Source organism: Carassius auratus, unplaced genomic scaffold, assembly GCF_003368295.1.
Source record: "Carassius auratus strain Wakin unplaced genomic scaffold, ASM336829v1 scaf_tig00011483, whole genome shotgun sequence".
Lineage (NCBI taxonomy): Eukaryota > Metazoa > Chordata > Actinopteri > Cypriniformes > Cyprinidae > Carassius > Carassius auratus.
The window spans coordinates 24102-96190 of NW_020524209.1; the positions used below are offsets into that span (position 1 = coordinate 24102).

General features: G+C 41.3%; 1 protein-coding gene across 1 annotated transcript; it reads right to left on the reverse strand.

The window, feature by feature from the left end:
* Window positions 1–41040: 41040 nt before the first annotated feature.
* On the reverse strand, window positions 41041–52899 carry LOC113073155 (glutathione hydrolase 1 proenzyme-like). The gene is made up of 12 exons (XM_026246024.1): window positions 52786–52899; window positions 52544–52674; window positions 44968–45048; window positions 44597–44786; window positions 44283–44443; window positions 44048–44197; window positions 43519–43655; window positions 42431–42618; window positions 42024–42112; window positions 41800–41924; window positions 41473–41586; window positions 41041–41371 (listed from the first exon to the last, which is right to left on the reverse strand). The coding sequence occupies exons 1-12, from the start codon at window positions 52863–52865 to the stop codon at window positions 41162–41164; spliced, it is 1656 nt and encodes a 551-aa protein (XP_026101809.1). The 5' UTR covers window positions 52866–52899; the 3' UTR covers window positions 41041–41161.
* Between the last annotated feature and the right edge of the window lie 19190 nt (window positions 52900–72089).

Genomic DNA, 72089 nt, shown 5'->3' on the forward strand with positions numbered 1-72089 from the left:
AGAGGCTCTTGCATTTCACACCTATGTACAATTCTGGTGTCCCCATTGGAGTTTCATCTCAACATTGATTTGTGGCTTTTCAAAATTGCTTCCAAAACCCTGACAACTATTGGGACACAACTTTTTCAGTTTCCCTTGAAATTATTTGATTGGACTTTTTACTTGGCCCAACCCAAGCCCTTGTATCTTAGTGACTTGATTGGTTATTGCCAGCTAGGTAGATAGCCTGTGTGCCCCCTCCATACTGTACATCCTCCACACCACCAAAAAATGAGAATAGAATTGATTCAGATTTTTTTTTAATGAATATTAATCTAATCACTTCTCAAAGTGGACTGGACTCCAGCAACTGCAAAACAAAATACATCAAAATAAGTGACATTATAAGTTTATTGCCCTGGTATGTTTACACATACGAGAAATTTGTTTTCGTGACAGAAGCTCCGCAGTGCAACGGAATGACAGCGAAAGAATAAAAAACACATTATAAAAGAATAAAAAATACAAATAAGTAGGTAAGGAATAACAATATACAAACTGACAATTGTATGTGCAGGTATATTACAATAGGAAGTTTTGTATGTACAGGTATATTATGTGCAAAAAAGTGTACACTAAGTATGTGTGTTAGATAAATAAGTGAATGTGTATATAAATATCAATAATGTAGTGTGTTCCACAGTTATTATCAAGTGTTCATTAGATGAATTGCCTGAGGGAAGAAACTGTTCCTGTGTCTGGTCGTTCTGGTGCTCAGTGCTCTGTAGCGTCGACCAGATGGCAACAGTACAAAGAGGGAGTGTGCTGGATGTGAGGTGTCCAGAGTGATTTTACTGGCCCTTTTTTATTTTTGTATTTTATTAAGAATTTTTTTTTTTCTTCACCATTATTTCTAATACATAACTGGCACAAAACATCACTATCATAGATCACATTAGGTCATCTGTAATGCATCTGTTTGTTTTACACTCTTTGGCCACCAGGTGGTATAGTGAGCAAATTAAGCCTTGAGAAATTAACCCTTTTGTGAACCACTTGGATGGAAAGCTTTAATGCTTCGTAAGGCTTCATCTCGCCATCACTTGCATACTGTACTATATTTAAATGTATCACTCGGTGGAAACGAGCCATAAGTGTACATAGTACCTAATGATGTTTTATTAACAAGGTTTGGGAGGAAGTTTATCAGCATACCCCCTCCACCCCATCTCCTCACTTCAAGTTCATGTTCCATTTATATGAGAAGGTGGGTACTCTAGGTTCGGGCCATTTCCGAGCTCAGAGCCCTTCCCCAGACAGTGCGCTCATGCTTGCGCAGTATCATCGGCTCATCACTGAATCACTCATCCGCAGTATCATCGGCCCCTCCTTGAGTCACGCATGCGCAGTATCATCGGCTCATCACTGAATCATGCATGTGCAGTGCCATCGGCTCCTCCGTGAGTCACGCATGTGCTGTGTCAATTGGCTCCTCCGTGAGTCACGCATGCTCGGTGTCATCTGCTCCTCCATGAGTCACGAATGCGCATTATCTTCGGCTCATCACTAACTCACACATGCACAGTATAATCAGCTCCTCCGTGAGTCAGCCGAGACGTGAAGAGGCTCTGATAGTTCAGCAGAGACGTAGAGAGGCTCTGGTAGTTCAGCAGAGACGTGAAGAGGCTCTGATAGTTCAGCAGAGACGTAGAGAGGCTCTGGTAGTTCAGCAGAGACGTGAAGAGGCTCTGATAGTTCAGCAGAGACGTAGAGAGGCTCTGGTAGTTCAGCAGAGACGTGGAGAGACTCTGGTAGTTCAGCAGAGACGTAGAGAGGCTCTGGTAGTTCAGCAGAGACGTGGAGAGACTCTGGTAGTTCCGTGGTGTTTAGACTGGATTCAGGAAGATCATTGGTGACCTTACTCTGCTCATGAAGATCAATGGTGACTTGCCTTTGCCCATGAAGATAGTCGGTGACTTGACTTTGTCCATGAAGAACACAATTGACTTAATGACTATCAAGTGAAGACACCTGAGTGCAATTAACAGGAGTGCAATTACTGTTATGAAGGGACAAGGCTTTGTGGGAATTGTAGTGCCTGCGGTGAGGTGCCTATGGGGAAGTGAGACCACTAGTGGAGACCCAGGGAAACAGAGACCAGACACCGTGACAAGTGTATCATGGGTTCTCCATGTGAAAGGTCCTATCAGGTCATCACGAGGGTACACTATCATTGGCTCTCCAAATGGTGTTATTGTATTGTTTGTAGCACATTTTTTGCCAGGTATGTATAAAGGTAGAGACAGTACCCTAGGTAAAGATTCTTTAAAGGACCACATGCTAACATCACTGCTACACTTCTGCCTTCAATAAATTATTTTCCCCACAAGAACTTTGGTCAAACTTACTTATTTTATGCATTAGAGAAATCTAGTACATTGGTGAGCCACCTTAACTACTGCTCAGCCAAATACAGCAAAATCTAACAATTCCATGCATTCTGAAAAACCACGTAATATTCACAAACCTGAAAGCATGCAATGATAGCATGCAATTGTGAACACAGCATAACATTTTAATTCAAGTGAATCAATACAAGGAATGGAATGACTACTCTACATAGTCTAAAAGAAGATGACATACAGTGTGGCCACAAGAGTACATATGCACACACGCACACAATCCTTATTGTGAAGTATGAAGAGATGAAGGATGCAAATAAAAGTCATGAAAATGACAATCAAATGCAGCACATTTTTTTCACTCTTTACAGTTTTTTTATACTCTTTAACAAAGAACAAAATCAGGGTCTCACATTTGCATGACTTCATGACTAGTGTGATGGTAAAATAAATAAAAATAAATATTACACTAATCATAACTGAATTGTGAATTTGAATGAATAGATCTTAAAGATTTAGTGATTCATTAACACTTGCTAAATGATGACAGAATTATAATTGTTTGAATAAGATCTTCTGCATGAGCAAGTACAGCATTCCAGTGCTTTTATACTATATCCCACCACACTTAAAAACAAAACTGTTGTCTTTTTGTCCTTGTAGTTTCTCCCGAGTTCCTCTCAAGCTTCAGTCCAGTCTTGAAGCTGATATGGAGTGAGATGTCAGAGTGAATCCATTATTAAAAACAATTGTCATTTATAGTATATATTGCCTTCTAGATTTTTTTATTTTTCTTAATTGGTTCTTATGTTTCAGATTTTATTGTTTAAGGTGCTTTCATAAAATTATATGAATTATATTATATAAAGGGACATTTCTTTGGAAAATTTTGTTCTTATCATTTGAATCAATTGGTTTACTAGAACCATGGAGCTTGCACATAGCAGCCATAAATTCACCATTTTCATGACAATCATGACAGTAAAAAAAAAAAAATTCTATAATTAAAATCTGTTAAAGGATTGTTAGGTTGCATTAATTAGGTAAACCGAAACCAGGAACACTTCCCATAACACCAGATGTACTCACTACATCATTAGAAGAATGGCATCCACGCTAATATTTGTTTGTTTCTCTCTTATTCCGAGGTCACTGTAGCCACCAGATCCAGTCTGTATCCAGATCAGAGGGTCACTGCAGTCCCCCGGATCCAGTACGTATCCAGACCAGATGGTGGATCAGCACCTAGAAAGGACCTCTACATCCCTGAAAGACAGCGGAGTCTAGGGCAACCAGACAAGTTCTCTGCACAATCTGACCTGTGCTGCAGCCTGGAATTAAGCCACGCCATGCTGGTTTCATCTGGACAGAGGAGAACTGTCCCCCGACTGACCCTTGTTTCTCCCAAGATTTTTCCTCCATTTCTTTTACAATGGAGTTTTTGGTTCCTTCCCATTGTCACCTTTTGTATGCTTAGTTGTGGACACTTAATTTCTGGCAATATTGTCAGCTTGATTGCACAGATACTATTTAAAGCTGCAGTAGGTAACTTTTGTAAAAAATATATTTTTTACATATTTATTAAACCTGTCATTATGTCCTGACAGTAGAATATGAGACAGATAATCTGTGAAAAAAATCAAGCTCCTCTGGCTCCTCCCAGTGGTCCTATTGCCATTTGCAGTTACAGACCGCTCCCGGTAAGAAATCAACCGATCAGAGCTGCGGTCCGTAACTTTGTTTGTGTTCAAAATGTAGAAAAATGTATATAATAAGCAGGTACACCATGAATCCATTTTCCAAACCGTGTTTTTGGCTTGTCCTGAATCACTAGGGTGCACCTATAATAAGTGTTTATATTCGAACTATTTAAGATTGCTTCGGGGGTACTGCGGCGGAGTAACCCAAGTTCAAGTTCAAGTTCAATTTATTTGTATAGCGCATTTACAACAGCCTCCTGGCTGACCAAAGTGCTTTAACATAAGAGCAAGAATATTACACATACATAAAAATAGACCAGACAAAAAATTTAAAAACAACCATTTCAAAATGTAGCATAACACAGTAGTCAGTACACTAAGGAAAATAAAAAAGTTTTTAGCAAGGATTTAAAAATAGACAAGGAAGGGGCCAGTCTGATCTCTAAAGGCAGGGTATTCCAGAGTCGTGGCCCAGCCACTGCAAATGCACGCTCCCCTCTACGCTTTAGCCTAACGTGAGGGACCACCAACAGAGCCTTGTCATAGGAACGTAGGTTTCTTGATGGAGTATAAGGTTGAAGAAGTTCAGATAAATAAAACCCAGTACCTTTGTGATATTTCATAGACATAAACAGAGAGAAGTAGTTCCGGCTACGATGTTCTTCCGCAAGAGGCAGGCAGTTCTGTTTATTAACTGCTAGAGCGTCAAAAGTTACCTACCGCAGCTTTAAAGCGAACTGAACTTGGATGATGACATCACTGAATCAACAATGAACTGACTTTGTGTTAACAGTGTTTAGAGTCAATAATGCAACAGTAAATTTTTCAGTCAATTAACACTGTAAAGCTGCTTTGACAGTCTGTATTGCATGAAGCACTATATAAATAAAGTTGACTTGACTTGATAATCTGAATAATAGCCTAAATAGCTGCAGAGTGCTCCGCTAACAATCAATGAAAAATTGTTACTTGTCTTAGTTGCGAGCTCATTCAGTTATAATCAGTGAAGGTGTAAGAACTGAGCAGCAGTCAAAGTGAATGTGTGACAATTTCTTTCAGCCAAGAAGCTTGTGTTCCTTTTTTCTCTACTGCCAGACCTACATGTACTGTCATATCCTTGTCAACACCCACTTTGGTGTATTTGTGCTTTAAAAGGCAGCTCTGCACACCATTAAAGTCACTTTTCCTAGCAGAGCCACAGGAAGCTGAATAAAAAGCACCTGCCTTCTCCAGCGTCTGATCTCCAGTTATTGTTCAAAATGAGCAAGATTGTTGTTTTTACCAAAGAGGTCTTCAGTGGCAGATCAGCTGAATTCAAGAACAATGTCAACAACTTAGAACACAGGGGCTTCAACGACATCATCTCATCTCTCAAAGTGATTGGTGCTACCCTAGAAGACAAGGGAAAGTATTCCTCCCTCAAGATGGTCGCAGATGACCTGGATGACCCTGAAATCCAGCTGTTTGAGAACGTGAACTATGAGGGAAGAAGTGTGACCCTGCGCAGAGAAACCAATCTTCATGACATTGCTTTCAGTAACACCGCTTCCTCCCACAAAGTGAATTGTGGTGTCTGGGTTATCTATGAGCACGTCAACCGTCAGGGTGAACAGCTTGTGTCTTTCCCTGGAGATGAAGTTCCCAGCTATTTTCCGCTCTCCTTCAATGATGTGGCCAGCCATGTGCGTCCCTTGCTGCCGAAGCCATATACAGTATTGTTCAAAATAATAGCAGTACAATGTGACTAACCAGAATAATCAAGGTTTTTAGTATATTTTTTATTGCTACGTGGCAAACAAGTTACCAGTAGGTTCAGTAGATTGTCAGAAAACAAACAAGACCCAGCATTCATGATATGCACGCTCTTAAGGCTGTGTGTTCAAAAAAATAGCAGTGTCTACCTTTGACTGTACAATCTCAAAACTATTTTATACAAATATTTTTTTTTTTCTGGGATTTAGCAATCCTGTGAATCACTAAACTAATATTTAGTTGTATGACCACAGTTTTTTAAAACTGCTTGACATCTGTGTGGCATGGAGTCAACCAACGTGTGGCACCTCTCAGCTGTTATTCCACTCCATGATTCTTTAACAACATTCCACAATTCATTCACATTTCTTGGTTTTGCTTCAGAAACAGCATTTTTGATATCACCCCACAAGTTCTCAATTGGATTAAGGTCTGGAGATTGGGCTGGCCACTCCATAACATTAATTTTGTTGGTTTGGAACCAAGACTTTGCCCGTTTACTAGTGTGTTTTGGGTCATTGTCTTGTTGAAACAACCATTTCAAGGGCATGTCCTCTTCAGCATAGGGCAACATGACCTCTTCAAGTATTTTAACATATGCAAACTGATCCATGATCCCTGGTATGCGATAAATAGGCCCAACACCATAGTAGGAGAAACATGCCCATATCATGATGCTTGCACCTCCATGCTTCACTGTCTTCACTGTGTACTGTGGCTTGAATTCAGAGTTTGGGGGTCGTCTCACAAACTGCCTGTGGCCCTTGGACCCAAAAAGAACAATTTTACTCTCATCAGTCCACAAAATGTTCCTCCATTTCTCTTTAGGCCAGTTGATGTGTTCTTTGGCAAATTGTAACCTCTTCTGCACATGCCTTTTTTTTAACAGAGGGACTTTGCGGGGGATTCTTGAAAATAGATTAGCTTCACACAGACGTCTTCTAACTGTCACAGTACTTACAGGTAACTCCAGACTGTCTTTGATCATCCTGGAGGTGATCATTGGCTGAGCCTTTGCCATTCTGGTTATTCTTCTATCCATTTTGATGGTTGTCTTCCGTTTTCTTCCACGTCTCTCTGGTTTTGCTCTCCATTTTAAGGCATTGGAGATCATTTTAGCTGAACAGCCTATCATTTTTTGCACCTCTTTATAGGTTTTCCCCTCTCTAATCAACTTTTTAATCAAAGTACGCTGTTCTTCTGAACAATGTCTTGAACGACCCATTTTCCTCAGCTTTCAAATGCATGTTCAACAAGTGTTGGCTTCATCCTTAAATAGGGGCCACCTGATTCACACCTGTTTCTTCACAAAATTGATGACCTCAGTGATTGAATGCCACACTGCTATTTTTTTGAACACACCCCTTTCAACTAATTCAACTAATTGCCCAATTGCACAGCCTTAAGAGCGTGCATATCATGAATGCTGGGTCTCATTTGTTTTCTGAGAATCTACTGAACCTACTGGTAACTTGTTTGCCACGTAGCAATAAAAAAATATACGAAAAACCTTGATTATTCTGGTTAGTCACATTGTACTGCTATTATTTTGAACAATACTGTACATCATCATTCAAAGTACAATCTCTGCAGCTGTATATAAACTGGAATCCTTCTGGAAAGAATGAGGCCGGTGGAGGGGAATGACTGATCTTGACAAGAAACAATGACAGTGACTCCAACAAGTTTGAAGAAAATTTCTGACCCAACCTTATAATATCTGTTTAAAGACAATTTGGCAGATGTTATATGATAGGGATGAGTTTTATTAATAAAAGTTTTAAGTTGCGGGTTGCTTGGCTTTTCATCTATAGCCATCAGTATCAGTAAACATATGCAATAAAATACAGCTTTGGGATTGTTACAGATCTGCTATAGGTCCTATTGTCATTTGAATGTATTTCCCCTGTTTGATGAGAGTGAAATATTGAAAGGGATTTCGGATTTATATAATGCTGTGCAAGGTTTTGGTCAATTCAGAAAATAAAGGCTCTTAGATATTAAATGCTCCTTGTTTCATTTCCATTGTAAAGTTACAGATACAGAAAATATGGCCATTCTTTTTAGTATGTACAAAATAACAATAAATAATAATGAACAACAAAACCCTGAAAACCCTATTTTTAAGTGCTACACAGAAATGCATTGAGGTTTGGTTAAGTTACTCTGTGTTTTGGATCTGGACCTACAGTGAATTTGCAACAAAACAGAGTTTATATTATTATTTGATTAGTTTATTTATTTAAAAAAAAAGAAAACAAAAAGAAAAGAAAAAACTCTTCAGGAAGTCGGTGTGCCTTAAGCAGTTGTTCTGAACCAGAGATCACTTTTTTGACAACTCTGCCGCTGATATATATATATATATATATTTATATGTGTGTGTGTGTGTATATATATATATATATATATATATATATATATATATATATATATATATATATATTAGATTAATGTAATGATGCATTAATAACGTTAATCATAGTCTATTAATTATTAGGTGTAATAATGTCTAAAAAATATAATAAATTTACGTATGTATGGAATATTATATTAAAAGATTATCCAAATTGAAAAAAAAAAACTATAGACCTATACCTTTATAAGCACAGATGTGACTGTCATCGCATGCTGTTTTAAGTCAGACAATAAGTCCATCATGAATAATTTAAACTGTTCAGTTTGCCTTATGTTCATCATTATACTGATCAATTTGGTGATTGTTTGGATGAATGCTTCAATATTGGATATCTTAAAATAGACTGTGAGTCTTAGATGCCCTCTAATGGGCAAGTATGGTACTTTGTATTTGGCAGCATCAACAAACTGGAGCAGGGATCCTCAAATCTGGTCAACGAGATCCACTTTCTTGCACTTTCCTTTAGCTCTAACCCTAATCAAACACACCTGTGCATGCTAATCAATGTCTTTAAGATCATTAGAAAATCACAGGTAGGGGAGTTTGATCAGGGTTGGAGCCAAACTCTGCAGCAAAATGGAAAGATTTGAGGAACCCTGAACTAGTGAACTTTGGGTGACTTTCAAGAATATGTCAAGGATGGCACAAACAAGTATGATGTATGGCCATGAGGACACATACATCCAGAGGGAGAGTAAACCAGGAGGAGTAAGAATTAACTCTAGGAAAACTAGTGGAGTAAGTCCAAATCAGTAGCGGAATTGTCATTTTTTGGTTGAAAAGACTGATAAGAACATTGTATAAGCAAGGCAGGAATTAGGATGGTAGGGGCCCCTGGGCTTGAATCATTTTCGGGCCCCTACTCACATTTACATTAGTCTACACCCCTTCTCCAGCAGTGCAACATGTTTACATTTCTCTACACCCCTCCTCCAGCAGTGCAACACATTTACATTAGTCTACACCCCTCCTCCAGCAGTGCAACATGTTTACATTAGTCTATAACCCACCTCTAGTATGTTTAAAAAATAAAAATAAAAAACGGTATAAACAGCACGTTGTACATTTGTCTGACTGACTGTGATGCTGTACAAATGCTTCCAGTTTGAATACTCTGTAGCTGCAGTGACACTGTAGTTATGCTCACGCATGCAGTGTGAAGCTACACACACACACACACACACACCGGTGTCTAAATCACACCTAAATATTGGGACCATGTTGAAGACTGAGTCCTGAGTTACACACACACACACACACACACACTGATATCTCAATCACACCTACATATTGGGACCATGTTGAAGACTGAGTCCTGAGCTACACACACACACTGATATCTAAATCACACCTAAATATTGGGACCATGTTGAAGAATGAGTCTTAAGCTACACCCACAAACACACCTGTGTCTAAATCATACCTACATATTGGGACAATGTAAGTCCTAAACTAATCTCCTAATAAAACATTGTTACCTTGTTTGAGATGGGCATTGTCATGTACTACTTTGAAATAGAGGTCTTCACGAGTCCAAAAATTCGTGCCCAAACCCGAAAGAGACTCGTAATGTACTACACCGAACCAACCCGGACCAGTCTAATGTTTCAAAAGCTGGACCTGGACCAGTGTAAATCTGAGAAATGCCTACCAGGACCGGACCCGTCTATTATTTGAAAGTTGGACCCAAAACCCGCTGGGAAGACAATAAACCTGTTGTGAAAAATACAACTTTTTGTCTTACCTAATTTAAGGAGCTGTAGTCTCTCTTCCATGTGACTGCCTGTGATGCATTACAATCCTCTGACAAGAAAGTTACCCATGTTATTCCTCTCGTTATTCCAAGTCCAAGCTTAATCCACTCATTATTTCAGCTTCAAAAGTCCATTTGATTTAACGGTGATGGATGACAAAACTGTGCACATGTACATTCTGACTCAAGTTAACTCGCATAATAACTTTGACTGTTTGCCCTTTTGAACTATAATAATGATTGATTGTGCAATCGATCATTGGCTGCTGACGTTATTTATTTGCTATCATCTCTGTGCTCTCTGCTCTGCATCAAGTCTGAATCTGACCAATTTAACTTTAAGATTAAACGGTTCATTTATGTTATTATAAAAATGGGAGAAAATGTAAAGCACGGTTTGGCGGTCGAAGTGTCCCTCACTGGTTCAGGGTTTTTCCTGGGTCAAAATTGGTCTTCAGTGGTGGATGACCGACATGGTCATCCACACACAGCAAAGAGTACCCTAGTACCCACTTGATCCCAATATTGACAATAAATGTTACATTTAAAATAAATACAAAGAAACAGTTTTTGATTTTTTTTTTCTTTTCCTATTTATTAATGAAAAAATGATCACTGTCATCCTTTCTTGCGTGATTTTTCCAGGACTGGCTTTCATAGTTTAGAAAGATAAAATCCTTTTTTGATAGACCTGATAATTATTTTAGTATAATCATATCAATTAAAAAGTAGCATTAAAAACATTGCATTAAAAGGTGTAATAGTGTAATTTTTTTACCATATAAAATTTAAGAAAATTAGCAGCTAGCTAGCAACAGCTTGCTTTGTGATTTGATCTAGTTTCATCTCACTCCAGTCTAACTTTAAATTATTTTATAGGTTATTTACTACATGGGGTAAGCACACTTACTTTCTCATTACAGATGTGTATGTTCTTCTAAGAAGTAATGATTTGTTATACGCTGATTCAGACACTGACGGGCAGACCAATTTCTTTAACTCAGTGCTCACCAACCTTTCCAAATGTCCAAATGTAAACCAAGATCTACCACTTGCAAAAAATTATATAAAAAAGGCCACAATGTAAGTTCTACTCTGACATTCTTGTTGCCTGTTAGTCACTTGCAAATTATTTAACTTTACATATAGTATATAACTATACAAACTGCCAACTATAATTAAACATTTTTTAACAGTAATATAACATTAAGTATTTAAACAGGCTTATTACTCGTATATAAACATATTTGCATATTTACATATTTGACTGTATAAATTAAACATTGTTCTTTATTAATGTCGGAAAGTCTTTTATTTCCTGTCATTTTATTTTGAAACTATAATGATGTCATATCCTTTCCGAGCGCATCACATCCTCATTCCCGACTCCGCATTCTGTGGGATGGTGGCTCGCGTGTGCGTAACCTAATCGAAAGTAAGTTTCATCTTGCACTAAGATGCAAGTATTGCCATCTGACTTGTTTAGATGTTGTATACTTTCACCTGTTTTCATGTTAAGTATATTATATGTATGGTTTGATACTTTCGTGTGTATTTCTTTAGTTAATAGGTATCACGTGAACATGTCATAAGCCTTGTTAGACTGGAGATTATTTCCTTTACATTATCTCAGCCTTAAGCTGTATTCTCGAGTGCTATATTTCAGTTCTTATGCCCTGTAGTCCCACTGCTAAATCGTGTTTAGCCTCTGTGTCGCTGTCAGACGCACCTAGAGTGAAATTCAGCGCTCCCTGGCCATGCGCCCCTCAGGTGCTGAGCGCATGGGGTGCAGTTGCGCCCCCTTCCACTAGAGGGAAGCGAAGACCACCAAATCCATTTAGTATTCCTACGTTGCCTCATTAACCTTTCGTATGCCTGTATATTAGTTGTTTATGACTCTTTTCAGGTTATTTGACCAAATTATTATATTTCAGAATTCTGATTCCATGTTTATTATTGCATTGGATATTACTTTATACCTTTGTACATGTTTTTTATACTTTTGTACATTGTGATTATTATTTTATTCTTTGTTTCCTTTATAGACCACACACACAGACACCCACACATATGCCTATTTGTACACCAATGATTGTACCCAAACTACAATATTAAAGTTTGCTGGAACAATTTCTCCGTGCCCTTCTCTCTGACCGGAGCCCTGTCAAAGGAAACTGCCAGACCAGTATTATCCCATTCAGAGTGTCCCACTCTATCACATGGTCCTTCGAGCCGGATCTGACAGGTTTCTGGAGACAATATGGAGCCAGGACAACCATCTGCAGATCCAGCAGTGCGTTCTCGACCCCAGCGGGAGATACAGTTACCAGCATCCCTTGCAAACTTTGAAGTTGGGTACACACCGAGAGTCACAGTACTCCCTTCCACCGAAGCTGAGGAACTCGGAGCAGCAGCCCCAGCTCAAGACATCCCAATCCCTGATCCACTTTCATTGCCATCTGTGAGAGCAGAGTCATGTCGATCCTGGGTATCTTCTCGTCGTAGCAGACCAAGATCTCGAGCCAGTGCTGCCTCATCAACTAAGAGGTCCATTGCAGACGGGCTATCCGAGCTACAAAGTGCCATGTTGGAGGAACAGGTCAAGCGGATGGAATTAGCAGAAGTGCAGCGGCAGATCATGGAGCAGACGCTAGTGGATGAGCAGTGTACTCTTCTAGACAAAGAAGCCAGAGACGCCCTCTATGAGAAGGAGGAACTTCTCAGAGAACAAGAACGGCAGAGACGTCGACTGGAGGAGAAAGCAGAGATGGCATACAAGAGTAAAGAGGCTATCACCAGGCATCAGATGTTGCGACGGCGACAGAAAGAGAAAGAGATGGAATTGGCGCAAGCAGCTCTTATCACGTCTTTCCTGAAGGAAGAAGGAATTGAGAGTCCCCGTTCCTCCAGGCCCCTCAGTGAATGTGAGTACAATCTAAGGTCCTCATCAGAAGTACAGCCTCTCCTACTCCACTCACAAGATGGACATGGACTGCTCCATTCTACTCCATCTATGCATGTAATGCCACCAGTCTCCAGTATAGTCAGAAGTCCACCTGTCTCGACCAGTCTTACATCAGTCCTGCCCGCTCCACAAGTGAGTGCTTATACTACTACTAGTGTACTCTCTCAGCCACAGCCTACGTATCTTACTATGATTCCTCCTCCAGCAATCATCAACCCAGCTTCGCAGTCGGCTCCCAGATCAGCCGTGAGTGCCGTTACCTCATGTTCTCCGCCACTGTCAGTAGGACAGTATATGGCCCCACTTCGCCAGCCACACATGGTCTATAGTCAAGCCCAGGTCCAATATGTGCCTCCACCTGGTACACCTCTACAGCCAGTGCTATCAGCTGCTAACACGCTGTCCTATCCTTACAGCGCCATGCCACCTTCTCCACGACAGGGCACAGCGCCTTTAGATTACAGGACAACGCCGGGTACAGACCTCATGGAGCTCCTAGTTGCCACATCTTATGGCCTTCCTAGACCTACTCTACCTCACTTCACCTCAGGTAAAGAGTCAGACTTTGCCCTGCTTAAGATGGCTTTGGATAATCTGCTCAACACACATGCTCACCTCACAGAGCAGTTTAAATATCAAGTCCTCCTCGATCACTTGAAACTGCCAAGCGCCTACAAGCTAGCCCAAGCTTACATGTACCATCCAAAGCCATACACCTCGGCCCTCCAGGCTCTCCAAGATAAATATGGGCAACCGCGTCAGCTCGTGCAGAGTGAACTGGGTGCCATCTTAAACTCACCTCACGTAAGATCTGGAGATCCAGAGGCATTTGACAACTTTGCCCTCTCAGTACAAGGTCTAGTTGGCATGCTCCGCTCCCTCGAGGGTGAGAATGGCTATGAACTGCGATGTGGCTCCCACGTCGACAGGCTGCTAAGCAAACTGCCTACTAGCTATCGAGATGCGTTTGTGGAGTACAGCATAAACCGAGGCATCCTGAGGACCGGCACAGATCAGACCTACACGCTTGAAGACTTCTCAGTTTGGCTTCAGTTAAAGTCACAAGCAAAGCGCATTTCATCTCGAGCAGCTCTGATGTTCCAAGACCAGCCTAAGCCAGTTAAGGGCAAAAAGAAATCCCAGGGTCCTTCATCCAACGTGTTTTACAGCACTGAGAGTCAAGCTAAGGTAGCCCCTCCAGATCCTGCTCGCAGCACAAAGTCACCCAAAGGTAAACCCAGTGTGAAGCCTTACTGCCCGTACTGCGACGCCCGTGAACATTACCTCAGCTTATGCCCCAAATTCAAAATGCTCACTCCATCAGTGATTTCCGCCTGGATCAAAGACAGAGGCTGTTGGAGGTGTGGCAGGAACCATAAACCTGAGGCATGTACTCTCAAGAAGCCTTGTCAAGTGTGCAAACAGCAACACCTGACCGTGCTCCACGAAGTGTGTTCCCAAGAGGCTAAGAAAGTGTTGATGGTCAGTGCTGCTCCCGACACCATATACGTTGACCGTCCTAGTCGTCCGCAGAGAGTCATGTTGAAGCTAGTTAAGGTGCGCCTGTACAATGCCGAGCACACTCTGGAAGGTTTCGCTATTCTGGACGATGGATCGGAGAGAACCCTCATCCTTCCCTCAGCAGCCCAGCATCTCCATTTAGCTAAAGAGCCTGAAAGCTTGCCTTTACGTACTGTCCGCCATGAGGTGATCCGTCTACAAGGAGCCGCTGTCTCGTTCGACATCTCCCCAGCTCATTCTCCCAAACAAAGATACCACATCTTTCATGCCTTCACCGCTAGTGAGCTGAGTCTGTCTGAGCATAGCTATCCTGTCAAGTCACTCATGCGCAGATACTCCCACCTGCAAGGTCTTCCCCTGCCGAAGGTTGACAAGGTCCAGCCGCTTCTGTTGATAGGCTCTGACTTTCCACATCTGCTGCTTCCCAAACAACCGGTCCGAGCAGGTCCTCCTGGGAGTCCTGTAGCTGTGCGTACTGCTCTTGGTTGGACATTGCAAGGCCCCGCCAACCTTAACCTCATTGGTGAGCGCACTCACTGCTACTTCACCATGTCTACTAACTCAGAGCTGCAACGGCACGTTGAACGACTGTGGGAAGTTGACATAACCCCGTATGCCAAAGCCAAGACTGTGATCCGCTCCAAAGAAGATCAGCAGGCCCTAGAACTGCTGGAACAGCGCACAGTCAAGGCAGAGGTGGATGGAGTAACAAGGTATGCTACTCCACTACTGAGGCGCAAAGCAAGCCTCACGCTCTGGGCTCCAAAGCACACATTGCTCCCACAGCTACGGAGCACAGAACGCCGTCTAGCCAAAGACACTGCTCTAGCTAACACCTACTGTAAAGAAATACAGAAACTTGAACAGTTGGGCTACGCCAAACCTCTACCTCCTGACACAGTAGACAGCTCCACAGAGTCCTGGTATCTGCCGCACCACGTTGTCCACCACAACGGTAAGGCGAGGATTGTTTACAACTGTTCTTACCAGCACAACGGTCAAAGTCTCAACAGCCAACTGTTGCCCGGTCCGACCTTAGGTCCTACTCTCCTCGGTGTACTTCTTCGTTTTCGAGAACACAGTGTGGCTATCAGTGGTGACATCAAAGCGATGTTTCATCAAGTTCGCCTGCTACCAGAAGACAAGCCCCTTCTCCGTTTTCTCTGGAGAGGTATGAAGAGGGAGGATGAACCAACGGTGTATGAGTGGCAGGTTTTGCCATTCGGGACGACATGTAGTCCCTGCTGTGCCACATACGCCCTGCAGCGGCATGTGAAGGATAACAGCAGCGGTTATGAGGACATCCTACACCTTGTGGAGACTGCCTTCTACGTCGACAACTGTTTGACCAGTGTCACGAACGCTGATGAAGCCAAGACCATTATCAACCGGATGCGTAAACTGCTCTCAGCTGGAGGCTTTGACATCAGGCAGTGGGCCAGTAACATCCCCACCGTTGTTGAGCATCTTCCATTGGAAGCGAAAGCAGCAAGCACCGAGTTGTGGCTCTCTCAGTCTCGACAAGATCCCGAAGAGCCAGCCTTAGGCCTTCGCTGGAACTGCCTTACCGATCGCCTTGGGTACCGCCACAGACCAGTAGAATATTCACAGCCAACTCTGAGGAACGTCTACAAGGTGATGGCAACACAATATGATCCCCTCGGATACCTAATTCCATTCACCACACGAGCGAAGATCCTGATTCAAGACCTGTGGAGAGTGGGAGTTGGCTGGGATGAACTGATCAGACCAGAGGCTCTGCTGGATATCTGGACACAATGGGAGAGTGAACTAATCCATCTTCCTCAAGTGGAAATCCCCCGATGCTATGTCCCATCAGTAGCAGACACTGGGGCACCCAGACGAGAGGCACACATCTTCTGCGACGCCTCTGAAAGAGCCTACGGGGCCGTTGCTTACCTCCGCACCCAAGAGAATCAAGGTGAAGTCCACATTGCATTTGTGATGGCTCGGTCACGAGTGAGCCCTCGCAAACAACTATCCATGCCACGCCTCGAACTGTGTGCTGCTTTAGCCGGAGCCCAGCTGGCTAAAGTCATTATGACAGAACTGTCACTCCCTTCCCAGCAAGTCACTCTCTGGACTGACGCGATGACAGTTTTAACGTGGCTCAATTCCGACTCGTGTCGCTACAAGGTCTTTGTAGGAACTAGAGTCGCAGAAATTCAAGAGCTCACTGAAAACTCGACCTGGCGGTATGTCCGCACCACTGACAATCCAGCCGATGACCTTACTCGCGGCAAACCCCTGCTCGAACTCAGCCAGCCGAACCGGTGGAGCCAAGGTCCACCATTCCTCCTACAACATCCAGACTCCTGGCCAGTGCTTCCGTTAATAGAAGCCCAAGAAGCTGACGAGGAAGAACTTCGGAAAACATTGTTCTGTGGAGCCACCACTTGCTTTCCGACCACGACACTCCAGTCTGATATAGACAACTGGGACAGTCTTCTCAAGGCTACCCATGAGAGCCTTCACGGGGCGGCTGATGACCAGAGCAGCCCCACCATGACAGCAGCTGATGTCCAAACAGCAGAGCTACATGTCCTCAGACAAGCCCAGAGTGAGTCCTTCCCTGAAGAAGTGGAAGCTCTTGCTGCTGGTAAGTCCATCTCGAGACTGAGTCGCCTGCTCATGCTTGCTCCAGAGTATGATGAAGCTGTGGGCCTGGTGAGAGTGGGAGGTAGACTACGCAGAGCAGAAGATCTTGACCCAGATGCGATGCATCCTATCATCCTCGATCCCAAATCTTATGTCACGAAGCTGCTCATTAAGAAATATGATAGTGAACTGCTACATCCAGGTCCCGAGCGGGTTTTCGCCGAGATGAGGAGAAGATATTGGATCGAGAGGAAGAGAGTCCATCAAGCATCATCAGCACGCCTGTGTTGAATGTCAGAAATGGCGCGCTACTCCAGTGGTCCCTCGGATGGCAGACTTACCCCCTGCCAGACTCCGCTTATACAAGCCACCTTTCTGGTCGACTGGAGTCGATTGTTTCGGTCCCTACAATGTCAAGGTGGGCCGGCGTACAGAAAAGCGGTGGGGTCTGATTTTCAAGTGCATGACGACGAGCTGTGTACATCTTGACCTACTGGAGAGTATAGACACTGATGCTTTCCTGATGTCCCTCCGCCGCTTCATCGCCCGCCGCGGAAAGCCATTTGAGATCCTGGCTGACAGAGGAACCAACTTCCGAGGTGGAGCTGCAGAGCTGCAAGCCAGTTTTGCTGCTTTAGAAATTCCTCTTCAAGAACAGCTGGCCAGACAGCAAATCGAGTTCCGTTTTAACCCTCCTGGCTCTCCACACTTTGGGGGAACGTGGGAACGAGAGATCAAGTCGATTAAGTCAGCTCTCCAAGTCATCCTTCAGGACCACACCGTCGCTGAACCTGTGCTGCAAACTGTGCTGATTGAAGTGGAAGGAATACTCAATGCTAAACCGCTTGGGTACCTCTCCTCTGATGCTGCGGATCCGGATCCCGTCACACCAAATCTACTGTTGATGGGACGCCGCGATGCATCACTCCCACAAGCTGTCTATGCATCTAGTGACCTTCTCAGCAGAAGAAGATGGCGCCACAGCCAGATCCTGGCGGACCATTTCTGGTCCAACTTTATCCGTCGCCATCTCCCGGACCTACAGAAGCGGTCGAAGTGGCACAAGGACACTGACAATCTGGTTGCTGGCCAGGTGGTGATGGTGGTTGATTCGCAGCTACCCAGAGCTCAGTGGCCCATTGGGAGAGTGGTGAAGACCTGTTCCGGTTCGGATGGACGAGTCAGGGCAGCTGAAGTTAAGATCAAGGGACAGACCTACCTACGGCCAGTCGTGCGCCTTGTGCGGCTGTCAGCCTGGGAGGATGAAGATGACGCCAACTAAGTAGACTTTCTTTGGGATTCAAATTTATTGCTAAATTTGGGGGCGGCTATGTCGGAAAGTCTTTTATTTCCTGTCATTTTATTTTGAAACTATAATGATGTCATATCCTTTCCGAGCGCATCACATCCTCATTCCCGACTCCGCATTCTGTGGGATGGTGGCTCGCGTGTGCGTAACCTAATCGAAAGTAAGTTTCATCTTGCACTAAGATGCAAGTATTGCCATCTGACTTGTTTAGATGTTGTATACTTTCACCTGTTTTCATGTTAAGTATATTATATGTATGGTTTGATACTTTCGTGTGTATTTCTTTAGTTAATAGGTATCACGTGAACATGTCATAAGCCTTGTTAGACTGGAGATTATTTCCTTTACATTATCTCAGCCTTAAGCTGTATTCTCGAGTGCTATATTTCAGTTCTTATGCCCTGTAGTCCCACTGCTAAATCGTGTTTAGCCTCTGTGTCGCTGTCAGACGCACCTAGAGTGAAATTCAGCGCTCCCTGGCCATGCGCCCCTCAGGTGCTGAGCGCATGGGGTGCAGTTGCGCCCCCTTCCACTAGAGGGAAGCGAAGACCACCAAATCCATTTAGTATTCCTACGTTGCCTCATTAACCTTTCGTATGCCTGTATATTAGTTGTTTATGACTCTTTTCAGGTTATTTGACCAAATTATTATATTTCAGAATTCTGATTCCATGTTTATTATTGCATTGGATATTACTGTATACCTTTGTACATGTTTTTTATACTTTTGTACATTGTGATTATTATTTTATTCTTTGTTTCCTTTATAGACCACACACACAGACACCCACACATATGCCTATTTGTACACCAATGATTGTACCCAAACTACAATATTAAAGTTTGCTGGAACAATTTCTCCGTGCCCTTCTCTCTGACCGGAGCCCTGTCAAAGGAAACTGCCAGACCAGTATTATCCCATTCAGAGTGTCCCACTCTATCACAATTAAAGTTACAAAAGCTTTTTAATCAGGAGCAGTGAGTGATTTCTGTGTTGTTGCTGTTCGATTAATATAAAGACTGTCACATTGAGAGAATGCACTGATACAGTGGCCTACGTTCAGCTCACTATGTCTGCTGTAGGATACTTAAAACAGGCATTTTTACATGATTTTTGTGTGAATTTGTCCATTTAATCAATACTTCAGAGAGAGATTATATTTGCGCGCATGCCGAGGAGTGCATTTACGCGCTTCGGAATTCGGATGAGCGCATGCATAAATCTACACACTGCACGCGCGTGCTCGTGTCCTCTGGCTCTTAAATGTTTTAACTGACAAAGCTTAAATGAGTTTAGTTTAAACAAAAGACTGTTGGAAGACCATTTCAGGTGATTACCTCTTGAAGCTCATCAAGAGAATGCCAAGAGTGTGCAAAGCAGTAATCAAAGCAAAAGGTGGCTACTTTGAAGAACCTACAATATTACATATTTTCAGTTGTTTCTGACACAATAATATTAATAATTCAAATGTGAACTCATGTGAGTATTCCCTGACTGATTTACATCACTCCACCACTCATTTAGCTTTATCAGGAAGTATATGGTGTATATGTTTCTCCTCTATAAAGTCCATGACTTCAGCAGACAGGTTGTAAATCTCCCTTGTCCTGCTTGCACGACCTGATGATGACGGTTCCACAAGTTTGACCAGAATATGGTCAAATGGTACGAAACACATATCCTTTACACCTCCTTTTGGATAGGCCCATGAGGGTGGAAAAACTCCACTTCCACATCTTGATGATGAGCGTCTACAGTGACAGCTTTTGTTAACCACCAGTTCTGGTCATTAATGACTGCAAGCCAATCTCCGCAATGAACTACATCAGCAGATAGATCTGTCACTGTCCCATCAGGACCACTGTTGGTCAGTGGTTCTTGCTCCATTGGCTCTTGCTCACTTTCCTCCCGTTCCATTTCCTACATTAACATTGCCAAAAGACCTTTCCTCTTTTGCACTGGTATAGGACTATCATCTTCGACCTGTACCCTGGGTGCGTTGGCAGTCAACTGGAATATTGTTGGGCTGAAACACTCGCACATCTGTGGCTCACTGCAGAAACAGGAGAGTGATCTACAGTGGATCTCCGAGTCATTTCTGTGTGTCGGTGTGACTTGGTGGTTTCCTTGTTGCAGGTATAGGTTTTAGTGGTTGAGAAAGGAGTGCATCATATGGCTGCATGTCAGCTTCAGTAATGATATAGAGCTTAGTGCTGCAGAGGCTTCTGCCAACCATCTCATGGAAGATGTTCCCGTTCACAATGTAATTTCCACACAGTATAAGGCTGTCTGCAGTCCTTTTCACAGGTCCGCCAATGCCTTCTGGGGCTCCCTTCCCATGTGAGGTGGGGAAGAAGTTCCAGGTTGTTCTCTTGAAACCTAGAGTTGGAGAGAAACTGCAGAGGAGAGAAAAGTTCTTCTTGTTCTTGTATTGCTTGCTGGGTCCATTGCTGCCATTCAACATTGGTCTGGTCTTGCTGTGGTGTGGGAAGTGTTTGTTTGTGGAGACACTGGGTGCAGGAGCGCAGGAGACATGTCTCGCTTGTCTGTTAAGAGCAGACAAGTTCAAAAATATCCTCCAGTTTGCTAGACTTGATGACACCATTTCTCTTAAGACTCTTGAGGACCATTTGGAGGTTTTTGTCACCACCGTCAGACTGTAAGTTACCACCGTCAGACAGAAAACCTGACGGTGGTGACAAAAACCTACTCTTTCACATTATATGCGTGAGTTGATTTATGTCATAATCTAATATTTTTTATACAAAATAGACGGTGTTGACATGTTATGGTTGTGACAGTAACAGTGTCTAAAAATATGAACAAGTTTAGAAAATAGCAAACTTATAGGAGCTTGATTGGTCTTGATGCTTGCAGTAGAGCTGAAGGTTTGAAAATGGGGTCTTCAGAAATGTAGTCGACCTTGTAGTTGCCTGATTTTATTGCTTTTTATAAATATCTGACGGTTGTGACAAATATGTGGGACACAATTTGAGAAACCACAAAATAATATTAAATATTTTTAAAAACTCACTGTTTGTAGTTTTTAATACATATTACAATGTACTCTTTCACGTGGTAAAGATATTATTCAATTCAGTTATTACTTTTTGTTTTTTTGCACAAGTGAAATGATTACCTCCTATCCGAGGACAACTGATTTTGTAGGCAATGGGCCAGCATATAATCATTAAATTAAAAATTATAAATTAAACCTATAAAAAAACCTTACATATTTGCAAAGGAGCCCCTGATTATAACCTTTATTCTTTTTATGCATGAAAATGTTATTAATTTCCAACAGAATTACCACTTTTCTTAGTGGGACATGTTTTTGCCAAATTTCAAGAATCAGTGAGAGATGTCATATGCGAAATCTTTCCATCTTGTAGAGCCGAGCTGGACACCTATTTAGCAACTATTTCTGACTTGGCTTTGACTTATGGAGGAACTCTCTTTTATGACTATCATAAGTAATTCTCTGCAAAAGCTGCTATGTTTATTCAACATTTCAATCAGAGATTGGACTGGTCAGTGGTCGACTTGACCCTCATAAGCAGACATTTCACTGGTCATCAAGCTCTCTCCTGCTCGATCTGTGGCTCTCATTCTCACACTCTCAATCTATGCCCAAAATCGGTGTGTCCTCAACCCTCTAAGGCCATCCTTAAAAATATTTTGGTTTGCAGTAACAGCAATAAAAATAAAAAAAAGGGTCGGTACGACGGTCTATTTTTTTTTTTTCAAGTTTCAATGTAAGAAAAAAAGGAAATTTTTGGCGATGGTGATGATGTAAGATGATTGTAAACAAATTAGCATATCATGACATCACTGACTGGGTCTTCAACCCGTGCCTTTGGGCGCATAATTGCAAACCTCATTTTGATGCAGGCTATATAGACCACAAACAAATTAAAATATTTGTCAAAAACAAGTTTATTGCATGAATTTAAGGTGAGAAGAAAAAATATGAGGTACTGTTATACTGCCGTTTTATCTTTCACCTCGTGTACGCTCACCGTCCGCGCGGGTCTCAAAAAATGCCCGCACGCAGATGATGAAAAGGAGATAATGCAGACAGTGTGCATAACTGTGCATTCACACCGCCGGCGTCGAGAGCGTCAAAGTGGCCAGAAGTCATTCATTTTCAATGTAAGCCGGCGTCGAGCAGCGGCGCGACTTGGCTGTTAGTGATGTACGATTCGTGTACGAATCGTTCAATTTAACCGGTTCTTCTTAGTCAACCGGTTGAACCAGTTCACCAAATCAAACTGAATCATTTGAAACGGTTCACGTCTCCAATAAGCATTAATTCATAAATTACTTAAGATGTTAATTTTTTGAACGTGACTGACACTCCCTCAAAGTCAGAATAAACCAATATCCCAGAGTAATTCATGTACTCAAACAGTACACTGACTGAACTGCTGTGAAGACCGAACTGAAGATGAAATCCGAGCCGAGCCAGTGTAACGGAAACAGGTCAATTTAGCTCAAAGGGAATCATTTAAGATTTTAAAGGGAATTTGAACAGAATCACTGTTTCACGGCTGGTCACTGAGACGCCCTGCGATTTAGATTTGGTTTAACATCAAATCTGCGCTGAATACTAATATCCAAACTATAGTGAAACACTATCAATTAGCACAGTAACAAGATCGGCAGTTTAAGACATTAACTTGTAAGCACAAAACACAAGATACTTCTCTTTTCAATATGAATAAGGCTTTATTAGATAAATCTAAGACATATAAACTAATCTAACACATAAACGCACGCACTCACACATTCACACAAGTTGCAGGAAGATATAAAGTTAGGGAAAGATGAGTTTAAGAGAATGGAAATATGGAATCCCAAGTTTACAGCAATACGTTAAATTGCATAGACATGAACAACCATCAATCACGTAATTAGCCTTCGCATTGAGTTCCTCAGTGAGGTTAAAATTATATTAGATACACCAGCAAAGGTCACAGTCTGGAGGTAAAGTTACTTGCGTCTCCTGTGAAAGAGTCCCGGTGAAAGGGCTATCCCGAGGTCGTTGATTGGCTGGAAGTTCAGTCGCTGAAGTGACGTCTTGGGGAGCCCGTGCTTTGGCGTTGGCTGAAGCTGGAGTTGTGTGGCTGGTAGGAGTTGAAACGCGCAGACGAGGTCGACGTTACAAAACTTAACTCAGAACACGAAACTCTCAAACGGAAAAGAACACGAAACTCTCAAACGGAAAAGAAAAGAAATAAAGTTTGACAGGACAAGGTTGTGTTCCTTCTCATCGTGGCTAAGTAGCAGCAGGCTTGCAGGCCGAAGCACGCTGGAACCGCGCTCAAAGAACAGTGATGATTAAACAGCATGGCTAGAAGCTACAAGCTAGCAGAAGCATAGCTAGAGACTAGAAACTGGCATGACTGATAGCAGCAGCATGGCTAGAGACTAAAAGCTAGGTAGCAAAGCTACAAGCTAAAAGCTAAGAGCAGGCATGACTAATAGCAGAGACTAAAAGCAGACTAAAAGCAAGATTTTATGGTGTCCTCGGTATTTAAAGTGGCCTGTTGGCCACACCTCAAATGTTGTCTTGAGCAATCAGATATTGTCTTGGATCGGGGGTATAATAAATCATTTGTTTATCTTACCAAGCATGTGGTCCGAATTTTCCTGCCTTGCAGGGTTTAATTTTGGACATGATTCCTATTACACGAATATGATACATGGGACAAATAAATTATTGTCTGGACAATATCAAGCAAGCAGATTCGATTATATCAATACTAGACATGACTATGTATCCTATAGTTATCAAAAGACATACACAATAAGTGATTATACATGATAGACGAATGTGTGGGTTACATATAAATGAATATGGAGTTAAGCGATGGAATTATTCATTCATAAGTCTTTTTGAGTTCATTCTGGTCCATATATATGTGCAAAAAGCAGTTTCTTTGCCATTCTTATGACATAGGGATGTTCTGTAGAGACAGAGGTTTAAAGCCCTTCCCCCTTAGGAATTTCAGTCTGGTTCTGCTAGGTGGTGGGGGGGGGAGAGTCAATGGAAGTGTTTAACTCATGGGTTTCCATGCGATGTCCAGCGTTGCATTTCAATTACGAACAACAAATTTGACACCAAATTTCTTTTCTTCGAATTGAAATTGTAAATAATTGTTCTAGTGGTTTTAATGTTGAAAGCTGTTGTGTGAACAAGTTTGTTGGTCATCTTGCTTGGTTCTTGTGGCACTAGAACTGATTTATGACTTCCTGAGGAATTCGGCTCGTGTTTCAAAGCACAGCTTTGATGGACTCTTTAATTTGTCTGGTTCGACTCATTTCTGTTACATATATCCCCCTTTCGTTCGGTGAGGTGTTTAGGTGAAGACATCGTCGATCGCTGGAGAAACAAAGGCAGAAGAAGCAGACAAACACAGCAAACAGCAAGACAACACCTCCATGACAGTTACTGTACTGGTGCAGGAATCAGGTTATTTAGGTACACGTGGTTAAGTTCAATTAGTCAATGTAGTTTAGCACATTGAGGACAGTTTAGATCATTTTGGAAATTGTTGTTTTATTTTGATTCATCAATCAAATTTGTGGTTAACTTTGTTTGGTTCTTCTAGGTTGTCTTACTTTACACATTTACTCTTAGTTTTCTAGTAATTTCATTTTCAATTCAATGAATTGACCTATCATGCATGGAGCTCTCTGGCTTCCATTCAGTTTAGAGTGGCTGGCAGATATTAGGTGTTGCGAGTCAATCCTAATATCAGACCTTCGACCCTTGCAGGGTGTCTAGGCGTTTCACCTACTCAGGAAAGGGGAAGGAGAAGGATAGGTAAAAGAAGAACAAAACAAAACAAAGCTGCTGTGGGTTTTCCTAGCATGGGTTACAACTACTATTGAGCTAGGATGTCAGGTGCAGCTAGTCTGTCGTGAACCTTAACTTAGTGTCAGGTGTTCTACCTATTGTGAGGATGGCTGCACGTTTCTTCATGGTGGGTATGTGTAACTTTGTTACACTAAAAGTTGAGTATTCTACCTGTGGGAAGAATATGTTTGTTGAATGTGTTATCAGTAGATGTGTTTACCTCTGGGTGTAGGTAATGTTGTGTGTGTTACTGGTGTAGTGCATGTGTGGTCAGATCTGTTTAAGTCTGTGTTGTCTCCCCCTTTTTCTAGCATGTCACTGAAGACTGGCTCTCAGCATCCTTGACTTGGATGAGGGCGTGTCCATGGTCTAATGGAGGTCAGTCCAGCAAGGCAGGAAGTTCTTTAGCACACAGTCGGAGGCAGTTTGGCATGGCTGTGTGAAGCTGGGTTGCAAAACTTTGTCTCCTATGCATTCTTCTTGTGGTGCCTTATGGCTGTAGCAGACTTTCTGACCTTCTGTGCTCTGGTGGTTGCTGTTGCACAGACAGGGAATGTGGTTCTTGGAGTAGGAGTTAATTTGACAGTTTGTTAATGACTGTGTTAGGTGACTGAGGTGATGTCCTTTAGTACCTCAGATTTTTCATCAACAGTTGGCCGTGAAAGACTTGTTTGTTCTGGGTCGTTGTTGAACAGGTGCTTGTCATCTCTGATGTGGTGCACCAGGTTATCACCGGCCTTCCATTCTGTTGGTGGTCACAGCGAGCATGACTCAGCTTTGTGGTCATATGCATGTAAATTGTCTTGAAAGAACTCTCTCAGTCGTTTCATGACTTGTTCCATGTCTTCTGATGGTAAGCTGTCATGTTCTTGTGCATACTCAGCACTGTGCATGTCTGAGTGGTGCTGAGGTGGGTTTTGTTGTCGCTTACCCACACGAGTTGCTCTTGGATGAGTCAGCTGATTACCTTTGGATATCTGGTTAGGTTTCCAGATGTTCTTATCCTTTTGGTTTCTTGAGAAGCGTAGCTGGTCCCATGGATTTTTCCAGCAGTTGGGCTGAAAGCGGTCGTGGATATGGGCGTCACGTTCTCTGTGCTCTTGATGGAAGACTCTGGTGTTGTGATGCCACTGGGTGTCGTCCAGTGCAAGGCTTGAGTCTTTGTTGACAGAGTTCAAGAGTGTGGATTTTTTTTTACCTTTCTTTGAGGCCAACTTCTGCTGGTTATAGGCCTTCTGTGTTAGGTCACGCAACTGTTGGATGGTCATGGAGTTCGGACAGGCCATGACACCTAGATGGTGACTGACTCCAGGGTGCAGATTCTTTAGGAAGAGGGTTTTGAAGTTCACATCACCTTCAAGGTCAGGGTTGTTGTGTGCACCAAAGTAGGCTTGTCGGAGTCAGTTGTAGTAAGCTTTGTGGTAAGTCTGGTTTCCAAGGCAGTTAACAGTCCATGTTCAGACTCTGGGTCTGTAAATTCTTTAATCAGGACCTCACGAAGTCGCTGGTAGTTTGACTTAGTTTGACTGGGCTGTCGATCTAGAAAGTTTCATACCTCGGGACTGGACGTGGCTCTAAGGAGGTATAACCGGTCTCTGTCAGTCACATGAGGTCTCACTTCCAGGTGAAATTCGATATCTCGCAGATAAGCTTGGATGTCGTGGCCCTCTGTGGAGTTTGGATTGAACCTGCTGATGTTTTCAGACAGCTTGTTGAGTTCTTTGATGGTCATCCCGTGTGCAGCTCCAAGGCCTTGGATGGGAGGTTTTCTTTCGTTGGCAGGAAAGGGTTGTGTGGCGAAGGCAGTTGAGGTTTTGGGTTGTGGCCCTTCGCTCCTTTCGTCATATGCCAGTTCTTGGACGTGGGACTCTGTTCTGCTCAGCAGTGATGAGGCTAAGAGAGGTCTCTCTTTCCTTGGCTCTTGTTTGTGCTTGTAAGCATATTGGAGTTCTTTTCTGACCATGTAGAGCTCATTGTTGGTATCGTCTAGATGTTGGGTCAGATTGTCCTTTTCAGTTCTGTACCTTTCAAGGTGGTCTTTCAAAGCACTATTTTCAGAATTCTTGTTTCTGATGTCTATCTTGGCTTTCTCTAGTAGCTGTTCGGCATACTGGAGTCTGTTTACCAGGTCTTTCTGAGCAGCCGTTGCATGTTGCTGGTCGAGCTGAGCTGCTGCCAGGGCTGCTTGGAGCTTCATAACTTGTTCCGTTGTTTCCTGCTCCCTCTCGCTGGGTGCTTTGAGTTGATCTTGAACTTTCACTTCCAGCTTGTCTATGCTACGTTGAGCACGTGTCAGCTCCTCTTGTCGCTCAGTTTCAGCTGGGTTGTGAAGGCATAGCTTAGTGAGCTCGTGATCTTGACTAGCTCCTCGTAGTTGTTGTTCTGGCTTGAATCTTGTGTCAGGAATCTTCTCAGGATTAGGATTATTATTAAAAATAATAACAGTTCAAATGTCTTTGGAGTGAGGCTGTCTGTCATGCCTCTCAGCCAAATGTTCACATCTTCCCGATGGGAAATGGGGTCTGCAGTCTGCGGCATGTTGGCACGCTGGGGAGAAGAGAGACTGACACAGATCTGTGTGGAGTAAAAGCCTATGTGTTGTGGGACAACTAAGTGTTGTATCAGTGATTGTGAACCACTAGTGAAATGTGGTGATGACTGTGTTGGTCTCAGGGTGTCTAAGTAGACTAGAGATGCGAAGACTTTGTCACTCTAATGAGGAAGAGGTAAAGAGAGAAAGAGGTGAAAAACTAATTCAATGACAAGCAAAAATTGTTTTTCAAATGAGTAAAATTATTTTTTTCCAATTAAATGTTATCAAAAACGTAAACAATATTATTATATTTCTTGCTTTGGACAAAAGAATACAATAATAATTCTGATATCTCTTTGCTTAGTCTGACAGGATTGACACCATACACCTTACAGTTGTACCGCTCACCAGGGAGGCTGTGAAGGTGACAGTTATTCAACACGTATCTCTATTAAATTGATCTCAACGTTGGATGAGATGCTAAAACTTGGATTGCATTTACAAATGTAGGGAGGTTAGGAAGAACAAAGGAAGGATGATTACAATCAAAATTCATAAGGATGAATCGTCGTCTTTGGCACGATTGTGTATTTAATTCAGTTAGAATTGATTGATGGTTCTTACATGTCCTACAAATGTAAAAAGAGAAGAGGAAAGTAAAGGAGAGAGAGCACGGAGATGGTAATTCTCAGTAGCGGTTGCTGCACAACTAATCAAACAAAATAAACTTTAAGTGAAAGAGAGTTGTCTTTCTAATTTATTTGAACTCGTAGTGAGGGATAACAATATCTCCTTTTAGGGCTCAGGTGTGTCGTTCCCAGGCTAGGATACACAAAGTAAAGAAATGGTAAGAAAAAGTAAAATAAAAAAAAAACAGTGACTGAGATAGCTTTTGAGAAACTGGAACACACAGCTGTAAACAAGGCATTATAAAAATGAGGAACACGCTCAATTTCTACCTTATTGTACGATCTCAGATGTTCACTTTTAAGTTCACTTACTGCTGTTAACAACGGAGAGACGGACTTGAGTTCTAGCTGCCTTCATTCATTTGAGGGGGGCACGCGCTGCTTACGTCACGCGTCACACACACGTCTCGCAAGCTTCTCATCTTTCAGTCCTTTAGCAAAATCAAAGATTAAATAACTTGGTTTATGCTCACAATTTAGATTAAACTGCCCGCATTCTCCACCAAAACTGTAACGGAAACAGGTCAATTTAGCTCAAAGGGAATCATTTAAGATTTTAAAGGGAATTTGAACAGAATCACTGTTTCACGGCTGGTCACTGAGACGCCCTGCGATTCAGTGAACGAACCGTTTAACATCAAATCTGCGCTGAATACTAATATCCAAACTATAGTGAAACACTATCAATTAGCACAGTAACAAGATCGGCAGTTTAAGACATTAACTAGTAAGCACAAAACACAAGATACTTCTCTTTTCAATATGAATAAGGCTTTATTAGATAAATCTAAGACATATAAACTAATCTAACACATAAACGCACGCACTCACACATTCACACAAGTTGCAGGAAGATATAAAGTTAGGGAAAGATGAGTTTAAGAGAATGGAAATATGGAATCCCAAGTTTACAGCAATACGTTAAATTGCATAGACATGAACAACCATCAATCACGTAATTAGCCTTCGCATTGAGTTCCTCAGTGAGGTTAAAATTATATTAGATACACCAGCAAAGGTCACAGTCTGGAGGTAAAGTTACTTGCGTCTCCTGTGAAAGAGTCCCGGTGAAAGGGCTATCCCAAGGTCGTTGATTGGCTGGAAGTTCAGTCGCTGAAGTGACGTCTTGGGGAGCCCGTGCTTTGGCGTTGGCTGAAGCTGGAGTTGTGTGGCTGGTAGGAGTTGAAACGCGCAGACGAGGTCAACGTTACAAAACTTAACTCAGAACACGAAACTCTCAAACGGAAAAGAAAAGAAATAAAGTTTGACGAGACAAGGTTGTGTTCCTTCTCATCGTGGCTAAGTAGCAGCAGGCTTGCAGGCCAAGCACGCTGGAATCGCGCTCAAAGAACAGTGATGATTAAACAGCATGGCTAGAAGCTACAAGCTAGCCGAAGCATAGCTAGAGACTAGAAACTGGCATGACTGATAGCAGCAGCATGGCTAGAGACTAAAAGCTAGGTAGCAAAGCTACAAGCTAAAAGCTAAGAGCAGGTATGACTAATAGCAGAGACTAAAAGCAGACTAAAAGCAAGATTTTATGGTGTCCTCTGTATTTAAAGTGGCCTGTTGGCCACACCTCAAATGTTGTCTTGACCAATCAGATATTGTCTTGGATCGGGGGTATCATAAATCATTTGTTTATCTTACCAAGCATGTGGTCCGAATTTTCCTGCCTTGCAGGGTTTAATTTTGGACATGATTCCTATTACACAAATATGATACATGGGACAAATAAATTATTGTCTGGACAATATCAAGCAAGCAGATTCGATTATATCAATAATAGACATGACTATGTATCCTATAGTTATCAAAAGACATACACAATAAGTGATTATACATGATAGTCGAATGTGTGGGTTACATATAAATGAATATGGAGTTAAGCGATGGAATGACTCATTTATAAGTCTTTTTGAGTTAATTCTGGTCCATATATATGTACAAAAAGTAGTTTCTTTGCCATTCTCATGACATAGGGATGTTCTGTAGAGACAGAGGTTTAAAGCCCTTCCCCCTTAGGAATTTCAGTCTGGCTCTGATAGGTGGGGGAAGTCAATGGAAGTGTTTAACTCATGGGTTTCCATGTGATGTCCAGCGTTGCATTTCAATTACGAACAACAAATTTGACACCAAATTTCTCTTCTTCGAATTGAAATTGTAAATAATTGTTCTAGTGGTGTTAATGTTGAAAGCTCGTGTTTCAACGCACAGCTTTGATAGACTCTTTAATTTGTCTGGTTCGACTCATTTCTATTACACCAGATAACGAATGAATACGCCCACTGCTGGAGCAGTTCTCGTTCTCGAGTCAAGAACCGCTTGCATCGGTTTTCGGATCAGTACACTGAACCGAGAATCGTTTCTGTCGGACGCGTCCGATTTGAGAATCGATGAGCTGATTCTCGTTCTCGAGTCAAGAACCTGTTGCATCGGTCTTCTGATCACCAGTACACTGAACCAAAAACGTTTCTTTCTTTTGTTTATGTTCCGTTGCGAGGAAAATGGCGGCATGGTCAGATTTGCCGAAAGCTGTTAGTGAGCGAGCTTTGTAGGCATTCTTAAACTGAGTGTAGCAATGATTCAGTGTATTCGGTCCTCTGGTTAGACGGGATACATGTTGATAAAAATTAGGCATAACTTGCCTGGGGTTGCCTTTGTTATTTACAGTAGTAAAAACAAATTGTATTTTATTATATGATATGAACAATATGATTTTATTCTAAATATGGGGATTAAATCTAATATGGACGCCCAACATAATATGTTAAATTTACCATCTGAATCTAACCATGTCATTTCAACAAATGGAAAAGTCAGCCATCTATTAATTATCATGTTAATTACTATGCACCTTTAGTCGCAACAGCAGGGGTGCTTTTTTACCCCAAATACCATACTTTTACATATTATTTTGTAATTTAAAAGCTGTTCTTTAATTGTTTTAAACAAAACTGAAAATCATAAAGAAGACCTATATATTTTAGCTATTCTTATTTAAATCTAAAACATAAAAAAAAATGTTGGCTCAAGAAACCATAGAATCAATTTTGCCCGGCGGTTGTGTCAAGGATCAAACAAATATACAGTATTGTTCAAAATAATAGCAGTACAATGTGACTAACCAGAATAATCAAGGTTTTTAGTATATTTTTTATTGCTACGTGGCAAACAAGTTACCAGTAGGTTCAGTAGATTGTCAGAAAACAAACAAGACCCAGCATTCATGATATGCACACTCTTAAGGCTGTGCAATTGGGCAATTAGTTGAAAGGGGTGTGTTCAAAAAAATAGCAGTGTCTACCTTTGACTGTACAAACATTTTTTTTTTTTTTCTGGGATTTAGCAATCCTGTGAATCACTAAACTAATATTTAGTTGTATGACCACAGTTTTTTAAAACTGCCTGACATCTGGGTGGCATGGAGTCAACCAACTTGTGGCACCTCTCAGCTGTTATTCCACTCCATGATTCTTTAACAACATTCCACAATTCATTCACATTTCTTGGTTTTGCTTCAGAAACAGCATTTTTGCTATCACCCCACAAGTTCTCAACTGGATTAAGGTCTGGAGATTGGGCTGGCCACTCCATAACATTAATTTTGTTGGTTTGGAACCAAGACTTTGCCCGTTTACTAGTGTGTTTTGGGTCATTGTCTTGTTGAAACAACCATTTCAAGGGCATGTCCTCTTCAGCATAGGGCAACATGACCTCTTCAAGTATTTTAACATATGCAAACTGATCCATGATCCCTGGTATGCGATAAATAGGCCCAACACCATAGTAGGAGAAACATGCCCATATCATGATGCTTGCATCTCCATGCTTCACTGTCTTCACTGTGTACTGTGGCTTGAATTCAGAGTTTGGGGGTCGTCTCACAAACTGCCTGTGGCCCTTGGACCCAAAAAGAACAATTTTACTCTCATCAGTCCACAAAATGTTCCTCCATTTCTCTTTAGGCCAGTTGATGTGTTCTTTGGCAAATTGTAACCTCTTCTGCACATGCCTTTTTTTTAACAGAGGGACTTTGCGGGGGATTCTTGAAAATAGATTAGCTTCACACAGACGTCTTCTAACTGTCACAGTACTTACAGGTAACTCCAGACTGTCTTTGATCATCCTGGAGGTGATCATTGGCTGAGCCTTTGCCATTCTGGTTATTCTTCTATCCATTTTGATGGTTGTCTTCCGTTTTCTTCCACGTCTCTCTGGTTTTGCTCTCCATTTTAAGGCATTGGAGATCATTTTAGCTGAACAGCCTATCATTTTTTGCACCTCTTTATAGGTTTTCCCCTCTCTAATCAACTTTTTAATCAAAGTACGCTGTTCTTCTGAACAATGTCTTGAACGACCCATTTTCCTCAGCTTTCAAATGCATGTTCAACAAGTGTTGGCTTCATCCTTAAATAGGGGCCACCTGATTCACACCTGTTTCTTCACAAAATTGATGACCTCAGTGATTGAATGCCACACTGCTATTTTTTTGAACACACCCCTTTCAACTAATTCAACTAATTGCCCAATTGCACAGCCTTAAGAGCGTGCATATCATGAATGCTGGGTCTCATTTGTTTTCTGAAAATCTACTGAACCTACTGGTAACTTGTTTGCCACGTAGCAATAAAAAAATATACGAAAAACCTTGATTATTCTGGTTAGTCACATTGTACTGCTATTATTTTGAACAAAACTGTACATGTGCATCTTGAAAAGCAGTTGTAAAGTTTTTGTGCCATATAGTGGTTTAGATGAAAATAATATCAAAGGTGCCTTTTACCCTGAGGCACCTTTAGCCCCATTGTACACTACTTTTCCCTATACACTTTACACAAAGAAAGAAGCTCAAAGAGTGGTTCAAATATATATAATTTGAAACAGGATGGAACAGACAATGGTTCTACACATGGTCCTTGCTGCTCATTTCAGGGTACATTCCCCCGAACAACAGCTGTAACAGGAACGACGCACTAAATGAACTGTACCAGCACATCAGTGAGCAGCAGACAGCACACCCTGATGCTTCTCTCATCATAGCTGGGGATTGCAACCATGCTGACCTAAAGAGTGTGTTTCCAAAAATAGACCAACACATTAACTTTCCAACACGAGGCAATAACATTTTGGACTTTGTTTACACCACACAGAGGAGCTTACAAAGCCCTCCCCCTCCCCCACCTCGGAGCTTCAGACCACATCACTGTTATGCTAATGCCTGCATACACACCACTCATTAAAGTCGCCAAACCAGTTCAAAAACAGATTAAAGTGTGGCCAGAAGGATCATCAGAGGTTCTTCAAGACTGCTTCAACACAACTGACTGGGACATGTTTAAGCAGTCTGCCACATTCAATAACAACACTGACCTCCAGGAGTACTCAGAGACTGTCACAAGTGTATTGATGATGTAACGGTCACAAAAACCATCACTGTCCAGGCCAACCAGAAGCCGTGGATGACAGGGGAGGTCTACAGACTTCTGAAGACACGGAACGCTGCCTTCAGATTTGGAGATGAGGTGGGCCTGACAACAGCCAGGGCCAACCTGTCCCGCGGCATCAGAGAGGCTAAAAGACAGCACTCCAGGAGGATAGCTCATCAATTCAGCGACAGCAGAGACACTAGGAACCTGTGGCAGGGGATACAGACTATTTCGGACTACAAGCCCCCACCACGGACCTGTGACAACAACATCTCTCTGCTAAATGAGCTGAACACCCTTCTTCGCTCGCTTTGAGCAACAAAACACCACCACTGCACAGAAGACTTCACCTCCTCCCGGCAACCAGGTGATGAAGCTGACCCCAGACAGCGTGAGGAGATCCTTCAGCAGGATCAATGCACGCAAAGCTCCGGGTCCTGACAACATCCCTGGGCGTTTACTGAAAGACTGTGCAGCAGAAGTCACTGATGTCTTCACAGACATTTTCAACATATCACTGAGTCAGGCTGTTGTTCCCACATGCTTTAAAACTACCACCATCATCCCAGTCCTGAAGAAGCCATCTCCATCCTGCTTCAATGACTACCGTCCTGTTGCAATTACCCCCATCCTCATGAAGTGCTTTGAACGGCTAGTCATGCACCACATCAAGTCTGTCCTCCCCCCCTCCCTGGACACCTTCCAGTTTGCATATCGGTCCAACCGCTCGACCGATGATGCCATCTCCACTACCTTCCACTCAGCACTCACACATCTGGACAAAAAGGACTCATATGTCAGAATGCTGTTCATTGACTTCAGTTCAGCATTCAACACAATCATCCCTCAACAGCTCATTCACAAACTGATCCAGCTGGGGCTCAACACTTCGCTGTGCAACTGGCTGTTGGACTTTCTGACTGGAAGACCTCAGGCAGTATGGGTCGGCAGCAACACATCCAGCACCATCACTCTGAACACTGGGGCCCCCCAAGGATGTGTGCTGAGCCCCCTCCTCTTCACTCTGCTGACCCATGACTGCACACTGTCACACAGCTCCAACCTCTTCATTAAGTTTGCAGATGACATGACTGTGGTGGGTCTCATTAGCAACAAAGATGAGACAAACTACATGAGCGAGGTGAGCCGCCTGTCCGGGTGGTGCAGTGACAACAATCTCTCTGAACGTGGAGAAGACGAAGGAGATTGTTGTAGACTTCAGGAGAGCACACACTCAGCACGTTCCTCTGACGATCAGCGGTGCGACTGTGGAGAGAGTGAGCAGCACCAAGTTCCTGGGTGTGCACATCACAGAGGACCTCTCCTGGACTGAAAACACTGCAGCATTGGCCAAGAAATCAAATCAGCATCTTTACTTCCTCCGCAAACTGAGGAGAGCCAGAGCCCCACCCCCCATCAAGTACACCTTCTACAGAGGGACCATCGAGAGCCTCCTGACGAGCTGCATCACTGTGTGGTATGGCACCTGCAACGCGTCTTGCCGAAAGACTCTGCAACGCATAGTAAGATCAGCTGAGAAGATCATTGGTGTCTCTCTCCCCTCCCTCCAGGACATCTATGGAACCCGTCTCACCCGCAAAGCCCTCTGCATTGCAGGTGATCCCACCCTGCTGCCATCAGGGAGGAGACTGCGGAGTCTCCAGGCCAGGACCAGCAGACTGAAGAACAGCTTCATCCACCAGGCTGTCAGGAAGCTGAACTCGCTCCCGCACTTGCCCCCCCTCTTCTGCCCTAAGCACCACTGAACTATGAACCCCCGCCCCCCCAGATCCCTCACCCCCACTAATATACGATGACATGCACTCTATCTGCCTTTTGCCTTGCGCTGCTTTATTTAACTTGATTTTTTATTTTATTATGTCTTTCTTTTTAACATTCCCTTATTGTATACTTGTATCTACATTTTATATTTTGATCTAGATTTTTAGGCTTTAATGTTAATGTTATCTGTGTGCACCGGGGGTCTGAGAGTAACGCAATTTCGATTCTCTGTTTGTATGTACTGTACATGTGGAAGAATTGACAATAAAGCAGACTTGAACTTGAACTTGCTAGAGGGGCAAAGGGTGCTGACATTTCTATGGTCCCTGGACTTGGAAGGCTCCCTCCTTCCGAAATGCGTTTTCAAGGTGGCCCACAGCAACAACCTTCATTGGGCCCCAGATACCCCAGCTACAGCCCTGGTTCTATAAAACATTTGGAGGCCTTCATATTTACAGGGCCCAATGATAACAGGAGTGCAAGAGAGACCTCATAGACCTAAAGCCTTGTTCAAGAGGCGTTATATAGGCTAAGGCACACATATATTCAAGCGTAAATAAACATTTGTTTTCATTGTTTATGGTTGTTTTGTACAAAACTGCAACATTAAAGCCCAGGGCCCCTCTGGAATCTTGGTAGTCAATGGCCCCTGGGCACTGGCCCCATTGGCCTGGTCAGTAATCCATCCCCCTGCTGCTGATGTATTATTGCTTGAGCAGTTATATTTTATTGCTTTTATTTGTTTAAATTATTTCTATCATTTTGTGTAGGATGATGAAAAACAAAAATCATCATTGGTAGAGAGGATGATGAATGATTATGTTATTTATATTTACTCATTCAGCATGTTATGCTCTGATTGGATTGTTTCAGGAATTATTCTGACAATTTCATGTTTTGTTCCGCCATGAATGTGTTTGTATTAGTGGCTGCTATGAGTAAAAGATGTGTGATTTATGTGCACCCTTCATTTTATTTTCAATACAATAATTTTCAACGTAAATCTGGACTGTCTCATCCACAGCTTTGCCAGCATGATACATTTGTTTTTTCTCCAAGTCCTAAATTGTTTCACATAATCACAAATTCCTTTTGTCATCATTAATGTTTAAACAATTTCTTGTTTCCACATACACATAAACACAAGTTATAATAATTCTGTTATAATAAAGTTATAATAAAACCACCACCATAACACCTGTTAATATAGCAAATAAAAGAAAAGTAGACAGCAGTAGACAGCAGTATCATATTTTGAAGATATTAACATTAATAAATAAATGTTAATTTTTCGATAGTTTGGCTAAATTGTAATGTTTCTCTGCTGATGTTTGAATTCACATTAATGTTATACAAAAAAACGGTAACACTATATAATAACATTCTGTCATAAGTAATTTATAAATTATTAGTTAATGATAAACTAATTACTTACACAACATGACTATACTTTCATAAATGATAAGTAATAAGTTAACATTTTAGTAATGTTTTATTCATTTAATGGTGCGTTTTCATGTTAGGGTGAGCAGCATAAGTCATTATGTTATTAGTTAATGATGAATAATGAACAAATCATTTACAAAACATGACTATATGTTCATAAATTATTCATGAGTGGTATGCTAACGATTTACAAATGTGTTGTAAGTTATCTTAAAAAAAGTTGTAATCATGAAATAAATCAAACTGATCATTAGTAGATGGTTTATAAGCTATTAGTTAATACATTATCACTTATAAAACATTTAAGTATTTATGTCAAAATTGTTTTGTATAATTATCTCAATAAACAATTTTTAATCATGAACAAATGATGAATAAACTATTAGTAAATAATCAGTATATGATTTATTGGTGAATTTGTTAGCTGGTCCGTGTTCAAAAGCACAAAACATGCAGGTATGCTAAAGCATTATTTTTAAGAAGAGTAATTCATTTGTTTTGAAGTGGATACACATTTAGAAATGCCTTAGTCAGGTGATTCCAGTGAGTTGTGTTAAATCCTTTCACTCATCAGCACAGACCTGTGTTATGTGTGGAGTGTGTGGATCTAGTGATGAAGTGAACCTCTCAACCGCTTTTACCTTCCACTGAAGCTCACATCAGGGGCACAGAGTTAAGACTCCGTGTGTGTCAGAGAAGACAGCTGTCTGTACCCTCACCAATCAGTACTTAGTACACACTACAAAGTGTTCAACACATGTTATAGATGATGTTTAAACCCATGAATAAATAAATTACAAAGCTTTCTGCATCCCCTAACCTTAAGTGTAAACTGTTCATTAAATGTGTTACATATCACTTGTAGACCTTTCTTACCTGTTACAAATTATTTGTATATGTACTCAAGTAATTTATTTGCAGATCTTCCTGTTACATGATCTATCTCATTACATCATTTTACCCAAGCTTGAACTCTATTTAAAAAAATAAAATGAATCAACACTCTGTTTTGTTTCCCATGCAACAGCTGCTCACCCTAACATGAAAACGCACCATAAACATAGTCCATTATTTTGTGCATTTTATTCCAAGTCTTCGGAAGTAGTACGATACCACCATATGAGAAAAAGATTTGTTTTCAATAATATAATCATTATACATTAATAACAGTACATAGGTGCCACCTCATTCGTTAAACCTTTCCAAAATGGCGCTTCTACACAATGACACTGGTTTGCGGTAGTGACGTCAAACCTCGCTCCTTATTAGCTGTCACTTGTGATTTGCGACCACCATAGATTGTTTGCTACATGCCAAACTGTGTTGAATGAGATGCAGCGCGACTCTTTGAAGGATGGATATGCAGATCAGGAGAATGTTTGCAGTGATTAAACACTTTAATTTCATTCTGTAATTCACACCAAATTGTTTTGCTGTCAGAACACTGGTAATGTAGCACACACTAGAGCTGAAGATCTTTGCCCAAACCCGACGGGACCCAATGGGTTCGGTCGGGTAAGGGCTTAATTTATATCATCTTACACGGGCTCGGGCTCGTGCTCCGGTTTGCGAGGTAAACAAGCAGTCATGTGATGTGTTTCGATTAGCACGAGAAAGATGAAAAAATGGATGCTGAGTAGTTGAAACGGAGGCTTGCCTCTGGCGATTACGTTTTGGTTGCACCAGCAACTAAAGCAAAGTCTGAGTTGTGGAAAGTTTTGACCGTGTTATAATGAGAATAATGAGTGAATAATGACGCAGCATCAGTGAGCGCAGGAACACCCTGAAGACATCTACAGTGGATTCAATAATTCTCCTCCTCAAAAACATGTAGACCTAGCCTAACCTCTGTGAGTAAAGGTTTTTCAAATGATAACTAAATATTAATTGAGTCTTAGATGCTAGGGGTGCTCCGATCACGATCGGCCGATCATTATGCGCATCTCGTCAGTAAAGCCGGTTCTCTAATCAGCCGTTAATTGCATCAGGTGCGTGATTTCACATAGAGTAGCTGTTACTACACAGAGCCGTTGTTAATAGAGAAGATGCGCAAATCCACTTCATTTTCAGCGTTTTTTGGCACATCTTCTCAGTTAACAACGGCTCCGTGTAGTAACAGCTGCTCTATGTGAAATCACGCACCTGTTGCAGTTAACGGCTGATTTGAGAACCGGCTTTACTGACGAGATGCGCATTAACGATCGGCCGATCGTGATCGGAGCACTCCTATTAGATGCATAATGTGGACAGAGTATTTACATTAATGTTGGCATTATTCTTTTATTAAATGTCAGCTGCTAGTGGTAAAGCAGATCCGGCAGAGCCTTTATCTTAATTTCATTATTGCCAAATACCCATCTTAATTTAGAATTTATGTTAATTTTTTTTTTGTTCAAAAAAAGACTAGTTTTTATTGGTGCGTTGGTCTATTTATAGGCTAAATGAGTCTATGTCTATTTAGAGTGCTGAGATGTTACGATGTTACAGAGGACTTACGTTATTTCTGTATTCCAACTTTCAAGTGGCTTAGTCTACGTTAGTTATGAATAAATTATGTTAAAACATATATAAATCACTTATTCTTGACAAAAGGCTTAAGAGCTGTCTGTGTGCACGCATTTGAATAATGTCGGGCTGTAAATGGGTTCAGACTTTTAAAAAACTGCCAATCAAAATGTACTTGTAGGGCTCGGGCCGAAACCTGTCGGGCTCTGGTCCGGTCGGGCCTAATTTTCATGGCCCGATTACAGCTTTATTTATCTATTTGATTTTTTTTTTTAAATTTTATCTGTTCTTTATACTGCTTTTTGTAATGTTTTAAATATATTATTGTGACTAACGTACATTTATCTGCCTGTCACACTTTGTATATTGTCAAAATGGGTATGCTTAAGATTATAGGGTGGAGTAGGGAGCTTAAAATTATCCTTATTATACAGTAGTATATTAACTAAGATAACAGTCACTGTCAATATTTATATTGCATTTTTATTTTTGTGAAGTGGCTAAAAAGTTGTGTATAAAGAGTGAGTTTGAGGCTCAAAGATATCTATATAATAGTAAATATATTTCCACAACACAAGTCTGTGCTGATGTGTGAAAAGATTTAACACAACCCACTGGAATCACCTGACTAAGGCATTTGTAAATGCTAATCCACTTCAAAACAAATAAGTTACTCTTCTTAAAAATAGTGCTTTAGCATACCTGCATGTTTGTGCTTTTAAACACAGACCAGCTTCCAACTTCTTCAATAAATCATATACTGATCATTTACTAATGGTCTGTTCATCATTTGTTTATGATTAACAATTGTTTATTGAGATAATTATACAAAACAATTTTGACATAAATACTTCAATGATTTATAAGTGATAAATAATTTATAATCTAATAACTTATAAACCATCTACTAATGATAATTGTAATTTATTTCATGATTTGAACTTTTTTAAGATAACTTTCAACACATTTGTAAATCGTTAGCATACCACTCATTAATAATTTATGAACATATAGTCATGTTTTGTAAATGATTCGTTCATCATTAACTAATAACTTATAAGTGACTTATAACTAAATTAATAAATCATTACTAAAATGTTAACTTACCACTTATTAATCATTTATGAAAGTAAAGTCACATTTTGTAAATGATTAGTTCATCATTAACTAATAATTTATAAATAACTTATAACAGAACGTTATTATAAAGTGTTACCAAAAAACCTGACTGATGTTGATTAACAATAATTTACCTGCATTCTTGATCTTCTTGATCACCCATACTAACAAATAATGATAAATACTCATACTCTGTCTTTGAGAATGGTATCTATACACAAAACCATGATAAATTGATGATAAATTTATTTTGGCAGATTTGCAAATGTATTGATAGCAGTAGATCAGCTAAATCAAAAGCATAGAGGGACAACATTAAAAAAAATAAATCGAAGTTCATCATTTTTAGAAGCCATGTGATATTTTGAGGCTTAAATGTTCATTCTGAACAATCTCTACAATAGTCGTCAGTATCCAGCGGAATATGGCCACCTTTCCTGGGGTCAGATTCAGCACATATTTTCTCCCCCTGCCGTACAACAGCCTGGACCTTTCCTAAGAAAACTGGAGGCCTCTCATTTACATTGGGATTTCCTGTTGAGTCCACGTCAACTATGTTGTAATACTTCTTTAGGTGTTTTTTTATATCCTGCATTCACAAACACAACAAAGAGAAAACTGCAATAGTTACCACTTTGCTGACTTTGTGAACCTTTTATAAACTGTTGTTGCTGAATGCACAAATTTTACCTCCTCAAAATGATCTTCAACAAATGTTTTATCAGGGTTTAACTGACTGTGAACTCTGGGTTCTTTAATAGCTTTCTGCAGGTTGTAACCAAAGAACAGGTAGTTCAGGATCACCTGAGATGAAGGAGATAAAATAGAGGTCATTTTATTTGTTTATCATATCATTTAAAAACAAATACTTAAGATCATGTGCTTCAAGATTTTTTTTTTAAGTATGCCTATTAAGAGTAAACATGTAAATGTATTGATTGAGGTATTTTGTTATGTGATTTAATCTTGTTGTGTAAAAACTTTGCTATACTTGTTTCTGTTGAGTTATTTTGTTACCTGAACAGTTGCTGAGGTGATTATTCGCCCACCTGAAGCTCCAACCACCATTTTGACTTGTTCGTTTTTTGGCTTGCCCTTATCCAAGATAATTGTGGGAGACATTGATGAAGGTGGTTTTCTACCTTATAAATAAATAAAAGGAGTACATCTTTAATTTGCAAATATTCATTTTAGTTGTAATTTAATACTGTGTGTAATACTCAAGGCATGAGAGTGTTTACCTGGTTTGATCAAGTGAGCATATCTGAAATCACACAGTTGGTCATTAAATATAATGCCTGTTGATTGAGAAATCACCTTAGAACCAAAACTGAACACAAGAAACAAATATACATTAGATGTTTTTAAATTAGAAGAGGTGGCCTCAATCTTTTGTTAAATAGAAAGGAAAGGAATAAAAATATCATGATTTTTTTTTTTATAGCAGTTTAATGTATAATTGCTAATGTACTGAAGGGACAACACCCACTATCTGTTTTGAAACCACTTGATTGTGGTAGATGTTACATCTCCTATAGTACTTCTGTAGATGAGGGCTGACAGACTAAACATGTTAGAGTATGTTCACTCAAATATGAAAGAAAACATAAACAAGTATACAATATTTATCTCGTTATCTTTCTCTTACTGTCTATTGATGCTGCTGGTAACTGCCACTGCACTCCCATCATCTGCGATGACTGACAGGTGAGATGTGCCAGCGTCCTTACACAAAATATGTTCCTCTTTGTTGCTTAATTGTTTGTTGGTGTCATCTTTCATTGGGTTCCTGATGAAGGCTGCTGCATAGTCATCTGAGATCATGTTTTGGACAAACTATGAAGCAAGATTTACAAGGTGCATAAATTACTTTAATTTGAAAAAAAAAAAAAGCAGTGAGAATGACTGGTTCTTGAAAATGGGGCAATATTACTCCTGTTATGTGGTCTTTACATGCGCTGCCAATCCATTAATTTTAAGATTTTCTTGCTCGTTTTTAAATCTTTACATTTTATGGTACCTCTCGATCTTTTAGATTTGTTATAGTTATATTCAGCATCAAGATCCTGACTGTCTCGAGGTCTAGGTATACATTTTAGGGTTATTTTTCTGTGTTGTCTCCAAAGCTATGGAACAATCTGCATTTGCATATTAGAACTGCCTCCCCATTGGTATCTTTTAAAATCACTATTAAAAACTAACCTTTTTCTGTCTGACCCTGCTCATTGATATGCTAATACCTTGTTGATTTTATGTGAGTAATTAGATATCGGTGTGTTTTGTGAGTTTGCATATGTCTACACACACATTGTACAGAACATCAGGTATCTGTTGTTTTTAATTGAGCATTATAAATAAACTGCCTTGCCTCGCTTGCTAATTTGCTCACAGGTTAAGATCTGGTTAAGACAATTCTAAATATCTGTACTGGAGATGTGGGTAGGCTTAAAGGAATACTTCACCCAAAATGTAAAATGGAATTATTATTTAGTCACGTTTTCTCTGTGATTTGAGATTTAATGGCAACTTGTATATCTAAATATTTTTTATCTATCTAAATATAGTTTGTTTGTGTCCCGTGGACAAAAAATCATACAGGTTTAGAACTACGTAATGTAATGTAATGTAATAACAACAAAAGTGTTATTTTTGAGTGAACTAATCATTTAAAGCCACAATAAACTGAAAGTATCTTGTACAAGCTTAAAGAATTGGTAAGTACAAATGTGTACTTACAGCATTGACATGATCAGGATGCTGCTCTATCAATTCACCCTCCACCTGAGATGCGAAGCGGAATGTCTCTATAATGCGGTGATAGGTCAATATCTTGTTCCCGTCTGTGGACATATTGCTGCTTGACATGCCATAACCTGAAATTAAATGCTTATTACATGCTTCTAAAAAAATTTTATGACTTTTCTTAACAGTGCACAGTGTGACATCATCCCACTCAGATTCTGGGATAACTGTTTCTGGGCAATAGTATAGCAGCATTATCAACACACTCAAATGCAAACTTATTTGCAACTATTAAGCTTCTGATGCTGACGGTTTTAGTCAATGAATTAATAATTAAGCTGTACATTTCTGTTTTGTGTAAATTCAATGGGAATTGGAATTTTTTTTTTTTTGAAAAAGTATTTTTAACTCATTAAAACCAGCAAATTGTCCCCACTAGTTGGTTGTCATAATATTTCACTATATAGGTGAGGATATTTGGCCCTCACAAGTAGCTATTTTTAATAAACAAGTACACACTGACCATTGAGTATCTTGAGCATCAAAGCGAGCAAAGGTCCACCGAATGGAGCACCAGGGACAAAGTACATGTATTTCCCCACAGTAAAGTTTAATGCAGATTCATTCAGTGCTGGCTCATAATCCTTTAGGTCTTGATGTGTTATATTTCCTCCTGTTAAACAAAGGTTCATATTTGGTAACATAAGGCCAGCAGAGTTTCAGGTATGAAAAGTTTTAACATTTTAGCATGAAATAACCTTCAGCCTTGATATCATCCACTATAGTCTGAGTCAATGACCCACTGTAAAAAATATTTGCTCCTTCTTCTGCTATCCTACAGTAGGTGGCAGCTAGTTTGGGAAATCTTATAGTATCATTTTCCCTCAGGGTGGTATTGTTTGGGTGGCAAAATACATCACTTAAGAGAGAGAGAGAAGAGGAGAAGTAAAATGAGTATCACATAACAGTGTCGGAACAACAGCCTTCCGGCATTTGCCATGTTCATCTCTGGCCAAGACAGCTGCCACTGACAAAGTGTGTGCATAAGTTAGTTAAATTTAAATTTTCTTACCACAAAGATTTTTTCCCCAGAATTGTATTCTTATTCTTTTGAATGGCTTTGGCCAAAGCACTATCAATCTTAAAGCCATCAAATGCCAGCTTTATACTGGGCTCAAACAGCTCCTTCCATTTCAGTCTCCCGTGTCTTTTGTGTGCCAGCTCATAACCACGCAGTTCTCCTGGTACAGCTATGAGTAATCCTGTCAAACATTACATAAAATAGAGGAATGATCAAGTTATTCAAGAGCCAAAATGGCAATAAACATCAAATGGATTCACTTTGCAATGATAAATTACAAAAGCTTTTGTTCAGACTAAGTTGCTTACTGAATCTGTGCTGTAAGCCTGGATTTGGTGATATGGAGGTTTACAGTAGTTTACCTGGTTTTGACTCGTTCTCAATCATGTTATTTGAAGCACTCATTGGAGCAGTTTCTCTGGCATCAATGGTCTCCACCCTTCCTGGAAGATTATGGAACTTTTATATTAAATTGAATTTAACATAATATATGTGATAATGAAGTGTTCATTCGTAGGTTCTGGACCAACATTTACCGGTGCATCACAATAAATTAGAATGTCGTGGAAAGTTCATTTATTTCAATAAGACAACTCAAATTGTGAAAATTGTGTATTAAATAAATTAAATGCACCCTAAAGTAGTTTAAGTCTTTGGTTCTTTTAATTGTGATGATTTTGGCTCACATTTAATAAAAACTCATCGATTTGAGATCTCAAATTAGAATATGGTGACATGCCAATCAGCTAATCAACTCAAAACACCTGCAAAGGTTTCCTAAGCCGTCAAAATGGTCTCTCAGTAGGGCTGCAACTAACGATTATTTTGATAATCGATTAATCTGTCGATTATTTTTACGATTAATCGATTAATTGGTTTATGTACTTATATTTTTTCCCCAAGTAAATTATTAATAAAGGGTCTTTATCATTCAGCATAGATTTTTAAGAGATTTTAACCATTTTGCAATATACCTGGAGTTGTTTTATTATGTGTTAGTAATCCTTTGTTGGACTCTTCTGCAATCAAAACACTGACCGACCCATACGTACTCTAGCAAATTTCACAAGGATATTTCAAATAATGTTTTCACCATGGCAGTCCTTAGGGCTCCTAAAGTAGTTTAACATCCTGAACAAAGCTTAAGGAATCTTTCAGAAAATATTTTCACGAAGAATAAGAATAAAACAGAATAAAATTGCAGTACATTGCATTTTATTATTTACTGGGGAAAACAGCTTTATAGCTTATGCTGTGAAATTGTAAACAATCCTTCGAAAAAGTGCCAATGGCATGAAACCTGAATGGAACTCACAATTTAAAGTAAAATCCATCAGAAGGTTGTCCAGAAAAAAAAAATTGGACAAAAAAACCTGCTGTGTGAAAAAGAGCACTGAATACTTAAGAAAAAAAGTGCATTTCAAATATCTTTAAACATTTACCTCTCTCATTCAGACATAATTAGGCTGCACGACTGAATTATGAACTGCTAAACGACAAACTAATCACAGAACATGTTTGTAAAGCTTTAAATGTAAACTGTTAAAAAAGAATGTTATCAGCTTTATGACTAATTAGTTGCAAACAACATTGTACTGGAGAATCTGCACAAATAAAAGTCTTAGGGTTCACATATCGCGCCTAAAAACACTTGGAAAACGCTAGGCGCACTGCTTTCTCCTTCTTTCCAAAGCACTCAGGCAGTTGCGACCCTGAGGTTTCTGCCTTTGCTAAGCAACCATGACGTGCTCTCTCCATGAAGACGCAGAAATTTCAGCAAAGGATAAATGAATTTGCAGCTCTAAAAATCACTTGCAGTAACTCTGCTACTAAATTTATTTCAAAATGGCAATCCATATAAAACCATGATCAGCTGTTCCTTCATCTTGGCTGCGCTTTCAACATTGTTACGGGAAAGGATGAAGCTGATTGGTTAGTTCTTGTCACATGACCCACGGTGCACTTGTGGCATTCTGAAAAGTTGAAATGTTTTTAACTCGATGCGGTGCGGACGCATCTGGAAAAACACATACTGCGTGCCTACATTGGAAATAAAGAACTTGAGCGCACAAAAGACGCGATATGTGAACGGCCCCTTAAACAGTTCAGTAGTGCAGAGTTTACAGGTTACTCTTCTTTTTTGAAGGCTCAAAGTAAAGTACTCCCACATCCCGCTGAATGCTGCAGAGACACTGTTCGGGAAGCACGTGACATAAAACGAGGCCAGCTATTGGCTATTCGCTACTTCTCCTGCTGTACTGGCTGAGTAAAACCTGCGGTGGCTCATTACTGCCACACTTTGGTCACCGCAGATTTGAAATATGCACGAAATGAGCCACTTACGGCAAATAAAAGTTATTTAGCAACTAATCGATGACTAAATTAGTTGACAACTAATTTAATAATCAATTTTAATTGATTAAATCGATTCATTGTTCCAGCTCTATCTCTCAGTTTGATTCACTAGGCTACACAATCATGGGGAAGACAGCTGATCTGACAGTTGTCCCGAAGACAACCATTGACACCCTTCACAACGAGGGTAAGCCACAGAAATTAATTGCCAAAGAAGCTGGCTGTTCACAGAGTGCTGCATCCAAGCATGTTAACAGAAAGTGAGTGGAAGGAAAAAGTGTGAAATAAAAAGATGAACAACCAACTGAGAGAACCGCATCCTTATGAGGATTGTCAATCAAAATTGATTTAAGTATTTGAGTGAACTTCACAAGGAATGGACTGAGACTGGGGTCAAGACATCAAGAGCCACCACACACAGACATGTCGAGAAATTTGGCTACAATTGTCGTATTCCTCTTGTTAAGCCACTCCTGAACCACAGACAACATCAGAGGCGTCTTACCTAGGCTAAGGAGAAGAGGAACTCTACTGTTACCCAGTGGTCAAAAGTCCTCTTTTCAGATGAGAGCAAGTTTTGTATTTCATTTGGAAATCAAGTTCCTAGAGTCTGGAGGAAGGCTGGAGAAGCTCATAGCCCAAGTTTCTTGAAGTCCAGTGTTAAGTTTCCACAGTCTGTGATGATTTGGGGTGCAATGTCATCTGCTTCTGTTGGTCCATTGTGTTTTTTGAAAACCAAAGTCACTGCACCAGTTTACCAATAAATATTGGAGCACTTAATGCTTCCTTCTGCTGTCCAACTTTTTGAAGATGCTGATTTCATTTTCCATCAGGATTTAGCCCCTGCCCACACTGCCCAAAGAACCAAAAGTTGGTTAAATGACCATGGTGTTGGTGTGCTTGACTGGCCAGCAAACTCACCAGACCTGAAACCCATAGATAATCTATTGTCAAGAGCAAAATAAGAAATAAGAGACAGAAAAATGTAGATGAGCTGAAGGCAACTGTCAAAGAAACCTGGGCTTCCAGACTACCTCAGGTGTGCCACTAACTGATCACATCCATGCCACGCCGAATTGAGGCAGTAATTAAAGCAAAAGGAGCCCCTACCAAGTATTGAGTACATGTACAGTAAATAAACATACTTTCCAGAAGGACAGCAATTCACAAAAAAATTGGTCTTCTGGAGTATTCTAATTTGTTGTGATAGTGAATTGGTGGGTTTTTGTTAAATGTGAGCCAAAATCATCACAACTAAAAGAACCAAACACTTAAACTACTTCAGTCTGTGTGCATTGAATTTATTTAATACAAGAGTTTCACAATTTGAGTTGAATTACTGAAATAAATGAACTTATCCACAACATTCTAATTTATATATACCTTTAAAACACATTACAAACTTCAGTGAAATTAATGGACTGGTCAGACACAGAATTATTTGTTGTATTTTTAAAAACAAACTGTGTATAAAGTGGTGCCTGCAACCCCCGAAGGTGGGGTTAATGACTCACACATTGGTGTACACTAGGGCTGCAAAATAAATTAAAATTTTCACTAAATTACCCTTTGTCACAGTGTCTGGGTTGTGTTCCCTGGGGTTCCACTAGATGCCCTCCTTTCTCACGGTGTCTGTCACCTTATCACTTCCTGTTCCCTTATTTGGTCACCTTCCTCCTTGTTGTGTAATTGATTGTTCCCCACCTGTCTCCTGTTCCCTCATTATCCTTCTGTGTATTTATACCCTGTCTGTTTTAGTCTGTGTTACGGAGTCCTTGTTTAATGTCAGAGTATTATTCATGTCCGCCAATTCTTGCCTTGCCTTGCCTTGCCTTGTGTTCATGTCTTGTTTATGTGGATTGATGTGTTGGTTTTGACCCTGCCTGGACTGTTCACCCTTTTGGATTATCCCTTAATAAACGACTTACCTGCAATTGGTTCCCTCTCGGTGTTTTCCATAACACCGATCGTGACAGAAGGACTCCGTCACTGCAAGAGCCAGCGGTATGTCGACTTATGTCTCCTCCCCAGCCACAGTGGAATGGATTTGAAGGAACTCGCCCGGTGGTTTTCCGGGGAACCAGAGGAGGTCACCGAGGAGGGAGTGGTCGAGAGGATACTCAGAACCGCTCTCAACCAGGGCCGCCCTTCGACCCGGGGCTCGTGTGGGATGGATTAGAGCCACCGTCTCACCATGGCGGACGGAGAGGAGAGAGGAAGCACACGTCTGCCGAGGCAGGATGGATGCCAAGACAGCACCACAACACAAGGCGATCACCAGTCCAGCGCCACGGGGCAAGATGGCTGCCAGCTCAGCGCCAACGCCCAGGATGGCCGTTAACATGTTCTTGGATTACTTTTCCACATTGTCAAGGATCTTCGAGATTCCCAAGACTGTTCACGTCACAACTGCTGAGCCAGCGCCACAGTCCAAGATCGTCGCCAGCCCAGCACTACAGCACAAAATGGCCGCTAACCCGGCGCCAAGGCCCAAGATGGCCGCTCGTCCAGAGTCATGGCCCAAGATGGCCGCCAATCCAGCGCCACAGCACAAGATGGCCGACTCAACGCCTGAGTCTCCAGACAAGGTGCCACCGACTTGCCATCATAGAGGGCGGAGGAGGAGGAGACAGGGGTCTACCGTTCCTCAAAGCCCGGAGGACGTTCCCGAGCGGGCCGCTGCCGTCCAGGAGGACGTGCCTGAGCAGGCCGCTGCCATTCCCGAGGCGGTGCCCGATGCTGTTCCGGAGGCCGAGGCGGTGCCCGATGCTGTTCCGGAGGCAGTGCCCGAAGCCGAAGTGCCTCACGTCTCCACAGGCAGTGCAGAGTCGAGTTAGGTTCCAGTTGACCCTCCAGAGTCGAGTCAGGTGCCAGTTGACCCTCCGGAGTCAAGTCAGGTGCCAATTGACCCTCCGGAGTCGAGTCAGGTGCCAGTTGACCCTCCGGAGTCGAGTCAGGTTCCGGTGAACTCTCCGGAGTCGAGTCAGGTTCCGGTGGACTCTCCGGAGTCGAGTCAGGTTCCGGTGGACTCTCCGGAGTCGAGTCAGGTTCCGGTGGACTCTCCAGAGTCAGGGCTAGTCACCGCTGACCTTTCAGATTCAAGTCAAGTCACGTCACCGATGATCTTCAAGGACTGAGTCAAATCACGGGGGATTTTCTAGGACTGAGTCAAATCACGGGGGATCTTCTAGGACTGAGTCAAGTCACTGGTGATCTTCAGGAACAAAGGCAAGTCACCAGTGGTCCTCATGTACAAGTGCAAGTCACAGATGGTCTTCATGAACAAATGCCAGTCACCAATAATCTTCACGAGCAGAGTCAGGCCAGCACCGATCTTCTGGAGCCCAGTAAAGACACCAGGGGATTACCAGAGTTTCATAGTCCCATTGGTCTGGCCGCACGTAGGTCAGCTCCGCCTTGGGGGGGCTCTCGTCCTGACCACATGGCTGTGGTGGTCTTCTGCTTCGACCTGGGGGGCTCTCGCCCTGACCACACGGTTGTGGTGGTCTTCTGCTCCGCCCTGGTGGACTCCGGCCTCGACCACAAGGATGTGGTGGTCTTCTGCTCCACCCTGGAGGGCTCTGGCTTTGTCCACATGGCTGTGGTGGTCTTCTGCTCCGCCCTGGGGGGCTTCTGTCCTGACCCCACGGCTGTGGTGGTCTTCTGCTCTGCCCTGGGGGGCTTCCGTCCTGACCACACGGTGGTGGTGGTCTTCTGCTCCGCCCTGGGGGGCTTCCGTCCTGACCACACGGTGGTGGTGGTCTTCTGCTCCGCCCTGGTGGGCGCCACATGATGTCCTTCATGGACTTCTGTTTTGTGTTTTTGGTTTCCGTTATGTTTCTGTCTGTTCCCCTCAGTCAGTCTGGCCCTCCGTCCCTCCCCCTGAAACTCCTCCGGTCCTCCTCCCTCCTGGTCTCCCTGTTTTGTGTTTACACTTCTGGTGTCGGTTCCCCATGTTTTTCTTTTCCGGCCCTCCGTCCCTCCCCCTGAGCCTCCACCTGTCCGCCTCCCTCCTGGTCTCTGTGTTGTGTCTTGTCGTGGAGCGTCTGGGAGCCGCTCCGTAGAGGGGGGGTATTGTCACAGTGTCTGGGTTGTGTTCCCTGGGGTTCCACTAGATGTCCTCCTTTCTCACGGTGTCTCTCACCTTATCAATTCCTGTTCCCTTATTTGGTCAACTTCCTCCTTGTTGTGTAATTGATTTTTCCCCACCTGTCTCCTGTTCCCTCATTATCCTTCTGTGTATTTATACCCTGTCTGTTTTAGTCTGTGTTACGGAGTCCTTGTTTAATGTCAGAGTATTATTCATGTCCGTCAATTCTTATCTCCAGTCCTGTGGACCTCTTAATCTGCACAGTTTGGGACCAGTTTATTAACAGCTTGTGCCAGCGTAAGAAATCTTTTGGTGTTAAAACAGAACTGTCAGATTTACTGAAGACATGCAGTGAAGAATTAGTGCTGAAAGGCTTAGACACAGTTATGTTTGTGCCTGACCTTATTGAAATTGAATTTGAAGGAGTTTCCTTTTCAGACACAAAATTTTGGGAGTAGTGTGTTAAAATTAATCATGCAACACAGTTTATTAATGTTTTCCATCGTCAAATTACTGGTATTTGTGCCCCCCAACTTTTAAACTATTCTGCACTTGAAAAGGCTGCAATTGTTATTGCTAGGATTAGGCACCGCAGAGAACAGAGAGTTCATGGTAGCAGGGAGATAATTTTTTTCCACATATGTAAGAACATTATCCGAACATATAGTTTGCCAAGCCATGTTATTTTTTATTTACTTCAGGAAATATACATGTTTGTCAGTTTACATGTAACATGTTTACATGTAGCTGCGCTTGGGTTGTAATTAGATCACCGGCTCCTGATAATCATCGGCTCTGCTTATTTGTGATTTTTGTGCTCTGCTAATTAGTGCTGTGCTTGGTATATTGCGTTGGTTGATATGTACTGTAATGAGATGTTGCATCTGTGTTCATTAATTGCGTGTTGTCAGAAAATCACCTGCAGAAATTTACACTCCCATCTGTCCTGTTTTTGCGCTTTTGTGCTCATTTGCCTTTAGTAAATCTGGCCCTATGTGTGTCTTTGTAGTTTAACACACCTGATTCAGATGATCAGCTCATTTGGATGATCTGATCCGAGTGTGTCAGATAAGAGAAACATAAAAAACATGTAAAAAGAGGGTGAGACCCCAGGACTGGAATTGAAAATCACTTATTTTTAATCATTAAAATGATAACTTGATAACAATGGCCCAAACCCTAACATCAACCTTCATTTAATAAAATCTGATTGATTGATTAATATAAATGTTGCACATTCACTCTTTTTTAGATTCTGTTTGCTCACATTCTCATTTTAATGGACTTCTCTTTAGTCACCTCTTTCTTTGTTCTAGTTTCTTGCCACTAATTTGTCTTCATGATTATTCATTTTACAATAAGAGATGTCTGGATTTATTGCATTATCTCTGTGTATTCAACTTCACATATGTTGTCATTTGTCAGTTCTTGGCAATGTGTAAGTGAAGTTTAATTTTGATTGATTTTCTTTCAGTCTCTAAAAGCTCTTGTACCTGTTGATGCATTGTATATGGTGAAAACTACTCCCCCACCGATGCCCATGCTGTGGGGATTCACCACACTTACACACAGCAGAGCAGCAATAGCAGCATCAACTGCTGAACCTTTACGTTTCAACATGTCCCTGCAAAGAGAAAAAAATCTGTGTAAATTCACATGAACAATAATGACTCCATAATGCTGACAGCAAGACAGACTCTAGAATCTCAGAATTAGAAATGCTTTGGAATCATACCTCCCGATCTCAGAGCAAATTTCAGAACCTGCTGCCACTAGTCCTTTTTCATACTTAACATCAGGTGTCACAGTGGGCATCTTAGATGTCTTAATGAGTATCACTAGTAAAACAGTAGCAATCACACAGGCGAAGAACAGATATCTGAAAGCAAAGCACCAGAATGCTGTTTAAGATATTTGATTACACATACAAAATTCCAATATTCTCGGATTTTATTTCTTTTGTAGGCATGTGATTTGCTGTTAGTTAATCCTGTTATCATGGGACATACTACCAGTGATGGGAATAACGGCGTTATAAATAACGGCGTTACTAACAGCATTACTTTTTCCAGTAACGAGTAATCTAATTGATTACTCTTCTCATCTTAATAACGCCGTTACCGTTACTGCCAAAAAATGCGGCGCGTTACTATAACTGATGATGAAGCTGTTTTTTTTTTCATCAGACCAACTAGATCTCTGAGCGAGAGGCAAATACTTTTTTTTACTGTTCTTCCTTGGTTAGTGGGCAGAGCACGAGACAAGCGCATAAATGCTGACGATTGGCTGAGGTAGAGTAAAATTTCATTGTAAGCCAATCAGAGGTAGAGTTGGGCGGGTTTTCGAAAGCACGCATAGTAGTGATGGGAATTCGGCTCTTTTGACTCAGCTCACTGAAAAGAGCCGGCTCTTTGGCTCACAAACGGCTCTTTAAATGACTTTGACTATAATATTTCAATTTTTATTACATAATTATTTAATTTCTATAGGCTAAATTTGAAAAAATAGAGTTAGCTCTTCAGATATGCGAGCCAGCTCCCGAAGTTCAACTAAAAAAGCCGGCTCTTAGAGTCGGCTCATTCGCGAATCGCGAACGACTCATCAAAAGCTCATTCGCGAACGAGTCGATCCATCATCACTAACGCTCATTCGCGAACGACCCATCATCGGACAGGACAGGACACACAACGAACAACACAAGCCAGTCAGTCAACGAGAGACAGGTATGGCGACGAGCCCAAATAATCCAAAAGTAGCCTTCTCTAAATAGAAGTATATACATTACTTTTTCCTTCAAGAAATTAAAGAAACAATAAAAGGAAATATCAAAAGTTCCCAAAAATATATTGTGTTATTTGCATTGATCCACTATATAAACATAATATCTACATACATGCCATTTGATTGGAGGCTAGTCTCACTTTGTCCCACAGCAACTTTTTTTTTGTGTGTGTACAATGTTTCATGTTTCTGTTAATAATGTATTGTATTAAGTGTCCATTTCGTTATAATATTCAGATTTATCATAAATAATTGAACATGCACATGTATTTTAAGTTCCTTTAAAGAGGGGTAGAGGTGGGGTCACGTTTGAGCATTTAAAATTAAATTTTACTTGAAAGTAACGCAATGGTTACTTTCTTAAGTAACTAGTTACTTTAAAAATTTGTAACTGAGTTACTAATTTAGTTACTTTTTGGAAGAAGTAACTAGTAACTGTAACTAATTACTTTTTAAAAGTAACTTGCCCAACACTGCATACTACATCCTGAAAATATATACAACTCTGAGAATTACTAGATTTACTATATTTTATTATTCACACAGTAATGCTTCAGTATGGGGAACATATATTAACTATTAACATATGATTTACGACTTAAACTCCTAATTACTGCTTTTATAGTTAGTAAAATTTAAAATCTCAAAGGTTGGGGGGCGTGGCTTGGCCGCAATGGAGTGAGGCTGTGTTTGAAGCGAGCTCCCGTTGAACCTCTATTTTAACCAAAACGTAAGGTGTATTCCTTTCCGTAAAACAGTGAATTATTACTGAACTCCATCGGATAGTGGAACAAGTCCACGGCGGGGCCCTGATGGACACGAGGCTGAAGAAATTTAAGTATACTGAAACCTCCAAAACAAGGCCCAATACCTCCTTGGACCAGGGTGCTGACGACTTCGAAATGCTCAAGAATGAGCTGAAGGAGGTGAAAACGGAGATAATAAATAACACTGCGGCGCTGAAGTCTGAGATCGACCAGGTGAAAGTTAGCATTAAGGAGGTCGAGGGGGGGCTATCAGCTTGGTCAGATGAAGTGGCTGCTTTACAAAATTCTGTGAATGAGATGAAGGCAGAAATGGCAGAACTAATCGAAGTGTGAGGATATGGAAGGGCGTATGAGGAGATGTAACATAAGAATCATTGGTGTACCCGAAACTCCTGACTCCAGCACTACAACCTCTGTATCAAAGTTGCTATCTGAAGTGCTACAGTTGGATAAAGAGCCGTTAATCGACCGCTTGCACCGGAGCTTAGGGCCGAAGAAGCCACAAGATTGTGTCCAGGTACTACAATGCGCTCGCACTCGGGGTCCGCTCCGTTTCAATGGGGAACCAATTACCATCTTCCCGGACTACACGGCAACTGTGGCTAAAGCTCGGGCTGCATTCACAGAGGTGAGGAAACTGCTTCGCAACCGACAGGGAGTCCGGTATGGGATTTTGTTTCCAGCGCGTTTTCGGGTCACTTACAGAGGGGAGGACAGGGAGTTTACTGACCCAGACAAAGCTATGACTTATGACAAGAAGAATATTCTCCCTTCCACGGAGGCCGCAGAATGTTCATGAGACTGATATTTTCAACTGAGCATAATACCTCTGACGTTCTACAGGTATGATAAACTTGTATATTACTATGCCAGATGTCATGAGGTACAAGTTCACAACACAATGTTTACTTTTCTCTGTATACTGTCCCAATGTTGACCACCTTGAACTATGTGCCCATAGACTGACATACTATCTTTTTTGGTTCAGCTTGGTTTAGCCCAAGCTAAAATGAAAGGCACGTTGCCTCTGTTCCTAATAATTTTTTTAGGTTATGTCAGTCATAGATGGCTTTCTGTAAAGAGTCATTACACCTGATTTAATGTTATTTAAGGAAGTTAACGCAGTTTAGTCTTGATACTCAGTGTGATAAATATATTTTGGGAAAAGTTTTTAAATATATGGGGAAAAGTCCGGCCAAGCACTTGCTCACCAGTTGTGCCAAACAACTGCTAATCAAACAATTCCTGAAATTAATGATGAATGTGGTCTAAAATGCACTGATAATGAAAAGATAAATTCCTGTTTCAGAAAATTCTACCAATTATTATATACTTCAGATGGGCCCAACAATCCTGTTCTCCTAGAAGACTTTTTTAGATTCCTAAAAATGCCTTCTGTAAGTGTAGAATTCTCAGCTGAACTAGAAAGGGATTTCTCAGTTAAGGAGATAGTGTCAGCAATCGGTGCCTTGCAAAATGGCAAATCTCCAGGGTCAGATGGCTTCTCAACCGAATTTTTCAAAAAGTTTTCTGAGGAGTTATCTCCTCTGTTATTGTTAGTATATCAAGAATCTTTAGCCAACAACTCTTTGCCCCCAACCACGCGTCAAGCAGTAATCTCTCTATTAATTAAAAAGGATAAAAATCCCCTCAATTGCGGTTCGTACCGCCCTATTTCATTGCTGAATACAGATGCAAAGATTCTTGCCAAGATTTTGGCGCATCGTCTTGAAAATATTATCCCCTCTATTATTTCGTCTGATCAGACAGGATTTATAAAAACATCGTTATTAATTTTTCAATATCAGGCGTCTATTTAATATCCTATATTGTCCCACTCCACATGACCCTGGCAATATTGAAGTGATGTTATCCCACGACGCTGAAAAAGCATTCGATAGGGTGGAGCGGGACTATCTTTTCAAGACTTTAGAAGAGTTTCATTTTGGCCCTAAATTCATCTCCTGGATCAGACTCCAATAAACGCTCCCAGTGGCTGCAATTCGCACCAATAATAACTTATCCACCTACTTTGAACTGAAGCGGGGCACGAGGCAGGGGTGTCCTCTTTCACCACTTTTATTTGCCATTGCACTTGAGCCACTCGCATTAGCCCTGAAGCAGTGCCCCACCATCAAGGGGATACACCGGGCTGGTTCAGAGCATAAAGCGTCACTTTATGCAGATGACATGTTATTATTCATATCGGATCTTCTCTCCAGTCTTCCTGAATTATTGAGTCTACTCTCAAAGTTCGGAAAAATATCTGGCTATATAGTCAACTTTCAGAAAAGTGAATTCTGTAGATAGATCATATCTTGGGTCAACCCCTTTTAAATTTAGTCCTAAAAAAATTAAATATTTAGGTATATGGGTCACCCATAACCACAAGGATCTTTTTAAGGCTAATTATCATCCCCTCTTAAGCAGCCTTAAACAAGACCTTGAGCGTTGGGACCCTCTGCCTCTCTCCTTAGGAGGGAGGATCAATACGATTAAGATGAATATTCTCCCTAAGTTTTTATATTTGTTTCAATGTCTTACTAACAAAATCTTTTTTTTCCAGTTTAAACAGTCAGATTAATTCCTTTATATGGCATAAAAGGCAGCCCAGGATTAATAAAAATATATTACAGAGGCCCCGTGCAATGGGTGGTATGGCACTTCCAAATTTTATGTATTATCATTGGGCTGCTAATATAAGAGCACTGCTGTATTGGTTGAGAAATGATTTCACGGATGTCAATAGTACTGATTGGAAGGTGCTAGAGAGGGCATCCATTGGATCTACCTCTCCAGCAGCTTTATTATGTTCCAAACTACCTTTAAAACAGCCTATCTCAGCCTTCACTAACAATCCAGTTGTTATCCATTCAGTTAAAACATGGAATCAGTTTAGAAGGACCTTTAATCTCACTGATCTCTCACTTGATGCACCATTGATAAAGAATCATATGTTTGTCCCATCAATGATGGATGAAGCTTTTAGTGTTTGGGCAGGAAATGGGATAGGTACATTATCTGACCTCTACATTAGGAATAGTTTTGCCAGCTTTATACAATTGCAACAGAAGTAAGGTCTCCATAAATCACATTTCTTCAGGTATCTGCAGCTTAGAGGTTTCGTGGCCTCTAACTCTGACTGTTTTCCTTTGAGGCCTTCTGAATCTCTGCTTGAAACAATTTTAAAATGTAAAGTTAACATAAAACAAGTAATAGGCAGAATTTATACATTGCTCAATACGTATAACTTGAATAGTCTCGATTGCCTTAGAATTACAGTATTGTTCAAAATAATAGCAGTACAATGTGACTAACCAGAATAATCAAGGTTTTTCGTATATTTTTTTATTGCTACGTGGCAAACAAGTTACCAGTAGGTTCAGTAGATTCTCAGAAGACAAATGAGACCCAGCATTCATGATATGCACGCTCTTAAGGCTGTGCAATTGGGCAATTAGTTGAATTAGTTGAAAGGGGTGTGTTCAAAAAAAATAGCAGTGTGGCATTCAATCACTGAGGTCATCAATTTTGTGAAGAAGCAGGTGTGAATCAGGTGGCCCCTATTTAAGGATGAAGCCAACACTTGTTGAACATGCATTTGAAAGCTGAGGAAAATGGGTCGTTCAAGACATTGTTCAGAAGAACAGCGTACTTTGATTAAAAAGTTGATTAGAGAGGGGAAAACCTATAAAGAGGTGCAAAAAATGATAGGCTGTTCAGCTAAAATTATCTCCAATGCCTTAAAATGGAGAGCAAAACCAGAGAGACGTGGAAGAAAACGGAAGACAACCATCAAAATGGATAGAAGAATAACCAGAATGGCAAAGGCTCAGCCAATGATCACCTCCAGGATGATCAAAGACAGTCTGGAGTTACCTGTAAGTACTGTGACAGTTAGAAGACGTATGTGTGAAGCTAATCTATTTTCAAGAATCCCCCGCAAAGTCCCTCTGTTAAAAAAAAGGCATGTGCAGAAGAGGTTACAATTTGCCAAAGAACACATCAACTGGCCTAAAGAGAAATGGAGGAACATTTTGTGGACTGATGAGAGTAAAATTGTTCTTTTTGGGTCCAAGGGCCACAGGCAGTTTGTGAGACGACCCCCAAACTCTGAATTCAAGCCACAGTACACAGTGACAGTGAAGCATGGAGGTGCAAGCATCATGATATGGGCATGTTTCTCCTACTATGGTGTTGGGCCTATTTATCGCATACCAGGGATCATGGATCAGTTTGCATATGTTAAAATACTTGAAGAGGTCATGTTGCCCTATGCTGAAGAGGACATGCCCTTGAAATGGTTGTTTCAACAAGACAATGACCCAAAACACACTAGTAAATGGGCAAAGTCTTGGTTCCAAACCAACAAAATTAATGTTATGGAGTGGCCAGCCCAATCTCCAGACCTTAATCCAATTGAGAACTTGTGGGGTGATATCAAAAATGCTGTTTCTGAAGCAAAACCAAGAAATGTGAATGAGTTGTGGAATGTTTTTAAAGAATCATGGAGTGGAATAACAGCTGAGAGGTGCCACAAGTTGGTTGACTCCATGCCACACAGATGTCAAGCAGTTTTAAAAAACTGTGGTCATACAACTAAATATTAGTTTAGTGATTCACAGGATTGCTAAATCCCAGAAAAAAAAATGTTTGTACAAAATAGTTTTGAGTTTGTACAGTCAAAGGTAGACACTGCTATTTTTTTGAACACAGCCCTTTCAACTAATTGCCCAATTGCACAGCCTTAAGAGCGTGCATATCATGAATGCTGGGTCTTGTTTGTTTTCTGACAATCTACTGAACCTACTGGTAACTTGTTTGCCACGTAGCAATAAAAAATATACTAAAAACCTTTATTATTCTGGTTAGTCACATTGTACTGCTATTATTTTGAACAATACTGTAAATGGGAAACAGACCTAAATGAAACGATTTCAGAAGAAACCTGGCAAAAAATTATACAGCGTATCTATTCTTCCTCTATATGCCTCAGACATGCTGTGGTTCAATTTAAAATAGTGCACCGTCTTCACTGGACCAAGGATAGATTGTCTAGAATTAAAACGAGTATTGATCCTACGTGTGATCGGTGCAGACAGGCTCCTGCCACACTATTACACATGTTTTGGTTGTGCCCTAAGATGCATAATTTTTGGCAGTCCTTTTTTAGGCATTCTCTGAAATATGTGGAAGAACAATACTACCAACTCCTTTGATTTCATTGTTTGGTGTGGCTCCGGTAGATGCCACCTTTTCTGGGCGCCACCTAAATATGATGGCCTTGTGCTCTTTGTTGGCTAGGAGGCTTATTCTTTTCAAATGGAAAGATGCTCTCCCCCCAACATATGGCCAATGGATTAGGGAGGTTATGAGTTATGTTCACTTAGAAAAAATTAGATACACTGTAAGAGGGTCCACTAGAAAATTCTATACAATCTGGCAGCCTTTTATCTCCTTTGTAGAAGGCACGGCAGCTATTAACATGTCTAAGTAACCCAATTGTGTGTGCAATGCATAAATATATATATATATATATATATATATATATATATATATATATATATATATATATATATATTTTTTTTTTTTTTTTTTTTTAATTATTATTATTTATTATTTATTATTATTACATTTTATTTTATTTAGATATTTTAATTATATATGTATGAATCTGCAGACTCATATCTGAGTAATATTGGTTGCATGGTAATTTGTTGGGGTCCAGTACATGTGGGTGCGGGGCATTGGGGAGCTGTTTGGGTTGTTTGTATTTACAGGAACTAGACTTGACTATTTAATGTGAATATTGTTTATCTTTTGTTTGTTATCTTTGAAAATAAAAGAGACCTTGATCAAAAAAAAAAAAAAATCTCAAAGGTTAACAGATCTTCCCCTTCGTGAGATCACTATGACTTAAGTCAGAAGTGATTCTGAGGAATGGGGATTGCTTGGGAGAGCCTATCTACTTTGAGTGAAATAAAACAAGCCAATGCATATTATTATACAATAATTGCACCAGCTGCTGTAGATCATATATAACAAGCAACAAGTACAGTCACATACTTGTCCATTTCCCCCTGGTGGTACCAGTCGTTTCTTTTGGAGGTCCATCGGATGATCAAATGATGGTCATTGCATCGGAGGGTGAGCTAATGTCCTCTGGGGATGACGACTCAGCTGCTCTGCCTCCCTCGGGTGTGCCAGCATTGTCCGAGTCAGACCCAGAGCTCACGGATATGCGTAACCGGGCTGCCGCAAGTGTCTGGCTCGAGTGGAACCCCCCACTGTGTCCCACTGCTCAAGGAATTGCATGAGGGTAGTTCCGACCCAGGGCCTATGCAGGAACTGCGTGCAGCAATCTACCTTGCCACCTGGGCGACGAAAGTCACTGCATGCTCCCTGGGTTGGGAAATGTCCACATTAGTGGTCCAGGAGCGACACCTGTGGCTGAAAAAACACAAAGTGTGACAAAGTGTAGTTCCTCAATGCCCCTGTCTGCCAGGCCGGCATCTTCTGCAACGCTGTGAAAAACTTTTCCCAGCAGTTTTCCGTGGTACAGAAGCAAATGGAGGTGATTAAGCACATCATGCCCCAACGACCAGCTGCTACCTACACCCAGTTGTTCCGGCACCTCCACCAGCTCATCACCAAGGGTGCCCCCCTGCAGCCGCCTCCGTCCCTGCTCAGCCTAAGCAGCATCCTCGACCCAGGCATCAGGTGGCCGGCCCCAAAAGGAGTGCCCAGTCTACCCAGGCATCCACTTAGTCAACCAGCAGGCGTAAGGGCAAGCGGCCCTGAGACGGGCGACACAGCATTGGAGGAAGTTGCTCTTCGGGAGATAGTGTCTGCACCTCTCCCTCCCCCGAAGGAGGACCGGGTGGAGAATCTTTTGTTTCATTTTGTTTATGTTCCGCTGCTGGCTCCCTGGAGTCCCTTGCCTTGCCACTCATTTCCCCTTCTTCCATCGCCATTGGGCAGAAGTATGCAGTTCGGGGACGCCACCAGCCCGTCTCGCTGGCGGTCACACTGAAACTTTTTCAGAGGCTCCTGGAGCATATGCCATCTGAAGCCGCAGTAATGCCACTCGGATTGCTTCATATGAAACCGCTTCACGACTGGCATCATGGCCAAGTCCCGAGATTGGCGTGGCAGAGCAGCACGTACCGGGAGCAGTGGTCATGTCGTTGTCAGACCCTTCATTTCTATGGGCAGGTGTTCCCTTAGAACAAGTGTCCAAGAATGCTGTGGTCTTCATGGATGCCTCTACCACCGGCTGGGAGGCCACATACAACGGGCATGCAGTTTCAAGGTCTGTGGATGGGGCCTCAACTGCATTGGCACATCAATTGCCTCGAGTTGCTCACAGCATGTACTGATCCATATGGACAGGCCAGGTGGTCTACACTCCCGCCGCATGTGGCAACTCGCCCGCCATCTCCTCCTTAGGAGTCAGAAGCACCTGAGGTCGCTTCGTGCCATTCACATCACTGGGCTGCTCAATCGTTCAGCCGACGAGCTCTTACAACAGCTTACACTTCTGGGAGAATGGCGTCTCCATCCCCAGGTGGTCCAGCTTGTATGGGACTTCTTTGGAGCCGCTCAGATTGATCTGTTTGCCTCTCCGGACTCAACCCATTGCCAGTTGTTTTATTCCCTGTCCAAGGGGGACCCACAGCACGGATGCACTGGTAAGCAGCTGGCCCCCAGGGCCTACGCAAGTATGTGCTCCCCCAGTGAGCCTTCTTGCACAGACTCTGTGCAAAGTCAAGGAGGATGAGGAGCAGGTCTTGCTAGTTGCGCTGTATTGGCCCAACCGGACTTGGTACCCAGAACTCATGCTCCTCGCGACACTCCTTCTTGGACCATTCCTCTGAGGAAGGACCTGCTTTTGGCACTCTATGGCACCCGCGTCCAGACCTCTGGAATCTCCATGTCTTGTCCCTGGATGGGACGGGGAAGTTCTAAGTGATCTACTCCAGGCGGTGGTAAATACCAATCACTTTAAAAAAAAAATCACTTATGCTAGAGCCCCCTCAACGAGGTGCCTCTATGCGCTGAAGTGGAACTTGTTCATTGAATGGTGTTCTTCCCACCGGGAAGACCCCCGAAGGTGTCAGATCAGAGTCATACTTTTTTTCCTGCAAGATGGGTTGGAGTGAAGGCTGTCTTCCTCCACCCTCAAAGTGTATGTTGCCACGATTCCCACACATCACTATGCAGCTGAAGGTAAGTCATTGGGAAAGCATGGCCTGATCATCAGGTTCCTGAAGGGAGCAAGGAGATTAAATCTGCCTCGCCCCTCCTCTGTATCTTCTTGGGACCTGTCTGTGGTGCTTAATGCAATGTAGGGACCTCCCTTTGAATCGCTGCAGTCAGCCGAGTTAAAGTTCCTGTCACTAAAGACAGTGCTCCTGACTGCTCTGGCTTTCATCAAGAGGGTAGGAGACCTGCAAGCATTTTCCTTCGATGAATTGTGCCTAGAATTCGGGCCGGTGAACTCTCATGTTGTCCTGAGCCCAGAGAACAGAATGCAAAGCTTCAGGACCTCAGATCAGCTCTTGCCAGCAGAAGGGAAAGGCTGTCTCCAAGCAGAGGATGGCCCACAGAATAATGGATACCATTGCCTTGGCCTACGAAGTCCCAGGTGTGCCTTGCCCATTCGGGTTGCAAGCATGCTCGACTAAAAGTGTTGCTTCCTCCTTCTAGTGCTTGTATCTTCCCATATACTCACCCACAGAGGCCAGTAGTGTAAGGGACCCGTTCTTAGTGTCGGCTTGCGACGCCACTCCACCCCCTTGGGCCAGATGCGTGCATCCATTGCTCGAGTAGTGTTCCCCAGAAATAGCTGTCCCTGTGAGTTAGAACCTGTGTTAGGTTGGGTGTCCATATGTAGCAGTCCCTACGGCGACCCTATATGTGTATTTTTCCACAATCAGCTCCTCTGTGGATGAGCATGTGTCTTTCCCTCGACAGAGTCGCTCTGTTGTCTCTGCTGGTGTTCTTTTCCCCCTTTAACTAGGCTCGACCCACTCCAGAGATTGCCATATGTTGTACTACCCTGCTTGGCTAGACCATGTGTGTAACCGTCACAGTGCCTCTCTCTGGGGTAGGATGTGACTTTCGCAGCATTTCCATTTGCCAAAGGCACGCTTTTCCAGCATTTCTGATGTCACACTGAGTGGGCCTTGCGGAACAGCAGTGACTGGCCTTCGCTGCAGCTACAGTTATCGCGCCGCATCAGTTACACAAAAACCATTTGAAGTTTGTGTCAGTTTCTGTTGGACATTTGTAGTGTTGCGCTGTATCCAGCGTAGACAGCATCTCTGATTATAATGAGTTCTATAGTTTTTTGTCGTGTTGCACCTCATCACTGACATCCAGTGTAGACACAGCGTTAACCTATTGCCTGTGTAATATTGATTAACTATATGATGTTAATACAAGACAAAAACTCAAACAGGGGCATTTTTGCCGCATACCTTGAATTTTAGGGACATTCTAACTATGTTCTCTAGGCACTATCACACAGTAAGTTGATGTCCTACCTCATATTTGTCATCAGTAAACTGCATTTAATGTCAGATCACACACTATAGGTCTAGGGGAAGGCCAAGTGCGTTACATTTACATTTAGTCATTTAGTAGACCCTTTTATCCATAGCGACTTAAAAATGACAACAATAGAAGCAGTCAGATAAACAAGAGAACAACAACAGTATACAAGTGCAATGACAGAACGCATAGACAGTTTTTTTTAAATGAAAAGACAATAAAAGAAGGAAAAGTGCTAGTATTTGTTGGTTAAGTGCTGGCGAAAAATTGTTCCTTGAAAATGAGTGAATTGAGATTAGGAGGTCATCCCACCAGCTGGGTGCAGTCCAGGAGAAGGACAGTGAGAGTGATTTTGAACTTCTTTGGGATGCCCCCACAAGGCATCGTTCACTTGCAGAGGTCAAACTTATGGAGGGCACATAATATTTAACCAGTGAGTTTAGGTATGTAGGTGCTGTGCCGTGCCAGTGGTCGTCTTGTAGGCAGCAATAAGTACCTTGAATTTGATGCGAGTGACTACTGGTAGTCAGTGTAATCTGATGAGGAGAGGAATAACTTGAGCAAACTCAGCAAATAGGTTTTAATAATGTTAATATTAGTCCTACAGTAGCATCGCCAGTATCTCCACCTTGGTTTTTCTCAATGCCTTCTGTGGATCTCCAGATATTTAAAAATATAAAGGATAAACAAAATCAAGTTCCTAAAGTGATAGTAGTACAGCAGCATCTTGAGAGTGAATATTTCCGTTTTTTACAAATATACACAGATGGTTCCAAAGACCCAGTAACTGGAAGAACAGCTGCAGCTATGTATATCCCTCTTTCTAAGTATAAAGCTGCAAACAGAATCACTAATAATATATCTGTATATACTGCAGAGATGGTGGCTATTTTGATAGCATTACAATGGGTTGAAGAAGTTAAACCATCTGCAGTAGTAATTTGCTCGGATTCATTTTCAGTTCTTACTAGTTTAATAAGTGGGAAATCAGATTCAAGACAAGATTTATTAATAGAAGTTTTACTAAATCTATAAAGATTGTGTCAATTAAGACTTTCAGCAGCATTTTTATGGGTGCCAGCTCATGTTGGTGTGGAGGGTAATGAGGAAGTGGACAAGATAGCCAAACAGGCCCTTAAACACAATGGGTCTCATTCATGAAACACGAGCAGAACGAATTTTTGTGTAAATCGCGTGTAAAGTGGTTTTGGCGTAAATTTTCGGATTCATTAAAACGTTCATATTTTCCAAATGTTAGTTGGTACGAAAGAAACCTACACCTGCTCCCAGCCACGCGTAAATAGTGCGTTTAACGTCTGAACGTTTTGCTCATTAATACGGCTGCATTTTAATTCATAATCGGGTACATATTTACACAGCATTTTGAAAAAAATATTATATATGTTAATTACATACATTCTTTTAACTTTTATTATGAGAGCCAGTAATAGCCCTTACGGAAATTAACCATGGTTTTACTACAAATGAAAACAAAAAACCATGGTTACTATAGTTAAACCATGGTAACCACAAATTAACCATGGTTTTGCTATATTAACCATAGTTTAACCACGGTATATTTAGTAAATCTGTGGTTAGACAAATGGGAGTCAATACGCCAAAAAACCATGGGTTACTACAGTTTTACTATAATAAAACCATGGTTATTTTTCGTAAGGGAGGATCTGTAATATGCTGCCAAACTTCCTTTTTTAGGACCTGATACGCCACTAGTACGCTTGAAAATAAAATGTGGCGTTTTGAATGAACTTCTGATAATAAAACTTCAATTTCTGCAGCTGAGAAATGTTTCTTTTTCAGTCGCTTTTGAGAAGACATGTTGAAATCCTTCATTTGGTGTCATAATATGATGCTCATATATAGTTGTCAGTCGGATTTAATAGGCGGGATTTATGGTAATTGACAGTGAGCATGCACGCGCGTCCCATTTACGACTGATTGGAACTCATTAACACAGACACACACATTTCACTATCACATCTGACGTTTACGAAGTTTTTGTGAATCAGGAGAAGAGTTTTCGGGAAGTTCTTTTTACGCGCAAATCACTCACATATTTACTCATATATTTATGAATGTTTCATGAATGAGACCCAATGCTATTGATTTAGAAATACCTTTGCGTAAATCTGAAATGAAAAGTTTAATTAAAACCGCTATTAAAAATGTGTGGCAGGAGAGGTGGGATAAAAGAAAAAATAAAGGTCGACATCTGTATAAAATACAAAAACAAGTTGGTTTAGTTAGAATAAGTTATGGCAACAGAAAGGAAGATACAGTCATTTCTCGTCTAAGAATTGTTCATTCTGCCCTCAACAAATCGCTACAAATGATAGGAAAACATTGTTCTGGTCAGTGCAATAAATGTGGATTTCTGTTGGCATATATTCTTTAACTTTGCCGAATATACTTAATAGTTCTTTCAAAAGATATGAAGCTCTTGTTTTGTTTTTGAAAGCAACTAATTTATATAAGAGAATATAGAAAGGTAGGGTAGGTTTTTTTTTCTTCTCCTGTTTACATCTGATATCAATGCCTCAAACTCCATCCCAGTAGGTGGCGGAATATGCACCAAAGCTGGTTTGCTAACCGCCATTAAACGAGCTGTGTTGGTGGTGGCTTGACTGTGCAGCAGCAGCTTTGAGGTCCCATCTTCAACCCCAGACCAACTACTTTGTTGAAGCCAGTAGTTAACTCTGTGTCTTTCTACCTTATATCGTGTGTGCTACTTATTGAAGTAGTTCTGTCTTTTTAGTCTTTCTATAACACTTGGTAAATGAGATTAAAAAGGCAGAAGTGAGTGTCATCTCTAATAATTATTTGTTGTTGGATTTAATTAATCTGTTTTTCTCTTGGTTTATTTGAGGTTTTGCTTGTTAAACAGTTATTTCTTTATTTGTGGGGTTAGTAGGGAGGTGGGTGCCATTTATTTTGAATTTGACCTTTTTTCTCCTGTTTATGTTAGTTAGGGAGTTAGTTTATCTTGCTGTACTTTTCTTTTTCTTTTCTTTTAGTTTAAGTAGTTTGGTTAATAAGGAGTAAGACTGATTATGTTTGTTGTTTTGGCAATACCCCCTTCTGATTTGGAGACCCCTTTGATGTGGTTATTGTGAAACGATTCTGGGTCTGGAGACAGGGTGGTTTCATGCTGCTGCACATTCATTTCACCACCTTCCACTTTTGCTGTTTCATTCCTCCCCTAGACCAATCAGGAAAACATAACACGGATCATCATTGATTTGTGATCCGTTTGGATCAATATCTTCGGTTCGGCACACACGTGACCCACGGATTGATTTATGAAAAAAAAAAAAAAAAAAAGTTGTGCATGTTCAGTCCACACTCAGTGGTCATGGTGAGCGGAGGAATGGAGGAGCTTGAACACCCTGCGTCATTTAAATCCCCTGTATGGGAGCGTTTTGGCTTTCCTTTCAGATGTGATGATGAAGGAAAGAGGTTTGAGTGTAAAACTGTGACGGTGCGTAGGCATTGTGGCACAAGAAAGCCATATGACAGTGGAAACTCATTGAGCATGGCCACGCGTTTGAAGCGACATCACCCCGGGTTTTTCATTGACAGGAGTGAAAACGAAGATCGCTCAACAACCACTTATCACCGCGGCATTTAAGCAGCACCTTGTTGCACAATCAGACCGGGCACGACAGAAGGGTGGACGTCCAGGGGGACGGAGAGCTATGTGACGATAACTGCTCACTTCACAGGAGTCCGGCTATTATGTTTAAAAGAAGATATTATGCCATGTACACTTTAAGTTGACTTCATATATTTTAATTTAATAATTTAGTCCTAATAAAAAAGACAAAACTTATGTTTAATTGTCTTGTTTTTTTTTATCCGAAAAATGATCCGATCCGTGACTCTGAAACAAGAAACGATCCGAACCGTGAGTTTTTTTGATCCGTTGCACCCCTGCACTATAGTATTAAAAATAAAATTATCCCAAACGTAATAGTGCTTGTGGCTGTGTTGCACAGTCAGTGAACTGCCTTTTTCACATCAAACATTTTATGCAAGTATTGACCAGTACTTTATTTGATCCTGTTCTGCAAAATGTTCGATTTCGAATTTCTGCATTCGGCTAGGCCTATTTGTTTAAAAAAATTCGCATTTACAGTGTATTCAATCGTGACAGTGCACGCGTGCTTGCATACGAGGACGAGCGAGCACAGGTTTGACTAGATTTATTTGGAGGTTATTGCTCACGTCTCGTTCTGCACATATCCAAATGTTTCCATATTCACAATGTATCTGAATGTTAAACTATAATATTTGTAATTTTTTGTAATTTTTTAATGTAAACTAGACGGAAAAGATCATCCCCTTCACATGACCAAAAATGTCCTTGGCATAACAGCAGAGTGGACCGGTATACTATGGTCTATTTAAACTGACCAGTGTAACCTTTTATATGTTTGGTTGACTGTACTTTATTTTAATAATGAACAGACTGTGATGTAAGTTTGAAATTTGAATGCACGTTAGATGTTCTGTGTTATTAATACCAAACACAAATGTTGCTGGTTGCTAGTTTGTTTGCAGCACTACTGTTATTTATTTTTATTTATATTTCAGTTTAATTGATTTTTATTTATAAAATTGTATTTAAGTTTAAGTAATATTTAAGTTTACTTTTATGTTCAAACAAACTTGAAAAATCCTGCTTGATAAATGCTCTAAAACTTATGTAAATAAGTTTTATTTACATCCAAGATGGCGGTGCATCCACACGCAACGGTGTTTATTACTGCATCTCGCCCACAGCGGAGGCGCCACAAGCGGTGTGAGAGGAAGCAGAAGAGGGGGAAGCGCAGAAGTATCCGGGCTAGGCTAACGGCTAACCCACACAAGCCATCTATCCCCACCATCGTACTGGCTAACGTACACTCGTTGGACAATAAACTGGACTACATTCAATTACTACGCTCAACTCAGAGGACTGTAAGAGACTGTTGTGTTTTTGTATTCACGGAAACATGGCTCAGCAACATCGGGCTTTGTGTTTACATCGTGGTGCCGCAATACTGTTGTGATCAGCAAACACTGCTCACCCCTGGTGGAGTTTATGATTATTAAGTGCCGGCCGTTCTATCTGCCGAGGGAATATAGTGCTATACTGCTCATTTCGGTGTACATTCCCCCGTTCAACATTATCAGCAACAGGAACGGACTTTGTTTACAACCACACAGAGAGGAGCTTACAAAGCCCTCCCCCACCTCTGAGCCTCAGATCACATCACTGTCATGCTAATTCCTGCATACAGACCACTCATTAAAACACACTCGGCACGTTCCTCTGACCATCAACGGTGCGACTGTGGAGAGACTGAGCAGCACCAAGTTCCTGGGCGTGCACATCACAAAGGACCTCTCCTGGACTGAAAACACAGCAGCACTGGCCAATAAATCAAATCAGCGTCTCTAATTCCTCGCAAACTGAGGAGAGCCAGAGCCCCACCCCCCATCATGTACACCTTCTACAGAGGCACCATCGAGTGCATCCTATCGAGCTGCATCACTTTGTGGTATGGCACCTGCAACGTGTCTTGCCGAAAGACTCTGCACCGCATAGTAAGATCAGCTGAGAAAATCATTGGTGGCTCTCTCCCCTCCCTCCAGGACATCTATGGAACCTGTCTCACCCGCAAAGCCCTCTGCATTGCAGGTAATCCCACCCACCCATCACACAGCTTCTTCAGTCTGCTGCCATCAGGGAGGAGACTGCAGAGTCTCCAGGCCAGGACCAGCAGACTGAAGGACAGCTTCATCCACCAGGCTGTCAGAAATCTAAACTCACTCCCGAACTTGCCCCCTCTTCTGCCCCAGGCACCACTGAACTATGAACCCCCACGCCCCCCAGATCCCTCCCCCCCACTAATATACGATGACATGCACCAGTCACTTTGTGCAGCATTGGTCTGCTCACGACCTCATTCTCCATGGAACCGACATCATTCCACTACCTCATCAGTCAGTTAACCCTTATGCATTGTTGGGGACGTTTTCGTTCACTAGGGGGTAAAGTTGAGTCTTATTTTGGCCACAACTTTCTCTCTGTTTGAGCTGAGCTAATGGAATGATTTTTGGTGACAAATCTTATTTTGACCCATATTTTGGGAAAATGCTTTGAATTTTTTTTAAAAACTCAACGGTACACTCTGGGCAAATTCACTACCCTTTCGAGTTGTTCGTGGATGAAAACATCCACTAAATTAAACTGTTGTAAAAATGTACCAGATAAATATTGCCTGAACCAGAAAAACAGCGCTTCTTACCTGAACCGGAAACAGGCCTGAACCGGAAATAGCGCTTCTTACGTCATCACTTAACAACCGAATACTTTCACCACCATTAAAAGGCAGCAGGTGCATAAATACACTTTTTTTTACTCCATGTAGTTCTGAGAGCTGAGGTGTACATTTTGATTTTCTGAAATACATCAAGGTAAGTGCGCAAAGGTCTCTCTCACACACTCTGTCTCTCTCTTTCTCAAACACACACACATACACACACAATATAATATGCTGTTATACTCCATATAGCTTCATATACAAGTCAGAAACTAAGCTTTTTTTTGCACAGGCCTATCCAAAGGGTTAATGGTCCCACCTAGAGGTCAACTGTAAAAATAACAAATGTTACCTCTTCCCAACAGGGAAAACCACCAACAATCAAGAATCTCTCACACACACACACACACTATAATTTGCTGTTATACTCCATATACAAACCAGAAACTAAGCCTTTTTTTGCACAGGCTTATCTAAAGGGTTAATGGTCCTTTTTTACATTTTTTTACATTTTTTTTTTTTACATTTTTTTTACAGCAGTTTAATTGAGTGGATGTTTTCATCCACGAACAACTCGAAAGGGTAGTGAATTTGAACAATGCATAAGGGTTAAATAAAATAACTGCTCTTTTGAGCCCTTTGCCACTTTAATCAAACTTAATAAGCTCTTGTTTTTGCACTAAATAATCTTTTATCTGCACTGTTGTTCACTTCATTGATTTGCACTCTATCTGCCTTTTGCCTTGCGCTGCTTTACTTAACTTTATTTTTAATTTTATTATATTTTTTAACATTCCCTTATTGTATAGTTGTATCTACATTTTATATTTTGATCTAGATTTTTAGGCTTTAATGTTAATGTTATCTGTGTGCACCGGGGTCTGAGAGTAACGCAATTTCAATTCTCTGTATGTATGTACTGTACATGTGGAAGAATTGCCAATAAAGCAGACATGAACATGAACTAAATGATTGACTTATATATATATATATATATATATATATATATATATATATATATATATATATATATATATAATTACCTGTTTTATATTTAATACTTGGTCAGTTTATTGATTTGTTTGGTTAACTTTGGATAAATATTTTCTTTCAATACAGTGCAGTGCACAAAATTAAGATTCGAGAGATGGTTCAAGTCAGTGCTCAATAAATGATGAGAAGTTTAGAAATGCTGTGCATCCACTTATTATTAGTGTGACATTTTAGCATGCAAATGAAGATATCGGCCCTAAAAACCTCTAAACATCGGCATCGGCTATAGAAAAACCCATATCGGTCAATCTCCAATTGGAAATACTCAAAACACATTCCACTATGCAATTATAACTCATTTGAGTCTCATGTAATTACTTATAACAGCTCCTATAAAAGTCCAGGTTGTGGTAATTTTTCCACTCTCCTGGGCAAATTCTAGCCACCTTCATAGAGGAGCTGGAAGAGCTGCTGTCCTCATTGCTGGAATCTTTGGTGACTTCAACATTCATCTGGACAAGCCTTATTCTACAGACTACCATTCACTCCTTTCTTCATTTGAGACTTACCACTACGGGCACACACAAATCAGGCAACCAACTTGACTTAATCTA

Bases quoted from the DNA above. Each gene is read 5' to 3' on its own strand.
- LOC113073155 (XM_026246024.1), bottom strand. From the start codon at position 52,865: ATGCCCACTGTGACACCTGATGTTAAGTATGAAAAAGGACTAGTGGCA. The intron at 42,619-43,518 runs GTAAGTACACAT...CTTGCTTCATAG, and splicing joins ATCCTGATCATGTCAATGCT to TTTGTCCAAAACATGATCTC. The intron at 42,113-42,430 runs GTAAGAGAAAGA...TCTTGTGTTCAG, and splicing joins ACCAGCAGCATCAATAGACA to TTTTGGTTCTAAGGTGATTT.